This window comes from Trachurus trachurus, assembly GCF_905171665.1.
Source record: "Trachurus trachurus genome assembly, chromosome: 6".
NCBI classification, from domain to species: domain Eukaryota; kingdom Metazoa; phylum Chordata; class Actinopteri; order Carangiformes; family Carangidae; genus Trachurus; species Trachurus trachurus.
Genome location: NC_139897.1, coordinates 19,980,367 through 20,052,455, shown reverse-complemented (window position 1 = coordinate 20,052,455; position 72,089 = coordinate 19,980,367). Strand labels below are relative to the sequence as shown.

The 72,089-nt window shown below is 45.2% G+C and overlaps 2 protein-coding genes across 4 annotated transcripts in view; both read right to left on the bottom strand.

Annotated features, from left to right (window-relative positions):
* Window positions 1-15,937, bottom strand: part of mob2a (MOB kinase activator 2a) — a 62,664-nt gene extending 46,727 nt beyond the window's left edge. The window contains exon 1 of the mRNA XM_083974289.1: window positions 15,210-15,937. Coding sequence (XP_083830415.1) covers window positions 15,210-15,226 — 17 coding nt within the window. The 5' untranslated portion in view covers window positions 15,227-15,937. The remainder of the gene's footprint in view (window positions 1-15,209) is intronic.
* A 13,815-nt stretch (window positions 15,938-29,752) lies between these two features.
* On the bottom strand, window positions 29,753-71,826 carry dusp8a (dual specificity phosphatase 8a). Of its 3 annotated transcripts, none has more exons than XM_083974198.1 (7): window positions 71,537-71,826; window positions 65,073-65,489; window positions 55,511-55,649; window positions 32,421-32,587; window positions 32,144-32,303; window positions 31,705-31,828; window positions 29,753-31,385 (listed from the first exon to the last, which is right to left on the bottom strand). In XM_083974198.1, exons 2-7 carry the CDS (start codon window positions 65,307-65,309, stop codon window positions 30,137-30,139), a joined length of 2,076 nt encoding a protein of 691 aa, XP_083830324.1. In that variant the 5' UTR covers window positions 65,310-65,489; window positions 71,537-71,826; the 3' UTR covers window positions 29,753-30,136. The 3 variants fall into 3 exon arrangements, with proteins under 3 accessions (XP_083830324.1, XP_083830325.1, XP_083830326.1); XM_083974199.1 differs by lacking the exon at window positions 71,537-71,826 and adding an exon at window positions 71,206-71,331; XM_083974200.1 differs by lacking the exons at window positions 55,511-55,649; window positions 65,073-65,489; window positions 71,537-71,826 and adding an exon at window positions 38,516-39,212.
* Window positions 71,827-72,089: the final 263 nt, after the last annotated feature.

Genomic DNA, 72,089 nt, shown 5'->3' with positions numbered 1-72,089 from the left:
GAACATTTTAGAGAGACAGGCATCAGTGCAGCGCTCCACTGATATGGGCTCCATGGACGTATCATATCAGATCGTCTGGCCAGACGGGCAACCTCTCCTCAGTCAAAGCTTCTCAGACCATCAGGCTTAGTCTCTTCTCTACAAAGTGTCAGGACTCAAAAATATATTTAAATCAAGTCCCCTCTCAGTATTTAATCCATCCCCAACAGACGTATCGAAATACATAAGAAAAATGAAAGAAGGCCGTGACGACAGCCCATTTAAAAATAGATTCATTTTGACATTTGGGATATTAGTTACATCAGAGTGACCAAGCCAAACTCAGGGTTGCAGCACACAGAGAAAGCGAGCGACTCTCCCTCCCAGTGACAATGACAAGAACTAACTTACTGTAGGAGAGGACATTATCACAGAGCATTAACAGTCGTTGGCCACTTCTCAAAAATCCCAACATTAACCAGCACAGAGGCCACATGAAGGTCGTGTAGGGAGGATACAAGCAGAGCAGCGGATGGATAAAAAAGAAACTGTGAGCAAAAGACAGGAGGTCAGGAGTCGCCCTCTGCTTCACAGATCTCCTCCCTCCATCACTCTTTATGTAGGCTAATCTCTTCCATCTCACCTCCCTGAGCTGACCAGCTCACTTAGCCTCATTTAACCAGCTAATGGCCGGTAATAAATCAACAGGCAAGCTGCTCTCACCTCTAATCTGTGGTAGCCTGTTCGCCTCTGCACACTCCCCCTCATATATGACTCAGGCCACTCTGGAGTAAAGCAACTACTGTTGCTTAAAAAAAAAAGAAACCTGTTAGATGTACAAGCCAGAAAAGAAACAGAAAACAGGTCCAGGTAGATAAAACTAAAGGATGAAACTGGAGTAAGTCCACATTTTAGATTATCTGGTTTCCATCATTCATCTTGGTCCAGTTTCTTAGTCTTGTCCTTTAACAAAGTCTGTATTTTATCATCATGTCTCTGCTACATACACAAGACAATATGCAGAGACAAGTTGAAAAACACGTTTGTTGAATTTAGGAATCTGAACAAGCATCGAATGCATGTTTTTTTAAACTCAATATAATTTGGTTGTACTCAGAAAAATACAATGGTCCAACGCTCACACCTTCTACAAATGATCAAACTTGCATTTAAGACTGGCTAGTTACTGTCTGGCTTTGTTAGCCTGATAACTACTGCTTTTAACACCTGTAAGCCGTCTAATCGATGACCAATAACCTTTTATGGTCACATATTCCACAATGTAAACACAGAAAGATAAAAGGTGCCTCTCAAGAGTATGACTGGTGGTAAGTTACACATTTCAGGGAAACTTGTGTTGACAGAACATTTTGGCCATGATGATGAGAAGTCCTTCCTTCTCCTGGCTTCCTGGACTAGACTGTGCCAAAGTGAACTGCTGGCCTCGCTCCCACGCCTGGACTCTCCACATCATACCCCGTCTTCTTCACAGCCTTAAGCATTAACCAGGAGCCGCCTCGCTTCAAGACCGCCACTGATTAAAGGGGCTTTTACTGTATAGAGGCCGTGTTGTTGAGCAGGTCTAAGGCTGGAGGCCAGTGTTGTGAGATCATGGTAAACACCTATGCAAACACAAGACCATGACTGTGCTGCACCTCACGTGTGTGTATGTGTGTGTGTGTGTGTGTGTTAACAGCAGATAGCACACAGACAGAGCGTGTTCCCCTACGTGCCCCTCTGTAAGCCCTCAGTCAAACTTATCCGTGTTTACACACACACACACACTTCCTCAAGAGGATATCAGAGTCCTTATAGGGGTCAAATTCTCTGTTGTATGTCTTCTGTCCAGCCTTGAGCTTTTTTCTGCCTGAGTCCAGGGAGGCGCGCTAGTCAGCAGCTCCGATACGCTGACCCTAACCCCAGCAGCGGAAACCGGTGCGACCCTGAACGGAGCACCAACCTCCCTCTCTGTTCTCTCCATCTGCCTTCATTCCAAGTCAAACTCTTCCCCTCAACTCCTCCACATCCTTTTTTAGATGTGAAGCACCTCGTGGAGCAGGCTTGTTGTCAGCACACTCGCAAACTCACATGCTCATGTTTACCGAACGAGGACGTCTGTGTTGGATCTGCAGATGTGGATGTTGATGTTGCAGCAAGGCGAAGAGAGCAAAAGCTACTGCTATTTTAAAACACGTGCAGCCACATTAAAGAGGAACTATGCAGGATTTGTACCTTAACTCTGCTACATTTTTACCTTAATCTAACAGCTTTGGAGTAATTGCAATGGTTTAATAAATTACAATACTTCCACGAAAAACAACATGGCAAGATCAGCGTCCCAGCTCTCGTCCCCCAAACGCGCCCCATAACCTGTTATCTTTTGTTTATGGCAGATTAAACTACACAAATATACATGTCGTAACATCATACAGTATATGATAATAACGTTATGTACCACTCTATTGATTGATTTTTGCCGGGTTCCATGTAAACAAATGCACATGACCGGTAGGAGGGTTAGCAAAACAGTGGAAAAAGCAATTGGACTTGCATAGTTCCACTTTAAGAGAGCATTACCCAAAAAACATGTCCTTAAAAAAGAAAAGATCAAAGTGCATAATCAAACTGATAACAACTAAATCTGCTGCTGTTTATTTCCTTGGTGGAGAGGAGCTGCAGCTTTGAAACCTCTTCAGCCTGGGGTGTGGATGTGGTTGCTTTAAAAACATCAATTACACCGCCAGTCCTGGTTTCTAGATCATCATCATCATCTACATCAGAGCTACACCCACCTCCCCTCCCTCTATCTCTGTCCACATGCTGTCCCCCTATAGCCCCCCTCCTCCCCCTCCCCATGACTTGGATGTCATGGTGGCAGGAAGCTGAGGAGATGTACAGGCCATATGAACAGACCAGAGCCATATGGCGAGGGGCTTGTCAGCGGACACATATGAAACATATGGCTGCTGGTGCTGGCCTGTCAGCTATTAAGCCCGTTCTATCAGTCCCTTTAATCTTGCTGACCGCTTTGCCGCCGTTTAATTTCTTGCACAAGCCTCATCCACATGTGCTGCATGTATGTAGCTATGTATTCATCTTGGCCTCTGCCTCATGTCTATTCCTGGCACTTACTGGTTGTAAGGAGGAGCATGATGATAACTGTACAGTGTTTACTGGTAATTTGATGAACAAGGAAGTGAAAGCCTCACTCTTTCAATCACAAAGCTTAAACACGACACCTCCGTGACGCAGAAATCACATGAACAAGCTACAAAAGTGAGACGGACAAATGAAGAGAATGAGCGACACACTGTACCCAGTTAACAATCCGAGTTTTAAAGAAGGCAGTGCGGCTTATCATGACCTCTGTTCCAGTTCTCAGAAAAGAGAAGGAAACTCTTTACTGATTAAGTCGTTGCACAGCAAAAGGTGAAGAGAGGTAAACAAGGCAATCGGCACACACGCCTATGACATCACCTTCTACTTCCTGTCCAAAGCTGCTAAACAGGAAATTCACAGTTGACAAAAAAGAGCAGCCGTCTCCCTCTCTTCTCCCGTGCCTTCATATTCACATCTATCACGATGGTTGGTTATTAAGGATTCACATCATTGTCTGCACTTGACTGCTCTTTTCCTGTTCTTTATTCTCCTGTGTGTTGTCGGCACAGGCTCGGCTGCAGCTCCTGTAATCCCATTTAGACATGGTATCCATGACACAGGGGCTGATCCATATACGTGCACACACGCTTATACACAAAATAATGCACGATTGCACGACAGCCAGGGGGGGGGGAGGGGGTTGGTTGCCGATTAAAGGCAGATAAAGAAAAAAGCAGGGATGCTGAGGAAAGAAGAAAGTTTAAGGAGGGGGGGAAAAACGAGGCAGAGGAAGAGAAGAGCCTCGAGTACTGAGATGAACTTGGTTCTGGGAGGCGTGTGTGCATACTCGGCTTCCCTCGCCTGATGCAACGCAGAGATCTCTAATCCAATTACAGTTCAGACCAGCCTAGCGGCCTAGCCTCAGCCACCAAGGACAAACCTAGCTAGCTCACTCCACTGCCAGCAGCCCACCAGCTCTGGCTGCACAGATTTTAGCAGCTCACCGCTCAAGCTGAAGCCGAAGCTGAAGCCGAAGCCGAAGCCTCGCCCGAGGGTGCTGGCTACATCTTAGTGGAAAAATAAATAAATAAAATCACGCAGAATTAAAGGCTTCCTCCTCCAAGACAAATTACGGCCTCTTATCTCAGAGGTTGAATGAGGGCCTGATGTTCTGCTGGGAAAACACTCAAATCATTGTTTCAACATTTGGGGAATTAAAATCAATGAATAGAGGGTCTAGAATGGTTTCCAATAGGGTTTTATTTTATGTCTCTCTCTGTTGACTTTCTCCTGTTTCTGACCTGCATATGGCGGCAAACTCCATTTCTCCCTCTCTGTCACCAGCGGCCTGGGCCCCTGCTGTTAAATCTCCCTCTCTGTCCTCTATTGCAGACCTCTGCTGTTTCTAATCTAGCTCTCTGTGACCCACGTAGCCGCCTCCCATTTATCTCCATATCTCACCTATTGCCTCTGTGCCACTATTGTTTCCCTCCTTCCCTCACTCTTTACCCACAGTTTCTGTATTCTCCTGCTGCTCTTCCTCCTCATCAGCCACCCTCTCTCTCTCTCTCTCTCTCTCTCCTCCTCCTCCTCCTCATCTGTCCCCTCTTTCTTTTTCTCTGGTGCTTTCAATTCCCTATCTTCCTGTGTCTTTTCCCCCTGCAAGTCGCATCCAAGCTGTCTGTCTGTGCTATTGCCAATGTCAAGGAGGTTTTGTGGTTGGTCCCTTTTGTTTGTAAATTACCCGCTGGACAACTGAGAAACTTCTGAACTGATTTTTATAATAATGTGGGGAGAAGTCAGATGTGATGCAATCAAGTTTTGGTGCAACTACAACTGCCAGATATGATAATCACCAGCTTTGCCTGAAATAAAAGGAGACTGCAATAAAGTCAGAAGAAAACGAGGAGGAAGAAAGATTTCTTTTTAAAGTAACCCTAACAAAATAAACACGTAAAATAAATACATTGCATTTTTACAGAAGAATTTTTAGCATGACCTGTCAGACGCCAGTGATATTGATGTCTGATAATTAACCATCTGAAAACACACTCTCACTCTCTTAAACTGGCACATGTTTAAGATACTGAACAGCTGGACCACATAGCTTTTGTTGTGACTGTAGAGTGATGAAGCTGCCATGTTTATTAAAATGTTTGACCTGGCATTATGAATGTAAAACTACAATTTATTCTGAATCATTTAATAGGATTTAATACTTATTTTTTAGCTTCGCTTATTTGCATCATGGCTTCATGGATTTCTAGTAAAAATAAATAAATAAACACATTGTGCCTAAACATTAAAAGCAATCACATTATAATGTGGCTGGCTGGTGTGTAATGATAGAAGTCATGTTCTTGTCTCTTTATTGAGAAAATGCAAGTGTTAAGCAGAGATACCCTGAAAACAACCATGTGAACTGACAGGTTAAATATTCTTTTCTTAAAAGAACAAAAGATATTGTTTTACAGGATGAACTGGATCTGAAAGACACACGCCATCCACTGCCAAAAAAAAACACATGCATTCAACTGCTCTGCAGGGTGTCTTATGTGGGTGGATGGAAAAACAACCCCTAAATTCTGCTGCAGGGGGCTCCAACTTATTTTAGCTGATCTTAAGACAGCTCTAGCCGGCAGCAGTCTATGACTGTGATGATGTGTGACAGAACAGTGGCTGCTCCCAGGCCTGTGGCAGCCAGAGCTGCTTCTGGAGGAGTCACTGAAGTGCAGGGTCTTTGTTGCAAAATTTGGCCTGAAATTAAATAACATTTCCTGTTTTGATCAAAACCAAAATAAAAAAAGGGAGAGACCGAGAGAGAGAAAGAGAGAGAGAATAGCTGATTAGTCATAACTATTCTGCCCTCTGTCCCTCTTTTCTCTTCCTCTGTCCCTCTCTCTCCATCTGATGGCGGTGCCAGTTGTGTGTCCTGGGCCCAGCTGCCCAGAGCGTTACGAAAGAGTAAACACAGTCACAGCATGGTGCCGCTCTCCTGCCAAGTGAAATAGAGGCAGCACAGACACACACTCTGACACCGCGGGCCGCGCCAGCAGCTACACAACGGTGTGGCACAAATGATCAGAACACTGTCAAAGTGAACTCTGTGACAGAATGAACTGAGGGGAAGATCAATATATTTTCCAAATATATGGTCATATTATATAAATAACAACCACAGTCTATGGTGCATTTTATGTTAGAGATGTTCCGATGTCAATTTCCCCCTCCCTATACCGACTCCAATACTTGAGCTGTGGATAGGGCTGCCTGGGCTATAAATCGATATTATCGATTCATTCGAACGCATACTGTAAGTTTAGGTCAATTTGTTTGAATGAAAATCAGGTTTCTCTTTAACGTCTGCCATCGACGCTCCCCGCTGGGCTCCCGTAGTTTACAGTGGGCTCACCGAAGGCTTGTGCCAATCAATTGTCAGCAGCTGATTGCGAATGTCAGTAACAGTTTTAAGAGCGGTGACGGAGAAGTCCTGATGTGTGTAGTGTTAGTCAGAGCTAACGCAGATAACTGGCAAACAGATTCCTGTTTCTAATACACAAGGTATCGGATCGGTGTCTGGACTCCAGTACTCGCCCATAACGATGCCGGCATTTCCGGCAGCATCCGAGGCATTTCCTGTATCAGAATCGGAGCAACTCTAATTTTGGTGGTTACATTAACATATGTGTATCAAAGGCTGCTGGTGAAATGTCAGCATCGTGTGCTGTGTTGACACTGAAATGCAGCTTTTAAACAGGTCAGGACCCATTTGAGTGGGTGGAGAAGCGTCACAAGCTCCAGCCTGGTAGTGAGTTGGGTTGCATTTGCAGCCTCTTGATCCATTACAGTATTAGGTTGCATCATCCTCCTCACACTCACAGCAACTTGCCCTCAGGCTTTTTAAAACTTCATCTTTACCCCGGTGTTGAGGACGGTTCTGGACACAGCTGTGCATGCATTTGGATGCTTCAATTATCCAGTTTTTGCATATTCAGTGAAAGGCAAAGTGCCGAGTCATTCTGGTATCACGTTCGTATCTAGGCCTCTCCCTGCCTCCGCCTGGGAAGAGACGAGGCGTCTCCGGAGACAAACCTGAGAGTGGAGAAGCATTTAGTGAGGAGTGTGTCTACGTATGTGTGAGGTTTTTGTACCCAGGCTATTTGCTTCCTCACAAGACATTCAATAGAGCCTTTATATCTCCTTCACTGACTGATCTCCTTAAAAACTCTCCATGATACAGCATTGTGACTTCACGCCTCACTCTGAGCCTTTTCTTCAAACACCATGCTGCTTTAAAACGGCACCGCAACCCACCATAGATGTGTTGTTGTTAAGTTATAACACACAGACAGACAGACAGACAACAGTTCCTTCTGCATTGACTGCAAACACTTACACTCTACTGGGAAGCGCCAGAGCTACTAATCGTGCTTGTTACCGGATCAACTACTTGCTCAAGGTGTCATCTTCCTGTGAAACCCAAAGTCGCCGACACCTCTGACCCATGACAGGAGAAGCAGAGGAATCGGCTACTGTTGTTGCCCCACTAATAACCGCGCACTGATGAGCAGCGAACGCCGCCGAAAGTCAAAGAAGCGGGGCTGATGTCAGAGAGAGGAGCAGAGGACTCGTTTGATTGGACTCTATCCCTTCAGCTCTGCTTTGCTTACCGCACTGTACCTCACCCAAAGTCATATTAGAGCAGCATGATGGAGCTTGTGTGCGGTTTAACTCAGCATTGAGGCCGTGCTCCTCCTCCTGCAGGTTTAAGCTCTGAATATGCAGCGAACACCCTGCTATGTAGCTTTTTGTTGTTAAACATCTCTGGGAGAGAGGGCTGAGGCTGCCCTGGGCCCGTTCAACTCTGCCTCGCTTCTCTGCAGCGCAACCATCCAACACAGGCAGCAGCCAAGCACGCAAATGTCTCTGCACATCAGCATCCCAAAGGACAAGTGAGAAACGGAGAGAGAGAGAGAGAGAGAGAGAGAGAGTGTGTGTGTGTGTGTGTGTGTGTGTGTGTGTGTGTGTGTGTGTGTGTGTGTGTGTGTGTGTGTGTGTGTGTGTGTGTGTGTGTGTGTGTGTGTGTGTGTGTGTGTGTGTGTGTGTGTGTGTGTGTGTGTGTGTGTGTACAAAATGAGGGGAAGACAGATAGAGCAGGAGAGACAAACTGAGTCAGGGCGTGAAAGACAGAGTGAGTCGCAGGGTTGAAAGTAACTCAAGTGTCCTTTCAAGGGAGTAAACAAACCAACCAGTCTTCCTGTCATCCAGCCAGTCCCTCAGCACGGGCGCCGGGCCCCAAGGCCGGGGCCCAACTCCATCCAAGCAGGGCAGAGTTTATCTCAGCTCGGCCCGTATATAGAACCAGTGATGGGAAATATATCAATCTGGTCTGTACAGTTGATTGTAATCCATTAGAGATGATCAGATTTGGACTTTGAGCTTAAGTCTGGAGGATTTTGTGGAAAACAAAGGAAAAACGAGAGGTGCTAATTTTTGGTGGTGTTGCGCTGTGGTCAGCTGGATAAGATTTCCTCAGCTGGTATGTAAATAGAGGTGAACAAACTATTTCATTGTGTGCAGTTTATCACAATCAAACTGGACCACATTACATTGTGCCTGGGTTCCCTTGATCACTAGGTCTAAAAAAAACCCAAACTGTTTCAGAAATCCTAAAGCAACATCCTCAAATTTCAACTAGTTCAGTATATTCAGTTTATTAAGACACAGGGCAAAGAAAGGCAGCAAATAGGCTAGAATCAGCATCAAAATGATGACGGCTGATTGATTATCTGACTGATAGATTCATTGACCTACTGAGGTCTAGAGAAGAACCCTTGTCGAGACAAAAGACAGAAGCTCAGGCTCGCAGCCAGTCGGATTCCAGTTTAATAACGACCTCAGCTCCATCACCGACGTATAAGTCCATTACTGATTGAATTACTGGAAACTTAAAACTGTTTATGAATAAGTTATGTACCTAACACCGTCAGTCAAAGAAGGACGTCACTTTTGCAAAAGTAACTGATGTGAAACACGGGGTCATTTTTCCTCAAGGCCGCAGGTTGAGACACCGGGGGCCGACTGCCACCCACAATACCAGGCGAGTTTGTAAAACCACACCGCATTACCGACCGTTAAATGCTTAGCTGGCTTAAAGAACGGTCTTTAAACTCTTGGCCCCCGGGTGTGTGTGTGTAGTCGTAAAGCAACTTCAAAGTCAGACACAATAAATTGATTGTTAATAGAGAGGCCAGGGGTTCTCTCTGTTGGCCTCTGTTGCGAGTTCACGGCTCCTTCCTTCCCACACAGACACTGGGACCCTCTGGTGGGCTAACACAGCCTGTAACGCAGAAACGCTGTGGAGGATTGCAACGCTTCAAAGGAAGGAAGACAGACAAAGTCAGACCCCACCCTTGTCTAGACTGAGTAACGTGGTGGTGACAGCGCTGGTGCTGGTTAGTTTCTATTCTCCGGCAGGTGACTGGCTTTGAGATGATGTCGGCTCATCTGTCACAGCCTATTATCAGCCCTGCATCTGCGGTGTGAGCAGCGGAAGCAGCCACCTGGGTCGAGACTGTGTACTCTGTGTGTGTGTGTGTCCGTGTGTGTAGACGTTCCCAATGGCGATTTTGCACACTGTAACCCTGTCCTCGCACAACCTCAGCGCCTTATTTCCATGTCCACACACACACACGCATACACAAAGCCGTCAAAAACATAAGAGGGATATTATTCAAACCCAGACTCAGAGTGAAACTGCAGTCAGCTCAGCATCAGCCAAAATGCTACCGCAGCCTCTCTCGTGCTGCCGTTCAGGACCGCATGCAGGAATCGGTTGATATGTAAATACGGCACTGGCAGATTTGCAAGACTGATAATACTTTCATTTTTAGATTTCATAAAGTATGTTTGACAGATATTACGCTCTGTGGACTTAAGGTCGTTTGGAGTCGTCTAGTAGAGAACTTTGTATCAGATATGAAATAGCAAAGTAAATACATAAGTAAATACTTGAAAGGTTCTCAACATCTCAAAAACACACAGTCATATTTCAAATGCAATCCATCCCTTTGGTATACGGAGTGCCACTAAACAATACCAAGCTGCTCTACACCAGCCAGCCAGAGCAAGCAGAACGCCTCACTGCTAAAGCAAAGACCAAAATCCTGCACTCTAGTTGTTGGGATCAATCGCAAATTGATTCAAAATCCCCAAAAAATTACACAACAACACAATCGAAACTGGGACAGTAGAAGTTCATTTTCACAGCACTTTCTGTATCTCTGCTCACTTGTCTGCAGAAATGACATGTTGAGTTGGAAGCCTTTAATGGGGTTTTTTTCATAAGGCACCAACCTTTTAATGATTTGATGATGGAATTGGAAAGTTTCACGCCCATATATTAGTTAACAATTATCCAATATGTAAAGAATTAACAGCACTGTTATTACAGGAGCCCTATAGCTGCCAGATACCCGCCACCCACGCACTCACTTCAATACTATAAATATGATCAAACACTGCGAGAGAAAATGATCTCCGGCTATTTAGATTGCTCGGGGTTGAAACTGAGAAGTGGTCCCTGAGGTGCTCGCTCGCTACGTGCTTTTGAACTTGAAATACAGAATTATGCTGTACGCACATTTACATGACAGCTGTCTAACTGCTGGACCATGAGAAACTTGACACGAACAAACGGGGCCACAAAATTGGTTGAGAAAGTGCAACACAAACTACACGAGAACAATCACCCCAGTAAAAAGCTCCAGTAGGACACCAGATTACGTGGGGTTTCTTTTCTTCAGACGTGAGCCACACTGCTGAGAGAGACCAGACAGATGTGCCTCATGTAGGGGAAGTTCAACCTATAAGTGGTTCTTGTGAATTCCCCTTCTCTAACTTCCATCACCCGGAACTGTCTCTACTGTCGGTTTTTCATTTTTCAGAAATGAGAATTTGATATTTTTAACCCACAACAAAGGGGAAGAAACAATTACACACCAGACAGCAGGAAGGTGAGCAGCTGAAGCTGAGCTGTGTGTGCAGACAGAGTTTGGTCTCAGGGACACTTTCTACAATCTTAACTTTATACGGCTGTAAATGCTCTTTTGCATATAACAAGTTGATCCTCTGCTGATGTAGGCTACCGTCTCATAAATTAATGAAGTTCAGATACAAACCAGAGCTGAGATAATTGTTTAATCGTTAATTTATCGTAATTTTTCTGGAGAAATGACAGAAATTTGCTGGTTCCAGCTTCTCAGACGTACAGATAATCTGCTTTATTTTGTCTTATATTACGGAAAGTAATTAAATCCTCCTGGGTTTTGGACAGTTAGTCAGACGGAAAGAAAGAAGGCATTTGAAGATGCCTCGATTGGGCACCATGGGAAATCGTGATGGCCATTTCACTGACTAAAATGACTAACTGGAGAAAATAATTAACAGATTTACTGCTGATGAAAATACCAGTCTGTATTAGTCATATCAATAGATGCTGCAGTAAAAAATCAAGATCATATCTGATCAAAGAATAAGTAAACAAGAGTGTAAATTTATAACATAAGTGCCAACTTTCTGGACTTCGCAGTTTCCAAAACCCATCACTATGGAGACATTTCAGCTGGTTCTCTAGAAGTTTTGATGTCCAATTCCAGTATTAATAATAAAAACAACAACAAAGAATATCTTACCAAATACAAGAAACTGACAAAAACATCATGCCAGAAAAATGAAAGGATGCAACAAACAAGGCCCTCATTACTGGAATCTTTCATTACTTGCATTACTCAAGATAACGATACACTTCCTTCTACAGGTGATGCAGTGCGAGCTAAGTGTACATTAAATCCGACTCAGGTTGGGCCGCTCGAAGCAGCACTCCACTTATCCGCTGTAGTTTCCATTCTCTCGCTCTTCGCTCGGCATTACCAATCCATCACTCAAAAGCAAGGGGATTAAACATCTGTCAAAGCCTGCTCATTTCACCCAGCAGGAAGAGACGCATTTAGGCGTCGCGCATCTCCCCCGGTGATTTAGCGTCCTGTCTGTTTCTGAGTCCGGACAGATGAGGTCATACCGTTCTGAAATAATGCTCTCTGTCCAAAATTTTAAAAAGAAAACACACTACAGTGGAGAGGAGGAAGACGTGGCGTGATGGTGCACTAACGCATCTCGGCTCGGGGTTTTGAAGCAAGGTGATGATAGCGCTATTATACCAAGAGGTAGTTATCTGGAGCATCCTGCAGAAAGCACAGGGAAGATGTGTCTATTCTTGTGCATAAGCTCCCACATCACTGCTTCTTTCTATCTGTCCACCTTTAGGAGGCCGCTGTGAGCTTGTCATCTGCTGAAGAAGACCCTCATTTCAGAGCTTCATCCTTCCTATAAACGACACCACCCCGCCCCCACCTAATGTCCTCTTTATTTTTTCTTTAACCAACCATTCCATCAGACGCATTCATATCCCCTCCCTTCCTCTCTCTTCCTTCCTTCCTTTTCCATCTCAAAAACATATTGTGTCCCATTCCTCCATCCCTTTAGATCACCCTGCCTTTGCCCTCATCCATTTCTCCTTTTTCATTCATCATCTGTCTCCCCAAATCAGCTGCTTTCACCCCACCATCTCTCCTTCTTCCATAATCTCTGGCTCACTTTCCTCTTCCTCTTCCCCTCCTTCCTTCCATCAGTCCTGGCTGTGGCGTCCTTCACCCAGGGTCTGTATTCAGAGTGATTACACGCTTGGTTAACTCATTCATGGCCTCCACTCTGTCAGTGACGCACGCTGCTGGACACATGCCTGCTCTGCTCGCTCCCGATGCATTCAGCTCACCCGTATTATATACACAGTAGAAGGTGTGCAGGTAAACACAAAGTCAACACGCAAAATCGCCATCAGTGGGTGTGAAGCCAGGCACGCCTGACAGATGTCGGTATCCTGCTTCCGTCTATAGAAAAAAAAAAGATTCAGCAACTTTCTTAACATAAAGAGTGTGAATTAATATAACAAGATAATCCCAACTGTGAGCAAACACATGGTTCTTCACTTTCCTCACCTCCTCTCTAACACCAAGACGTAACTGGGTGTTGCTCTTGAATTCCTAACAGATCACTGAGCAAAGTTTTTTGTCTGACACTGACAGCACCAACTGTCGGGGCGAAGATGTTATTATTATTTCATGTTGGTGACTCAGACAAAATGGAAAAGGAGGTTAAGATCTATTAATCACATTTACAACTGAGGAGAACTGATGCAACTTGAGACAAGTCAATGCAAGAACCAGTTTGCAGAACCAGGAAAACAAGTGTCAGCAGGAGAAGGGAAAAAACATGACGAAAAAAAAAAAAACTTTAAGAGCGCATTCAGGGCGAACGCCTCGGTCAAAACGGCAGATTTCTCTTTGGTTATGCATTTGGATATTCAGATATAATATTCATAAAGGTTGGATGATATTTGAAGGAGATGGTAGAAGTCTATGAGGATAAAAAATGAGCAACAACAACACAGATGAGTGTTGAACCATACACTGGAAGTTGTTTTCTTTCAGTTCAGTATCTATGAATGGGAAAGAGTCTGTAAAGACAGGGTGCTGCTTTCTAAACTAATCAAAAGTCAATGAGGGTGGATGTCTCTCGAACAAGCTGCTAATCAGATAGACTGGCCACTGGGATCCAAAACAGATCCTCCTGGGCAGAGGTAACATTTAGTAAACAGTGGTGGCAGCTGGCTGGTTTTCCACTTGGTGGGGGTAAGCGTCATGAGGGGGCGACTTTGTTTGTTATCTCTCAGCCAAAATGTCACAATGTGAAGAAAACACCCCCGACATCAGGCCTCCACCCTCGCTCAACCATGATCTGCTTGTGAAGTGCTACCTGATAAGCAAGTCGTGAAAAGGAAAATAATGACTTCACAAAGGCACACCTTACTGTGCAAGTCCAAACCTTGTGTGTTACGCCAAAGGGCTAATTTGGAAAGGTATCTGAACTCACATTCACAGTAATGAAACTAAAGCTTAGCTATGTGCAGGTAGTAAAAAAAACACACCTTGCACTGTGACCTCAATGACTCCCTTCCTCTCCCTCTCCTTACAGTCAAATATGACTTACGGCCCTGACCTGACAGTAGTGCCTTAAGTTTGCATAGCAAATACTGTAGGTGAGTAAATGCAAGATAAGACACATCAGTTCTTCAACAGCAGACTGGGCTGACGGGCTTTGGGATGTTTCTCTATCATGCACACTGATGATGTCATAGCTTAATCCTAAATACAATGATCCTTTATAACCTTTGCAGCAGGTGTCATGCTGAGACATGTAGCCTATCATTATCCGTAAAAACTAAACACACACGCATCTTACTGAACACCTTATAAGTGTTGTGTATCTTTGTGTTTTCTATTAAAATCTGTCACTGCAGTCCCCCAGCATCTGGCATGGTGTTTACATACAGGGCATCTATCCATCTCACAGGTTATCAGAGGTGTTTAGCCGACTACATCAGTGAGCTCGGACATTATATCAGGTTAGATAAGCAGGTTAGCATGGCTGCTAACCTAAGACCGGCGCACCTTGCACAGGAAATAAAAACTAAAACCGGGTACACACACACACACACACACACACACAGACACAGTCAGCCGCGTTAGCCAAACTGACTGCTGACAGGCTGCTAACGTTAGCCCCCCCTCTTTTTTTGCTGTGCTCACTCATTCCTATAAATAAACTTCCTGTATTAAAAATATTCCCACTGCCTAATGTGGTCGCTGCTGCTATCGGTGCCCAAAAATATCAAATAAACCACCTGGCCGCGCCGTGCATCAACAACATATAGGTCGGTCGGGTTGAACCGCTGCAGGGATGAGCGTTGCTACCAAGCTAGCAGCGCAGCAGCAGAGCTAAGAGGAAAAAAAGCTACGCTGTCGCTGGGGCAACATGCTACCCGATTTACGCGTAAAAAGTGGAAATTGAACAGTGTTCAGGGGCGACAGAGCAACCTTCAAACCCACCGAGCCGTGGGTTGTTTGTAGCCAGCTGCGCAGTTGACCTGTCATGTCAGATGAGAGCAAGCTAACTAAGTTAGCTCGGGCTAGTTAGCCGTGTGTGTGTGTGTGTGTGGCTGTAACGTTACTCACCCCATTAACCAGTCCATGGTGCTGGCTGGCTGCTTGGAGCTGGCTCAGGAGCTAACGTTAGCAGGCAGGCAGGGGGATAAATCCACCAGGAGGCTGGAGCTGGAGGCGAGGCGACCCCCCGACTAGTCTTGTCTTATCCAGCCACCACCCTGGCTCCCTGGTTGCCCCCTCCCCGAGTCCCGTCGCTGTTGTCCCCCGCCGCGGGGCCTGTGTCTCTCCTCAGTCGCTGGATGGATGGAGGGAGGGATGGATGGATGGATGACTCCCGCCGGTGTCGGTCAAATGCAAACAAACAACCGCTTAAACTTTGAGCGATTGTCCTTGTTTTGATCCCCTAGCAGCAGCAGCAGCAGCAGCAGCAGCAGCAGCAGCTAGGTCGGATCATGAAGTGGCAAGTGGAAGGAGGAGCAGCACAGTCAGTCAGATCGGTCTGTTAGCTGGTAGCGGGAACGCAGCATTGATGAGTGACTTTGAGCTACGGAGGAGAGCCGAGCCGAGCCGAGCCGAGCTGAGCTGAGCTGGTGGTGGTGCAGCAGCGATGATGTGGGCCCACACCCGGAGGAGTCGTGCGGGTGTCTGTCTGTCCGGTGTGTGCAGTCAAGTGTCGCCGAGTGAGGGTTGGTGCAGTTGGGGGTGCCGCTGGTCAACCCCCCGTAACCTCTGTCATGAAGCCTTGTATGGCTGCCGTGCTGCTGCTAGCTGACAGCCTGAACCTCCTCCACTGTGGAGCCGCTCTCTCTCTCTCTCTCTCTCTCTCTCTCTCTCTCTCTCTCTCTCTCTCTCTCTCTCTCTCTCTCTCTCTCTCTCTCTCTCTCTCTCTCTCTCTCTCTCTCTCTCTCTCTCTCTCTCTCTGTGAGCGAAGTCTAAAATCGGAGTCCGGAAGTAAACACAGACCCGACCCACTCTGAGTGCAGTCAGTCTCTCCTGTGCGTAACATGCGTGTAGTGTAAACGCAAGGGGGCTGTCTGTCTGTGCTGTGGACATGAAGGCAATGGGATATGTAGTTAAGCAGCTCAGGTGAGAAGATAAAGTCAGACACACTTGCTGTCGACTTGTAATTATGCCACCGTATATTAGACTCTAACATAAACTCAGGTAACATTTATGAGGAAACTGTGAGGATTGATGGGTCATTTAAAAACAAAATGTGTGTTATGTCAAATGTTTGAAAGAGAAGAAGAAAAAAGATGAATGAGTCCTAATACCATGGCACAATAACAGTGAGTCTATCGGGTTCACAAATACACACTGCCACAATTTAAATGAGGAGGGAAGAGGAAGCCCTCTTAATAACCAACACACTTAATAGCTTTGTTGTCACTCCTTTAATTTTTTCATATCTAATGCATTTAGGATTGATTGATAGCTTCAGGCTTTCCAAACCAAGGCAGCCCTCACAGTCCAGGGTTTACTGCATTTCCAATAGGTGTTTGTAATTTGATTAATTGCACGTGTCATTGGGATTTGTGCAGTGTGTAAAACACATAATTCAAAGAGCTTCATTTGTTTGAGTTTATTGTACCACAGGGAAACCTTCGGGCCAGATGGTATCATCCCACTACTAACTGATTTGAGGTCAGCAGGGAGGTCAATAGGAGCCCTACAGCAAATGACCCAGGGCCCGCTAGTTATTTTAGCCTTCTGTAATTTCCACCTTTATGATACATAGAGCAGAAATAACCCTTCAAATGAAACCCAGAGAAAATGTCTAGTGTGGCCATAAGTCTCAACAGAGAGGCAGTCATGTGCAGTGACCCCTCTGTGCAGGCACCGCAGTTACAGTAATGAACAATATATCAGTGGCTAAATTATTATACAGTGTCAGCCATTGTTGTAGGCTACTTGTTCTCCAAAACGGACTGCCCCGACAGAGGTAACTATGTTTTATGTTGTAATTGTGTTTAACTACATTGTTTTACAGTGTGCTTCCTTCAGTGATCACATACTGCATCTTCCATTCTACACTTCATTGACCCAGACAAGATGATAATTGATCAGTTTAGGTAGATTTAGATTTTGGCAAAAGACACTTGATCTGCTGTCTGTCTGTGAGTTCATCTGCCTTGCTGGTTTATGCTACTTTACCACTTTAGTCACATTGTACATCGAAAATAAGTGCTAAACCAGTTGAATAATCGATCAACAGAAAAATAATCACCAGCTTTTGATGATATTGAGCCAAAAATTAGGATTTGTTTCTATTCAGTTTTTGTAAACTATACTACTATATTTAAGCTGGAAAATAGTGATGGGAATTTCTCACTATTTGGTAACGTTCTGTTACGTGAACAATAACCCACTGATCATGAAAGTAATGCCATTTGTATCGCTTTTACAATATATAAAATACAAAATGTGATTTAATAACAGTGCAGTGATCCTCATCATTTGCCTTTCATTTCCAAGTTGGGTTCTATAATTAATCACATAATTCATAGCCTATATATATATTATAGCCTGCTAGGGATGAATAAAGTATTCTCTATCTATCTATCTATCTCTATATTATATTGCACCTGCCTAAACCTCAACTCTTGCCGAATCACTGTATACAAAACATCTTTTTATAGCTCCTTCCCTTCTCTCATTCTCTGCTCTCTTTCACCCATTTCCCTCTTTAAGAAAACCATCAATCAAGCAGATGCAGCTCGCAAAGATGCGTTTATGCTCTGCAAAAATGACTGTTCCACCCCTATCTCTCTCTGTCTGTCTCTGTCTCTCTCTCTCACTGAGAGACCATTAGAGCAAGACATACGATCGTCATCAACTCCCAACATTCCTCTCTTTCCTCTTCATTTTCTGTCTCACCCTCTCTTTACTTCCTCTCCCTCTCCCTCCTCTTCCATGCTCCACTGTGCATCTCCAGGCTTCTATAAATAACAGTAGCACACAGGCACTGAGAGGGCATTCAGAATAGGAGCCCTGTTAACAGGAGGCAGAGCCACATGATTGGCTCGTGGAAACCCCAGCGCCCTGCCGGCCTCCAATCATTTCACAGACAGGCGGAGTTACAGTGATGATCGACAGGACGCAGCAGACAGGTCAGACCTGCATGTAATACTGTTATCAGCCACACAAGGGCAGTATGGGATGATTGTTGACACTGACTGGGGCTGTGCTGCTGACACTACAATGACCTTAACTGCCAGTATTTTTAGTGGAAGTTAAACACAGAAAAGGTCAGTTAGAGATACTAATACCTCTGTTTATGTGATACTAAATATGTCTCCTAAAACTCACTCTGATCAGTGACCAGTCTTTCCCCCTCACTTCAGTTGAAAATCTTCACTGATCGGATTATAATCATGATTCTTATATGTGAATAAACATCAGAGTAACAGTTTGAATACATACACGTTGAAAACATGTAGAGAACTTCCTTACACATGCAGGTTTAAAGTAGGCATTATCTCAACAACATACAAAATTGTTGCAACTATTAACTAATAACAGCAGTGTCTCAGAATGAATAATCAATGAATTGGCCCATCCCAGCTGTAATCAATACATTCTTAATAAATTCTTATTTAGTATCCACATTTCAATATGTTCCTCTAAAGGCCTGAGGTGATCAAATTTAGGCCGATTTTTACAAACACAAAAGCAGCTTTCATTAACTTAATTTAGAAATAGCGTCAGGTCTTTTTTATATACTTTATATTAAATCTAGCTAGAGTTTGGTTTAAAGTATCCCAGCATCGAGATACTGAATTCCTGAATTGTGAGATTTCTGCCTCCACTGCCCAAATCAATGGAAGTTGTTTATTGTATTTGAAAAATGAAGAACTCCAGCAGCAGCTCCACCTTCGTGTCTCAAATGAAGACAAAAACCACCCGTATTATGAACAGGCACTGAAAACATTCAGATATGTGACCGTTTATGTCATCAACATCATCTGTGACACCTGTGATTTCCTCTCCCCTCCGTCCTCTCCATGAACTCTTCACACAACACCCACGGTTTTGGTCACGCTCCCATCACCAAACTCACAACAGTGTGCCATGTGCATGTCACCCTGCAGCGACCTAAGACCAGCCCAGTGGACGATGTTTACCTCTCACAGGGACAGAAACCCGCAGTCTGTCGTCAGCACTGGTGCCAGAGATGAGCTGTGTGGGAAAACAAGCCGAGCTCTGGTCAGGTGCTCGTCTGAGTTAGGCCAAGGTCACTTCCTGAAATCCATCCGCTCGTCAATACCGAGCCATCCAGGGGTCGATATGTTCCCATTTCACATCATCCCAGTCGGCGCGGCACATGAGACAGCTCTGCGTCCAGTATCATAGCCAGACTGAGAGATACCAGCAGTGGATGCAAAACAACTATGCAATCTGACAGCACTGCACAATGTTGGTGACATTGTGTGTGTGTTTCATATACTGAATGAATGGGGAAAGCACAGTGTATCTAAGAGTCCACTTTCACTGCATGCAAAAGAAAGGCACAATCTCACATTATTAGCTTACTGTTGCAACACCATTGCCTTGGCCTTTCAACAAGTCCCGTGGAGCATGGGAGAAATGTGTGACCCCTATGCATTACACACTGTTATATACCTGCAGCATGTTGACACGTATAATAGGTAATTGTGTCTATCAAGCCACCATCTCCGTGTCACAGTGTTTGTGTTGAGAGTGAATTACAACCTGCTGAGTATTTGGAGCATAGCGGTCACTGTGATCCACACACAACCTCACATACACTTGTGCTATCAAGATAAGGAAGAGAAACCCTTAGGCCTCTTTCTTTATTTAAACCCAGGTAGAGAGAGATTAGACATGGTGTCAAAACAAAGCACACACACACACACACACACACACACACACACACACACACACACACACACACACACACACATACACACAAACAAAAACACTGCATACCTATGGATCAGCTCAGTGCAGCCAGAGTGAGTGAGGCATTGGCTGCAGCATGACTGATATGATTTATTCATAGCTGGCAGCGGTAACTCAAAAAGCCATTAGGAGGCATTAAAACGGAGACACCTCACATTACTCTTGCATGAATAATAAATGCTTAATAGATGCAGTGAGGACTGCGTGTGCATGTGTGTGTGCGTGTTTGTATTTTTTTTACATAGATTGCACAACGACTAGATGCAACATCTGTTTGTTTTTTAAAAAAAATTACTCTTATGATGCCCATGCTAATAACAAAGCTGAAGATAAACAATCGTCATCATTAATATTTAATCCTAGATAAAAAAAAATAAAAGTAATTTGTCTGTGGATAACAGCTGAAATGTTGACATGAAGCAGTTTTGTTCAAAACTAAAGCATAAAACTTTTTTATGTGTACATGTGTGTGTGGGTGTGAAGCATTTTTACCGTTAACAGTCTGATCTCATTTCTGATCGGTTCATTTTCAGTTTCTCAATAATGATTACATGATATAAGGTGATGATAATGGCTACTTGCATGACTGGGTTTCATATTGTCAGCACCATCGAGTCTGCCTGCCTCTGTGTCGATTCAGTATATAATGTGTGTGTGTGTGTGTGTGTGTTGTGTCATTGCTGGCTCCACACTGACGGCTGATGTCTTGCTGTATGAGTCAGTCTTAGCCACATTACTCATGTCTGCAGACCTACCTGACTCCAGCGCTCTAGTCATAGAAGGAGGGATAGAGGTGGAGGAAAAGAAGGGGATGGGTTTGAAACTGCAGACGGAGGTTAAACTGGGTGTTGTTGTTGTGAGGAAGGATGGGGAGCTGTGGGGTGAGGGAGGAGAGAAGGAGGCAGTTGAAACGGATTTAATAAAAAAGGGAGAAGCCAGAAACCAAGATGATCTGAAGAAGGCACCGAAAGCCATTTAGGAGAAGAAGTTGCAGCACATGGTGCACAGTCTTGCCTCCGGTGCATCCAAGCAATAATCTACTGAACAGTTAAAGCACGCTGTTTTAATGCACTCAATTTTCCGTGAACACAAGTGATACAACCCCCACCCCCACCCCCCTCAATGTTTTCACGCAAATCAGACATGAAGTCATTTTCAGCCAGAAGCAACTCAACAGAAATAGCTTGCATGTGGCTCTGAGGTCATAGGCAGAGAGAGGAGGAATGATAACAGAGGAGCAGCCACAGACGTGTGTGTCAGCAGCGAGCAGCAGTCTGCTGGGTAAAAGGTTCAGCCTTTGTCTTAGCAACATACAAGTCAACATGTCTGTGCATTTTTTAAACCAGTCCTCCACAAACAACAGTGTAGACAGTGGAAATGGTCTTTTGTTCTTCCAGACAGGTCTCTTCTGTGAAGGTGTTATAGAGTTTTATATGGACAGCTTAGAAGGTTCATTGGTATTTTGACAATTAAGAATATACAAATACTTAAATAAATATGTATTTTTTATATTTTGTCGAATGATTGTTGTGAATTTCTAGCCAAATATCATCTTACAAATTGGCATGGTGATATAGGTGACACATGTTAATGTTCTATATCATTTTTATGAGGTGGGGTGGGGGGTGGCGGTTAAAAACAATTAAAAAACAATATTGTCAGCCATATGTTTGACAAAAGAAACACAAAGATGTGACATGTGAACACCAAGGTGAGATGCCATTAGATTTGATAGGTAAAGATAACAATGAAAAGTCCCTATAGCAAAAGTAGTTGAAGATTATCTATATCATGTTTCATGAAGAAGTGAATAAAAGATCATTTATCTGAGACGCTGAGGTTTGTTGGAAGGAAAAGTGAACAATTATGACTAAACTTGATCTCCAAACCCCTGGAAACAGAACAGACAAAAATAGGCTGAATACTCTATTCAAAGTGTCAAGTACAATTACACAAGATTACTGTAAAAAAAAAAACTCATAAAGGATCATTCCAGTGGATCACCTTTGATTTCAAAGGCTGTGGAAGAAGAAAAGTATTAAACAAGGGCACTAGCTAGGGCAGTGAAAAGTGCACTTTACGCAACCTGAGGGGAAACTATTAACACTTACGCATGTGTCACCACCAAACCTGTGATTATGGTCGTTGGTGTGGTGAGGCAGCGTCTGACCTTGTGTCAGTATAGTGCCATATTCACCTGAAGCACTGTCTTCTTGTGTGGTGGTCCAGGATGTGGCTTTTGGAGGTGCAGACGCTGAGATATGGGATATGCTCTGCTGTGTTGCAGGAACAATGTGTGTGTATGTGTGTGAGAGAAAGAAAGAGAAAGAGAGAGAGAGGGAGGGAGCATGTCAGTGCATTGATGGGAGAGAGAGAGAGAGAGAGAGAGAGAGAGAGAGAGAGAGAGAGAGAGAGAGAGAGAGTTGCAGTTTGTTCCACCGTTAGAAAGACAGAGACAGATGTCAGCACCAACAGCTGCTTTAGTCAGCACTTTGGCTCATACATACACTCACATGCACACGCTCTCCGATGGTGAGGAGGCCATGCATACACACAGTGGACAGAGAGGAGACGCTTTCTTTCTCTCTCTTTCTTTTTTGTCCATTCATTTCGTTTCATCCCTGAAAACAGAAGCTAAGCGAAACCTGAGCACTGACGGACTGATGCTCATTCAATCCGCTGCTGCCGGTCCTGACGCGTGGGACAAAAGTATTGATCGCCTCTCTCACCTTCCTGTTGGGGGACAAACCCCCGAGCTGCTGAGGTTGACTGGCAGCCAGCAGTAGGTGGCAGCAGTCAGTTGCGCAACACCTGCCTGAGCAGCACCGGCTGTCTGTCTGCCTGCTCTCTGGTGCTGCTTGGTGCTGCTTGCTGCTTGTATTATAAACCTCTCCACACCTTTTATACATGGAAATTATAATTAACCTGTCTTTGTGGTTTTATGAAAATCAATCAGGTGGAGCTCTAATTGCTACAATGACTCATTTCTGTGAGCACCTCTGTTGTTGTTCATATCTAAGGCTCCAGTCTACACAGCATGCCCCTCGCAGCCGCTCTTTGTTTTCCAGTGATTTGCCAGTCTAGACACCCCCTCTCGTCTTGCTGTAACACTGCGGTGTGTAACACACAGGTGGCCATGACAACGCTAACTGCATTAAACTGGATTACCTGAGGCCTGCTGAGCCTCGGAGCCAGACGGGGATACCTCCCTCACCACAGGCCTCACACACTCACACACACACACACACACACACACACACACAGGCAAATACTCCTGCACTAATGATCTCCCTGCGTCCATTTATTTTAGCTCATTTCACTGCTGTGCGTTGTAATTCATGCTGAAATGAAGGCAGTCATGAATGTGCTTATGGCTGCACGAGGGCAGCAGCAGGATATTGGACACATGTTTGTACCAAGACTCTTTCCGTGCTGGCGTAGAGGAGAGGGGAACTACCAGAGGCTGCTGGCCTGGGCCTCTCAGCACTGCAGAGATCTACTTTTTGCCCACTTGCGTGAGAGATGGATAGGGATGAGAGAGAGGTTAGAGAAGAGGGAGACAGACAGACAGAGAGAAATACTAGGACGAGCAGGCTGCCAGACTACAGGGTTATATAAGGACAAGAGGTTTCCATGGAAAAAAAGGGCAAGAAATGCTGTTTGGAGTCAGTCATCGCTGGTGACGCGTGGAAAAGTGTGGAATGCTGTGCTGACGCAACTTTCGAGCAGCAAGCGTGTGTAATGAGTGTGTGTTTGAGATAAAAGTGTGTGAAAAGGAGCAATGCAGAGTGAATAAAGAGAGTAGGAGAAAGTAGGCATGTTCTGTCTGTGCATGTGTGTGTGTTGTGTGTGTGTGAATGCACTTTGGATGCGTGCGTGAGTGGAAAAGCGAAGAGTACCGTTAGTTCGCCTGCTGACGTAACGGTTCCTAACTGTTTCCATATAGAAGGCCTGAGACCAGGCGCCAGGCAGACCCTCAGCATGGATGTGTCTGGTACCCATCAGCCACCATGAGAGGAAGGATACACACACCCCAACACTCATGCACACATGCACACTCACACATTTGCAACACAAATAGACGCATACATAGATTTACAGAGATATGGTTCAATTAACGTGACATATACTTAACCTCATATGCACAAACATACATAGATAAACTCCTGCATGCTCCATCTATGACACACACACACACACACACACACACACACACGAACACACACACAGGCAAGCACAGTACATTCATGAAAACATGCACGTACACAGCATACACACACGTCACAAATTAGGGAGGACAGACCTCACTAACTTTGATGCTTAAAGACCGATGCTGCTGCTCTACAATCATCATTAAAAAATCTATGATGGTGAACCAGGCTGCAGGCTAAGTGTGACTTTAATGTATCAGTAATTAACAAAGCACATGTGCACTATCCAGGTTACTTTTAAGTTTTGGGGTATGTTTGTGTATTCACTGTCTTTTCTCAGTCTTAAAGGGAGAATTCATTTTTTATGACGAAGGGTTGTGTGAGGCACTCATGCAAAGTCAGTACAGTACCTGCAGTGCATTAGGTTCAGCATGGTCCCAGTTAGAGAGACAACCAGGAGCACCAGCAGACTATAGAGCTGTGTGCAGCTGTATATGAAGCCATTAGAAATAACTGTTTTTAGACATTTGGAAAATGACCATATCTGTTTAAATGTATGCTTTGTGCAGAATGGTTTCAGTGTTTTAACTCATCCTGACTTGTAGAATCACATATGCAAAGGTGCACACAATCTGTTCGTACCTGTCTACAGACATGTACATTAAAATTAACATACTAAACATCTCATATACATGCATAAAAATACACATGCACACATAGAAATGTATCAAAAACACATACTTTCTTAATATGCACATGCAGGAATTTATATTCTTTAGCACTGACTGTGATGCTGTGAGACTTTCCCATATTTGTTTTAGGAAAAGAAATCATGGGAATTGAAGAGGCACTCTGACTGGTCAAGATATAAATAAAAACGTTTTAAAAAGCAACTAAACACTGCATTGGAAAGCTATTTGAAGAAGTACAGTACATTGGCAATAGGAAACCTGCATAGAAGTGCAGACTTCAGCACAGTGAAGGGGAGACTGTAGATGGGCAAGTTATCCGAGATGCAGATCCATATAATACGAGCTGAGGGCACCTTGAACACCCACACATGCCCCCCCCCCCCCCCCCCACACACACACACACAGAAGAAGCATATTGTGGTGGGATTATCCATTGTGATCCAGGTGATAAATACACACAGCAGCATGTGGGGCAGGCCGTTCATTATAAAGAGAATGAAAGTGAGAAAGTGGGATTTACTATGTATCCTATTACCGTGGTGGTGGTGGTCATGTCAGGGAGAATTCCCATGATGGCCATGAAATAAAGACATTCTCACACACACACACACACACACACACACACACACACACACACACACACACACACACACACACACACACACACACACACACACACACACACACACACACGAAAAGCAGAAGGAGGGACTCAGCTGGAGATGCTGGTAATGCCATTACCTCTGCCTGTCTCCTATTGGACTGAGTGAAACGCTCATTACGACGGTGTTGTGCTCACTGACAAAGGCCAAGGCCCATCTGGTTTTGCATGTTTGTGTGTCAGACAGTCGCAGAACAACACACAACTGATTGTTGTGGCTGGATCAAACCAAACGGTGGGGCTTCAGGAGCGATGCTTTGTTTGCAGAGTGATGTTGCTTGATTGCAGCGCGGTGAAATTCCACCATGACATCATGAAACCAAAGCTGCCTTTGTAGTCAAGCCCCCATTGAGGGGACTCGATAAATTGGCCCCCTGCTGGATTTGGATACAGATTTTTTTTTTTTTGCAACATCGGTGTACACCGTGTCCTCTGGGGGCAAATACCTTTCTTTGTCTTTCTCACACACCAAAAATACACACGCACACCAAAACCTCATCTCATTCTCTCATTCCCTGGAGGTAAAAGCACTGTTCAAACACATCACATCACTGGCAAACACCGCACCCTCGCCAGCTGTCCTCCCACTCCTGTGCCCATTGACACAGTCCGATAAGGAAGAGGTGGAGCGAGGGGAAGCCAAGGGGTGACGACCTGAAAACCAGTCTCATGGGTGTGTGTGTGTGTGAGAGAGAGAAAAGAGGAAGCAGGAGGATAATGAGTCAATTTGGAGGAAGACAAGGAAGTACATGGTTTAACAGGTCCTTTCCCCGTTCTCAGACAAATAGTATCTATACTCTTTCCTCCTCTTTTGTGAGGTCATACATCAGGTGTGAACTGTTAGCATGTGAGCTAACAGTGATGTTGTTTTTAATCCTCTAAATCCTCATTTAAAAACCAACAAATATCTCCATAGAAATAGAAACAGAAATGTGACCCCACAGACGCATGTGTTAATGCAGCTGATGAGAGTTGCATTTAAGGTAAAGGAGATAGACAAGATGCTTAATTTGTATTTCCTTCTACTTACTAAATGTGCTCCGGATAAAGTGTACTTTTTTTTTTTAGGCCACATGCAAATTGTCTGTCTTGTTGAGAACTAGAAAAAGCGGAAACCAAGGTTTTTGGTGTTACATCAATCAAAATGTAATTCAAAACTTTTAGTGGTGATTGTGAATGGATCCTGTTTTTGTTACTAGATAACTGTTGCTATCTTCTTCTTGTGTAAGCAAACTATTGTCTTTTCTAGTTTCCTTGTAGCTTAGCTACTGTAGCTAGCTACTCCTTTATGCTAAGTTTTTTTTTTTTTTTTTTTTTTTTACTTTTTCTTTTATACAATCTATGGTTGTCATCCTCTCCTCATTGCTAGCTAAGTGGTGCTGTCTTCTCCTTGTTGCTAATGTGCGCCATCTATTCCTTCATTTTAAAGTAGTGTTCATTGCAGGGTCTTACTGTTTATACTATTCACATCTGTTCTAAACATCACAGGCGATAATCTGGAATAAATTTCATGATAAGAAGGGGCATGTCTTTCATGAGAGTAATTTTGAATGCATCTTCTCTATTAATAATTCACCATTCAATCAGCCCGAGAAAGCATATGGCATTTCCAGTGTGTGGAAAGAAGAAGAAGGAGAAGAAAAGAGGAAGAAGAAGAAGAAAAAAATCAATAAAGCTCTGTTGTGCGGTTAGAGTGGAGTTTGTTAAACATAAAATCAATAGCAAGGCTCCAGGACTCCGGATGTCGTAATGTGTTGTTCATCGGCCGATTGGAATTCCCTTCCCATCCCTGTTCAGCCCCCATGCAAGCACACAAGAAGAAGAAGCAGAGAGGAGTTTGTTTTTTGTCATGTCTGTATTTTTGTCTCATTTTCACAAAACATGTACAGGGGAAGGAAAAGCCTTTCAATAGAACCTGAGGTATTTTTGCATCAAGCAGCCTAAGGTATCAGGATTTTCTTTTAAAAACTCATCTAAATTAATCAGTGTTCTTAGATGCGTTGCTATTTACACAACATAATAATAATAATAATAATAATAATAATAATAATAATAATAATAATAATAATAATAATAGTTCATTAACAACAATTTTAGCAAATGGGACAGCCTGCATCATCTTTGTTACATGTCATAAATAATTCTAACAACATTTCTTAAAAATATAGGGAGAAGGTGAGGAGAGGAGAGGTTACTTGAGCCTCGAGGGGGGACATAGGAATCTATCTGAAATTACTGTAGCTGCAGCAGCACAAGGTCAAAGGTCAGAGATCGCCAGAGAGAGAAAAGCTAATCAAGGGTCGAAGGAAAAAGAAAAAGAAACACATTTTACATTATAAATAAATAACCATCTCGCACCAGGAGAGCAAAGTTTTTCATTTCTTTCACCTCAGGATATGAAGATCCTCATTTTTTCCTATCTATTTTGTTATGCTGTGTTTTTTTTGTTTAATATCAAAGCTTTGGAAAATAAGAAATAAGGAAACAAAAGAGAAGGAGAGAAAGCGAGGGAGCTTTACGGACATGCATTGTGCTGATGTACCAGCAGCTGTGTACCCTGTGCCGGGCTTGGCTCACTGAAAGATCCCCTGAGAATGAACAAAAGGGTGTGTGTAGGGCCTATGCTTTACACGTGTGAATATAAGTGTAAGTGCTTACAGTATGAGTGTGTGTGTGTGTGTGTGTGTGTGTGTGTGTGTGTGTGTGTGTGTGTGTTGGTTTCAGCTTTGGTGGGACATGCTATGATGATGACTGATGTACTGGTGCTGGCTCGGAGAGGACACTCGGTGCAAGTCTTTTAATCTCATTCTCGTGAAAGAGTGTGTGTGTGTGTGTGAGTTGCATATAGTTGTTGTTATGCAAGCCTTCATGAAACTGGCAGAAAATATTTTACCATATATGAGTGATCAGAGAGTGTGTGGCTACTCTGTCTTCCTCTTCACACAGTAAAGAAAAAAAAACAGTCTTTTTAGTCAATGCTTAAGCCCTCAATTGTGACAAATCCATGAATTCACACTGCAGATGAGCCGGAACAGAGACCCTGTTCTTATAGATGTCACTAGGATGTCTGTACCATCCTCCTAACACCAAACAGAGGCTCTATATTTGCATTACCAAAACTCAGGTTTGAAAGCTTGGCTTTCTGAGTATCATATTACCAGGGTGTGTGGATGGATATCGAAATTGTTAATCAGAAAGCAGAAAAAGTGCATTTCAAAGTCATACATCACTCTCTCCCCAAAGAAGAAACAGCACATATTGCTCACTTGAATTTGTTGAATGTGTGTATTTGTATGAGTGTGTGTCCATAAATACCATACAGCAAATAATTATAATAATAATAATAATAATTCAACAAAAGAAAAAAAGAAATAAATCCACAAAACATTATATTATTTCTCATTACCAGAATGAACCAGTACAATAAATTAAAACTATAACTGAACAAAAAATTCCATTAGAAGTCCATTAAAATTGCTATATATATTCATATTGTATATATAGTATTTGTCTGTCTGTAGTCAGCCTTTCAGGTGCATGCTCAGTGGTGACCATAGGTGGTGACTGGGAGCGATGGGAGGGGGTTGGGGGTCTATAAAGGGGCCGAGGGACCATTAAAATTAACCCTCATCACCATCCCGAAACTTCAGTCCCATCATGCTGTTAACACTGGAAACAGGGGGGAGCCAAAGTCAGGAAAGACACACTGTGCTTTCAGATGGGGGAGTGGGGGGTGGGGGGTGAGGCAGACTGTCTGTCACTGAGAGTCTTCAACTCAAAGTCTTTTCATCAACAAAACGCTGAGGATCCTTCATTGTTTGGATGCAGTACCGCCTTTAGATCAAGTCCTTGGGATCTCTCTGCCTTGTGCTGTGAGTGAGTCTGTTATCGATCGTTCGTTGGTATCATAATGCAGAGTCTGTAGCAGGCAGAGCCGCCGGGTAAAGGACGGGTGGGGAGTTTTTTTTAGGGGTGGGGGGGGGTGTTGCCGTGCGAGGTTCTGAGGCTTTCTGACACCGGGGTGAAGCTTTTTGGGAGTAAAACATAGGGCTTGGTTCAAATCACAAGCTAAACACCCACTGAAGCACACTACATTTGACCACAGGCAAGCAGTTTGTGTCCGAACTCTGTCAAAATAGGGGGGTATTCTATATAATAAGGATGCAACTTGGCCTGGGTCATTCCTTTTATTTTTTTTTATATATCTGTGACAGAGCTCAGAAACATTAAGAGTTTCAGTACCTAACAGTTCAGCCACCTCCCTGTACGCCACCCTACCCCCAGAAGTTTTTCTTCAGATTTGTGTGAGAGTTCAGGATGGTTATGATCTGCCAAGCACCACATCTCAGGCTCTGTCCGTCCAAGTGAGGATGCTAGTTCGCTTTTCACATTAACTCTCTTGCTTTTGTATCTATCCGTCCTTCTCTCTGTTGGAGTCTTTAACACTGTCTGAGAGGGGAGCATAAAAAAAACAAAAACATCTCCTCCTCATATGTCCTCTCCTTGGACTCCCTCTTAACAGGTCCATGTTTGCCCCCAGGGGACAGCTCTGTTCATGTCCACTATCTGTCAGGATACCTCGATAATCTCCATGCTCCCAGAGAAGCTCGACTGCTTCCCGATCTTCCCCAGTTCCTCCCGGGACCGCGTCTCGGCGATGCCCTCCTCAAACTCCATCTGACAGCTGCGCCGTTTGAACTGCTTCTCTGACGCCGCAGGCCCGCTGTTGTTTGAGGTGTTGGACATGGGCGGCGCCGTCGACGACGATGACGTGGAGTCCCGGTGGTCTCTCTGGATCTGTGGCGCCGAGGGCTTCTCCCTTTGGGCTTTGTCTCGTAACCGCACGCCTTCGCTGCACCCGAACGCCACGTACGCCGAACTGCTCCCGAACCTCACCGAGGACTCCTCTCCCCCTCGGCCGCCTCCTCCTCCTCCTCCCAGCTCCATCTCTCTCTCGCCGCCCTCCTCTGCCCCAAAGTGCCAGGGGGCGTCTGTGGTGGGGGTGACGGGCGTGACCGGAGTGGTGGCCTGGACACTGTCTCTGTGTTTGGTCCACATGGCCCCGGACCCCACGGTGGGCAGGGACGGTAGCGAGAGGAGCAGCGAGCCCTTCAGGTTCTCGTCCGGGCTGGGGCTCTTGTAGTCCAGCGACAAGCCGAGGGACTGTGGAGGTTGGTGTGGTTGGGAGTGGACTGGTGAACTGTTGGAGCTGTGCTTAGGTTTCCTCCGGGGTCTGGACGAGGAAGAACTAGACCTATGGACTCCTTCATTTCCCAACCCTCCGATGCTGCCCCCGCTGCCCGGTGAGGGGAATGGTGAGTCGGAGGAGCTGGGGCTGTCTAGGACGGGAGACTGGGAGCAGACGCCATTGGAGGTGCCTGTTCCTGGGCTGTCAAGCTTGCACAGCTTGGGGACGTCTTCAGAGTGCGCGGGCGCCAGGCTGGGGCCGTGGGGGCTATTGGGGGAATAGACTGACTTAATGTCCAGGGAGAAGGAGCGTTTGAGGCGGTTAGTGTCCATGATCCTCTCTGCAGAGAGGTGCAGGCCGTTGAAGCCCTGCTGGAGGGAGGTGGGTGACGGTAGCTTGGGTTCTGGTGAGATGTGTGGCTCGGCCACAGATGAATCATAGTTGCTGTGGTGACCGTTCATCTCGAAACCTCCGTTGATCTCTGAGCTTTGCTTGATGTTGTTCTCAGAGATTTTGTCATCGGAGGTTGAAGTTAAAGCTTGGAGTATTTGCAGGCCCTTCTCAAACTCCAGCAGCTGACCGAGGAAGTTGAAGTTGGGGGATATGGACGGTCTTCGGTCCTTTACAAACCTGGAGGAAGGAGGAAGGAAAAAAAAGAAAATATGAGCCACAGCAAAGTGTACAAGGGGTGTGAAGCAATGAGGGACGTTTACTACCTCAGATTAACATGTTTTTACTGATGTACAGTACATAATCCTTTGCCAGGCAAATCAAAGCCTTTTGTACACGCTCCGTTCCCTAGCAGCACATCTAACAATTTCATTTCTCACGACTGGAGGGGTGGGGGGCTGAGAAAATCGTCTAGCATTTCTGTCAACAGCTTGTTGTCTTTTTTCACAAGGGCTGACACCTTAGCTCAGCTGGTGGCGGACAGGAGGAGCGAGCGTACCTGTAGGCGTCGTCTGATGACAAGCCCATTGTCTTCATGATGTATGCGATGGCGATGGTTGCTGAACGTGAGATTCCAGCCAGGCAGTGCACAATGACTCTGCAGTTTGACACCTTAGCTTTGTCTGTTGGGGGGAGGAGGAAGGGGGGGAGAGATATGAATACACACAACTCTACACAAATGCAAACAACAGATCATTGACAGGTCTCATCTTAAGCACAGTGTCTGGGGACAATCAGCACCTATTGAAAGCAAACTGACATTTCCTGGCAGAGTACAGGGGGGGGGTCACCTAAACGGATGTGTTATACCTGACCGCTTTTGTCTCTTAAGCTGCACGTGAATGTTCAGCGACTATGACAATATGCGGACATGGCGTATTGAATATCATGGCATTCTTTTTAACACATAACTTGAGATGAATTTTCCCTCCTCTTACCTATGAATTCATTTGTTTTGTCCAGCCAGGGAAGCAGTTTCTCACAGTAGTTGTCGTTTACTGGGATGCGCATGAAGTGGCTTTCGCTGATAAAGTCTGGCTTGGGGCAGGTGTTGCTGGCGTTCAGCACATAGGTAATACCATTCTGGGCCATCAGATCCTGCAGAGGTAGAGGTGAGGAGGATTTAAAATCACGTTTTTTTTTGCCCGGTAAGAATAAGAAGTGAAATATCTCTGGTGAAATAAATTAGATTAGATGCAAAAAAAAATACTCTACCTTGTTGAGGACGTCTTTCTGTGAGCCCAGGTAGAGATGTGGCAGGATGCGAGTGGGCCCTACATTTGCCACAGGCAAGCAGGGCTGGGACAAGCTCATAGGTAGAGCAGTGGCAGGCTTCCCTTCACACAGGCCGGGGAAACAGGACGAGAAGGCAGCAAAGCCTCCTACAGAGAGAAAGAAGAGAGGGAGAGAAATGGTCAGATATACCAATGGTTTTCCACACAACGTACTGAGATCGCTGTAAAAAAAAAAAAAAACTCCCATGAGCTCATCAACAGCACTGAAAAAAAAGAAAGAAACCCAGAAAAAACCCCATTTCACCACCATTAGCGGAGCAGACAGATTCTCTATTGACTTTCAGAGGTGAATCTGGGCTACAATGTCTGGGTCCTGCTTAGTGCAACAGGAGCAAAAAAGAGGCTCTGTGAGCTTCTGTGTGAGTGTTAGGTTAAACGCTGGGCAGCCAGGAATGTGTGTGTCTGGCCCTTTAAGAGGCAGGCGGCTCCACTTTTGGCATATGTGCATAGTGTGTGTGTGTGTGGCTCTGTTTCCTGCATGAGCTCATGTCCTGTAGCAGTGCATTGCGTCAGGCTGGGGGAATGAGAGAGGCCACAGGTGCAGGGCCAGGACAGAGGCCCAGTAACATCCCCCTGACAACCGCACATCACACACACACACACGCACACACACATGCGCGCGCATGAAATCGCATATACACACATACTAACAGGATGATACACTCCAAGACACAATCTGATGACATGATCACATAATCTTGCGGTCAACATATGCTCAGTATTCACTCTCACTGTTTATAATTCTCTGTTCATCCACCACACACACACACATGCATGCACGCACGCACACACACACACACCTAATGTGTACCCACACTCATCATTACTTTGCAGTACAGTGGTTGTATAACTATGGGGTGGGGGCCACTGAGGGGAGATGGGGGTGAGTGGGTAATGACCTCGCTGAGGAGTGTAGAGAAGGAGGGAAGTGCTTCAAGGAAACCCTGAGCCCCAGAAAGGAGGATTAGAACCTAATCTAGGTTCAGCCCTGCCTGACCCAATCTGGGCCTTTAGCACACACACAAACACACGCACACGGCACGCACACATACACATACACATACACATACACATACACACACACACACAGTCACAAAGTGAGAGTGAGTGAGACATGACATCACTGCTCTAAAGTAGCACACACAGCACAGTGCAGGCAGGACATTGCCTTCCGTTGTAACGCACACCCAGCTGCACTACTTATGTAGCAACGGCTGGCCAGCACACACACACATACACACAGAGCACACGGTGTCAGCAGCATGAACTGTGTACTCAACAGATACGAGCTTGAGGACAAATAATAAAAAGCTGCAAAAAAAAAAAAAAAAAAAAAATGGGGTTGTGCAAATGTTCAGAGAATAGCAACTTTGGTATTTGGAGCAATTTCACAACACCACAAGCCTCTGTGTGGCTGGATGCATCCTCATGACCCAGTGCTATTCTGGGTGCACTGTCCCTTTAAGAGCAAGAAGTGAAGAAGGCCTGTCTGTTTCCAGCTATTAATGGCAACCAGTGGAGCAATGACATCAGCGCTCCACATGGGGGGTGGAGTGGAGGGAGAGATAGATGGATGCAGAAAGAGCAATCAGATAACTTACATGATACATGTGGGAAAGCTTAATGCACGGGAGGGGAGGCTGATGGATAGCCGCTGTGCTAGCAAGAGTCTGTATTCTAATCTTTTTTTTTATTTTCGGCTTTTATAAATGTAGGTTAACACACACATGGAGTTTGGCACAGTTTGGCTTTAGACTGTAGTGGCGCTGTAAATCTCCACCAGAGCGTCTTTCTAGTGATCTTTAGGGCGGCGCAACGGAGTCGCTAATTGATAAAACAGAGGGAGGGAGGGCAGTTGTTTGAAAGGTTTCTTCCTGCTTTCTCCATTCCCAAGCTGCTGGTATGGAGCCTGCGTGCACACACACACACACACACATTTGCAAAGAAAATAAATGGTGCTACATATAACCTCCGCCACAGGCATATACTGTATCTGTGTGAGGAAGCGGTATGTTCCTGGAGACAGTTAAATCAACAGGAAAAGCCTCACGTCACACTTCAACCATTTCCCTTTTCTATGCGAGGACATTGTTAGAGAGTAGTTAGAGGGGCAGAAGACAGGACGTCCCACGGTAGAGACTCTTTAGAGTTTCTGTGTGTGTGTGTGTGTGAGTGAGGAGAAAGTGTGTTTGTGTGTGCGAAGGGAAGTGAACACATGAATGAAAATACCCTTCTAAAAATACACTCGCCCTTTAATCTCAAGTGCATCTGGATTAATAATTACAGACATAATTGTTGCAGCTGACCTCATCTGTGTTAAATAAATAGTTAAACGGCAGGAAGAGCGGTGAGCCAGTTGTGTGGCTGGGAGAGCGGGTGAGTAAGGGGTTACTGGCATGAAGGGGAGATTGCAGTCGGAGATAAGAGAGCAGGACTGAGTGTGCCTGCCTGGTTTTTTAAGGGCTATTACATTACAGTGACATTACGTCAACACAATTACAAACACCCTCTGTGTAGTCGAAGCGGTCAGCGCTAATGGACGTTAGTCACACAGGAGATAGCATGTTATTGTCACCTCGTCACCTGACCCCACTCTACTTAAGGTTGTCATGATGACGAGGAAGGGCACTGATGTTGATGACAGTTGGCTCATCGTGTCCCCGAGTCTTGTCAAGATGGAATAAAACACACACACACATACACACTGAGCAACGAAAAGGGCACATGGACGCACTGACACACGCACACATGACAGCGAGCACCAAATAACCCAAAGAGACATGGCCTCACATTCTCCAAAAGAAAACGATGACACATCCGTCCATTCCAATCTAAGCACACAAAGCGCACACATAAACACACTGTACATTCACACTGAGGTCACTGAAAATACCCTGTGACACACACACACACACCAGCCCAGCTGTCCACAGAGATGACATCAGAAAGTCAACTGGGAGAGATGAGTTCACCTTCAGCAGCGGCGGCGGCGGCAGCGCACCATGATAACCAGCAGAGAACTAACTAACATTCAACACAAGATATCAACTCAAACGAGGAGCACGAAGAAGCCGCATCCCACAACTACAGTTTGATCTGAAAAATTCACTTTGTAGGAGAACAAAGGGGCCTGTGAGGAACGCCGTCACGCTGAAGTCATGATCTTGTGCCTCACAGAAATACCATTCAAACTTTTATTCACTTGCGAGACGAAATCACCTTTTGCACTGCGCTGCGTCATGTATCTGTAACTTCTGGAAAATGTACTTGGACAGGATGTGACTAACCCATTTCTGAACACATGCTCTAAAATAAAAAAAAAAATAAAAAAAAGTTTGGGTTGAAAGAAAACACACAACCGGGAAAGAGGGCACTGTGTCGCCAGCAGCGATGCTAGCCAGCGGTGACTTCCTTTTTCCGTTTTCCTCTGCCCACTTCATCACTTATGCAACTGCTTATTTTCCTCTCTCGCCCTGTCAGAGCCGAGCACTCAGGCCTCCTTTGTTTGCTGGTAGGCGAGCGGTGGTCTCTCTCTTCTCATCAGTCATTTCCTTCTACTCAACTTCATATTCACATTTTCAGTGCTAGTTATTATCTTGCTGTCATGAAAAAAAAGTGTTTAGCAGAAGATGTTTAGAATCAAACTTAGTTTTTTTTTGTGTATGTGTTTTGGAGTGGTGTTGCTGGGTGAGGCGATGCAGAAAGCTGAGAGATGAATGGAAGAGGAGTCCTGGAGATATTGACCAGATGAACAGAGACACACAACACCTGCCTGGCTGTTATGGTTAATGGGAGCTCTGCTGTTACGTCACTGCTGCTGGTACAATTGACCAACTCGTCAATACAAGCTCATACAACCCCCCCCCCCCCCCCCCCCCCCTCACCCCCTCCCTCCCTCCCTCCGCCTCTGTGTCTTGTGTGTTTCAGTCTCTGTGTAGCTTGCAGTTGTCCTCTTTAACTCATCTGTTAATGGAGAGGACACACACACACACACACACACACACACACACACACACACACACACACACACACACACACACACACACACACACACACACACACAGGACGAGCATGTACACACACACACACACAGCCCTCCACAGCCTGGGGGCATTGATCTGCCTGAATGACTACCCCGCACCCATTCTTCCTCTGTGGTTCATATCAGGGGAGACATGACGCCATCCTCTGTGCCCCTCCAGCTGTCCCCTCTACTATGAGGGGACATTAGCATCTCAATGTGAACCCCCCTCCCCTCTCCCCCCCCCAAACATGACATCATTGCACACATGTCCCACTCAGCTCCACAAAGGCCAAGCTGCAGCCTGGAGAAGCGATGAGAGCGTGTCTGTTTTAGGGGGCTGAGAGCGGCCCACATCTGTCAGAAATGTGCAGATTGACAGGCTCATAGATGAGCTAGTAGGATGAGGTCATCGCTTTTTCATGCAGATTGATGATGGGCGGGAACAACTGTATGATAAACACGTCATCCTGGCTGATGGTTAAACAGTTTATTGTTCCTTTATCTTACTAGAGTAGACGGTGCCAGCGGGAATATGTCACTTTGATCAGCTGCTGTTTCAGCAGTAACATGTTATTGCACTATTGAGCTATAAACACTCCTGTAATTTAGACTGCATTCGCAAATCTATTTCAAAATAACCTGTGACATGCGATTCTATTTTCACCCCCTACTGGCAAATGTGTGATTTTTTTTTTGTTCTGCTAGCACTTCAACCAGCAAAACCTAGCTGTGTCGAGGTGAACTTTACACTCACACATTCACACATGCACACCAACAGTGTCAAGAACGGCAGGTGTGCAGAGCTGCTGTGCTAACTGCTTTGAACCGGCTCTCTGATATGCCCCTGATATGCATGTAGCATATAAACTTTACACTCATGTCCTCACACATTTATGACTCCAAGCATCCAATTATAATCGACACTGTAATGAATGAATGGCTGATCTGACATTTTAGTGTAAATTGCAGGTAAGCGTGTTGGTTTTTTGTTGTTGTCGTCCAGCCCCGTTGCTGTGCATTGCCTCATCACTCTGTGTGAAAAGGTGTTACATTAAACACCTGCAGTGCACGCTGCACACATATTGATAACATAATCTCCACAAGACACCATTCTGCAGAGAGGGAACAAGGGAGGGAGTGAAAGAGAGAGAAAAGCCAAGAGCAAAGGAGAAGAAAGAGAAAGAGCCTTTGTGATAGTTTTACATCTCAATGACCACAGGCTGAGAGAGCATGAACACTATGTCATACCGCGGGTCACAGCTCTCAGCCCCCCCCCCTCCTCCAGCTCCTTTTTTTTCCTCTTCATCGCTTCTCGTTTTCATGATGTCATCCTCTTAATCCTCCTTCTTCCTATTCTATGTCTCTAAACACATTAACTGCATAAACAAAAAGGTGGGAGAACAATTAGTGGCTTTGGCTGGCTCCCTGTGATGTATTCTTTACGCCTGCTGTGGCAGTAAATCTCACTATTGATCCACTGCACGTCTTTAAAATTCGCTTCACATCTATCTTTCATTTGCAGCATGCCTGGACTGGAATACCTCAATACCTGAGAACCCACTGTGCCTTTGTACTCATCTGCAGTGTGCGAGCCGTCACCAGGGGCTTTCCCCCCTCGTTCACATCTGCTATGTCTGTGTATTTCAAAGCCATTTACACTTCCGTGTGGTTACATCCCTAAGAATTCATATTAATCATCTTTCCATCTTCACTGTGTGTACAAAGCCTCTGTTCGCAAAGATTCACATCCTCAGCAGAAATTAGTGTTTTCAAACTCACATTAACTTGTTAACTTGACCACACGCACACACACACACACACACACACACACACACACACACACACACACACACACACACACACACACACACACACACACACACACACACACACACACACACACACACACACACACACACACACACACACACACACACACACACACACACACACACCACTTCTCCCCTCTTTGCGTCCAGGTGGATACACACCTCGTAGCTCTCTCCCCTCCTTCATTCGTCGGACCCTGATCTTCAGCCTCATGTCTGTTTCCTGCAGGTCCGGCCAAAAACAGTCCTCCGCTGGGGCAATCACCACATCCAGAGGCATCCCCCAGAACACAGTCTTGTCTCACGCGCGCGCACGCACACACATCAACACACACAGATGGAAATGTTCTGACAGAGGTGAAGCCCTCTGAGTCTGAGTGTGAAAATCCCAAGTTGACAAAACTCCTGCTGGCGCCCAAGTCCACTCTGGTCGCGTCAGCTGTTCCAGCGTCCAGTCGGAGACCCTTGAGAGACTTGACCCAGTATACAAGAAAAAAACTAGTCCAAATATGTGTATGGAGGACACACTCCTCAAGTCCACCTATGAACGAAATTCCATGCAATCACCACAAAAATTCCCAAAATGCTCCCGTGTCAATATTTAGCAGTTCTGTGGTTTTGGTGGAGAACGGTCGCCACAGAGGGAGCAGGAGGGAAAAAAACCAAAAGTGAGTAGCCTGTGTTGCCTGTATGCAAACGCCAGCTGTAATGTGCCTGCAGCTGGTTTACAGAGCGTCTGTGTGTCTCTCTGAGCCCTCTCTCTGTCTCTGTGAGTCCACAGCCAGAAGAGTAGCCCACTATTGTTGTGCTGCTTCACTCTCCGCGTCTCTCATTCGCTCAGTCGCTGGCTTACACTCCTCCCTCTCCCTCCCTCCCTCCTCTCCGCTCTCTCTCTCTCTCTCTCTCTCTCTGTGCAAAGAGGATGACGGAGCTGCACTCTCTCCTCGAGCTCTGGGGGTGAATGAGCTCACTTGCCGTGAGCTCAGACTCTGCCCTCCCTCCCTCCCTCCTCCTCCTCCCCCCTCCTCTTCCTCCTCCTCCTCCTCCCCCTTCTGCTACCTCCCTTGCTCCCTCCCTCTCTTGTGGAGCCAGCGCTCCGTCATAGCTAATGTCTAAGGCATGTAACCACATTCCTTACTCACCCAACAAATATGCGGCCACCTCAGGGGCCTAGCTGCGAAGCAGGGCTCTATCAGGGAAGGATGGAGGCTAAGACGCTGCTATCAGGATGTTTAACAGATATGTACATGCTGCTGCAGGACAGATTTGTCTCTGTGCTCTTACTGTAATTGCAGAGAAGTAAAATGCTTGGCTTATGAAAAGAGACTCGAGTCGTTGACATGTATGATGATATGTTTCTTAAATTAAAGAGTGGCGTTTGTGAACTTGACTGTTAGAAAGTAATTATTAATACATGAGACATAGAGTTTTGCTTTTTAAATTGAATATAGCATTTTATATCAAAAGATTATTATCAGTCTGACTATCAGTCCTCATACTATAAAATGCACATCTTTCATTAAGGTGTGCAGATGCTAAACAGCTACATGAGGTTGATTGCCTTAAATGTACTGTAGCTTGGAGGCACATTAAACTTTCTACAGGGGCGGATTAAGACTGTGTCAGTGTGTTGAAAACTGATTTGTCTCCGAAGGTGAGGGAATGCGTGTGACTTCACTGCGTTTCCTGTCCTGGTTCATGTCTAACACGCCGTGTTTGGACACTGTGTTCTTGTTGTTGAGGATGAGAAGGTAGACAGGACGGGAGAGAGGAGAGAGGAGGAAAGTGAAGCTGAGGAGGAGGAGGAGGAGGAGGAGAAGGAGGAAAAAAAAAAGAAAGACACAAAAGCAGACAAAAGTGGAAGGGAAGACTAGAGATGATGAGAAGACCAAACAAGCTCGTGGTTGGCAGCCATCATCCATTTGACAGGCCACAGACTCCTCGTACTTTACTATGGAATGACAAACATGTAGGCCACAAGTCCAGCCGTGGAAACAAAGCAGCACTGGACTTAACATAACCACTGGAGGAGACTGAATGGTACAGTAACTGGACGTTAACTAGTCATTATCCAAATAAAGCTGCTTTAAATACATCTTAATCACACAACAACTAACATGTAAAAAAAAAAAAAGAAAAAGTCCCCACAAACCTGGTTTTAATTTCACATCTGCCTACTTCTACTATTTTTTTTATCAAAATGCAGCCTTCACGTGTTGGTCAGTCAAATGTCCTGTCTACTGTCTGCTAAGCCTCAGGTTGAGACATCACGGTACACTGATTACATTCAAACCAGGTCAGATGGGCTTCAAGTAAATTAAGTCATCGCGCAGTGAGCACTGCTCCAAAAAAAGGCAAATAAGCTTATACAAGATGTCTAGTTAGGGGGCCAGCTGCATGCTGACTGACTGACCTCATCTCATCACTGCAGACCCCTGAATGATCACACACGGGTGAGAACAGCCTTACGTCACCCTCCGCTCAAGTACGGGTCGCTGAGAGAAAGGAAATAGGTCACTTTGCTGATGATGGATAAAAAAAAAAATCGGGTTACTGATAAAAACTATGAGCAAACACACAAGCATGCTAACACACACACACACACACAGCTGCAGCCGGTTGCAGCAGGTGTGACACGCCACAGTGGTCAACCAGGGTCACTACACTTCAAACACACCGATCATCAGTTTGGTTGTTCTGTCTGTGTGGCTTGAAGCCATAAAGCAGCTTTGAAACACAGGACTTCCTACAGTAACTAACACCTGCAAAGCCACAGCAGTGGAGGCCAACAGCAACAAAACAAAGTAGCTGCTGCTGGCTGGCTGCATGTTTTAATGGTCAAACTCTTTTGAGCTAAAGTCAATACCGTGCCCCCGGTTCCCTTTATACCCCCTCTCCCCCTCCTCTAGTCCTCAGCAGGGTAACAAGGCTCAGAATAGTAGGTGTGTTAATTAGAGGATTACAGCCAAGACACTTTTAAATGACAGCCAGGGCTTTTTTTATTGACTGCACATGTGTGCCCTGCTGTGACAGAAATAGGTGGGACTGTCACCCCCGGCCACCACCACTCCCCACCCCCCACCTCCCCTCCCCACACTTCCCTGACATCTCTTAGATTTAGAGCGTGCTTTTATGGTAGAGGGCTTGTTACTGGGACAACACACAGTTTACATACACATACACATGCATAGAGACCAGCCAAAACAGACTAGGGGGGAGAGAGAGAAGTGGAGATGAGCATGAGATAGTGGTGTAAGACAGAAAGGGAGAAGGTGTGGAAAGGCCAAAGGGGCCTTGGAGACCAGAACAACAAGGAGCAGCGTCTCCAAACAAGGTATGCTGGGAAAGATGTAAACAGCAATGGAGAAAGAAGGTCGCTCCCGCACGGCCAGTGAGAGTTACGGCTTTTTAAATGAAGGGTCAATTAATGAAAGAGGACTTTATGTAAGGCATGACTCATCTCTGCAATAGACAACTGCTGGGAAAACACCAGTTCATGAAGTCATGTTTGGATTCAAACTACTTATTATGGAGCGTCTCATTTTGTGTTTGTAAACTTGCTAAATATCCTAAGTGCCCATACACCATGTACTGAAATAACAGGTGTGACCTGGAAAATGTCTGATGTCTTGATATTTACTTTATATCAGACATTTTGTGTAACTAACCTCATAATAACCTTGTTTTAAATAAATAACTCAAATTAAGTTATTGACAGTCACTGACAGATGCGAACTAACAAACAATTCCTCAATAGGGTGAGAATAATTTTAAAACACTGTAGATTTCAGCTTTAATAATCACAACAAAAACAAAACATAATTTAGTATGCATATATAGCAGGGCTATATGTATTATTATTTATTTTTTTATTATTTTTTTATTCGTTTTTTTTTGTTAAATAATAAATGTTTTGTTTGTTAGAATGTGTTCATTTTGCTAATGTTGGCCTTTGAGTTTATGCACATACCTAATATTTGATATATGCTAATAGACTTAAAAATGATTAATCAAATATATTTATATTGAATAGAATACATGAATATGTATTTGCATCGATGCATAAGTCTATTTGAGGGAAGTTCTGATATCCACAGAAAGCTTACACTTCTGATGTCGGTCTAATATAAAAAAAACAAAACAAACCAAAAACAAACTGTAAATATATTTGTTATAGGTTAAAATCTCCCGTGTAACTTTGCACTAGCATCATAAAATAAATCAAATCTTTTTGGCGTGACATATTTCATCAGGGCCCATCCCCACTTCCCCTCCGTGCTGAGACAGGCAGCGTCAGGAGTGTCATCCTACACCGAAGATCATCTGTCAGGATATCACAGGAAAAAGAGACGTCATTCTCTGGATAGGTCAGGTTAGAGTGATGAAGACTGTGAGTTAATGTGGGTGCGAGTTCATCTTTGTGTGTGTGTGTGTGTGTGTGTGTGTGCGTGTGTGCACTGCACCATGTGTGAGGAAGATGAGCAGCAGTGGGTAAGATGAAGACTAAAGAGGACATTAGAGAGGAGGGAGGGTTAAGGACCTGTTAGACACTTATTTGCATCAATATGGGTAAACACAAGCATGTGCGCTCGTGCACATGTTTATATCTTTGTACATGCATGCGTACTGGTGTGTGTGTGTGTGTGTGTGTGTGTGTGTGTGTGTGTGTGTGTGTGTGTGTGTGTGTGTGTGTGTGTGTGTGTGTGTGTGTGTGTGTGTGTGTTTTGATTGTGCTGGTTGTCAGGGGATCAGTAACAAGGCTGCTCTTGCAGTGATGTAATGCCCACAGGAGAACGCAGCTGCCATGCCTGGGGGGTGAGGTAGTCACAAGGGGAGAGAGAGGGGAGGATGGATGGAGGGATGGAGCAATTGAGAATGGGGGGAGGCACTGAGGAGGAGAGGAGAAGAAATGAAGGGGTGATTACAGGAGGAGGGGGTTGCTGGAAGAGAGAGGGGGTTGTTTTAATCCACAGGGAAATGGAAGCTGAAATGATGCGGTCATGTTGCAAAGGGACATCAGTGGCGTGCTGGGAAATTACCTGTGTGTGTATGTGTATGTGTATGTGTATGTGTGTGTGTGTGTGTGTGTGTGTGTGTGTGTGCATGGGGGCTGAGTATTGAACATCAATAGTTGGTTTATCTATTGATTAGACATTTCTTTTTCAATTAAGGCATATATTCATATTTAATTTCAGCACTGTCTTGCATTGATAATCCAAATTAGATGTCAGAACTCCACCTAATGCACACTTCTTCCCTCTAACCTTTAAAAAAACTTCCTTCCTCCCCTCTTACTCCAATTTCCAGAAAGATTACAGGAGATCTGACAAGAGATAAGGTCAAAAAGAAAAAGGCATAGTGGGTGAAGACGAGAGAGGAACTAGAGAAACATGAAAGAAAGAGATTCTTACAAGAAAAGATGAGCAGGGGGGGGGGAGGCATGTGCGATTTAAGGCATCACTGGTGCACTACTTGGTCATGTGTTCATGTGCTCATGCATGAGATAGTTTCATCTCTATCTGTGCAGCCTGGAGGGAGGGAGGCTTGCTCTCATCAGTCATGCAGCAGACCCCCTGCCCTCCAAACAACTTAACCCCCTGGAGGAGCTCAGCACTCAGGGCTACTGCACCGCTAAATCTGCCTCACTGGCAAGAAATTAGTTTACACCCAGAAATATATACACTCACTCCAGCACGTTTATAAAGACACCAAAGACACACACACACACACACACACACACACACACACACACACACACACACACACACACACACACACACACACACACACACACACACACACACACACACAGATATAGACAAACACACACACACACACACACAAGGGAGAGAAGAGGGTAAGCTATCAAACACACCAAGGGGGGCTTTCAGGACCAGACGGGCCCTCATAAACCAGATGAACTACTTAAAAATCCCAGTTGGAGATGTTCAGTGGTGTGTGTGTATGTGTCTGTGTGTGTATGCGCACGCTTGGGCGCAAGTGTGTGCATGTGTGTGTTTGTCTGTGGAGAAAAATGGGGACTATAAAGCTTCAATATGAAATGAGATTGCACGACGTCATCACCAGAAGCCCCTCCCTAACCCTTTTTTTTGTTGCATGCACATTTTTGTTTTTTTCTATTTTCTTAATACTCTGACAATTGAAAATAAAAAAAGTTAAGAATATAATACTGACAAGGGAAAAAACACTTTTTGGAGTCATTTCTGGATTTAAAAAATAAAACAAAACAAAAAAATAAAATAAAATACAATTTATTTAAAAAAAAAATCAAAGAAAGGGAAAATACACATAAGGATTTTCTTCACTTCACTCACAATGTTGCAGAAGTGATATTTTCACACCTGGATACAGTTTATAAATGTGTAAATGTGTTTGCATGCATATAAAGCATGCGCATTGACTGTGAGCATATAAAATGTTAATTTTAGCCCAGAGTGAGACACTTCACAGCTGTTTTCTGCGGTTGTACATATTTGAGTAAAGCATAATGTGTGTGTGTGTGTGTGTGTGTCTGTGCATCAAAGGATAAATACTGTATATGCAGAGACCATGCGTACTGGTGTGCAGGAGTAAAAAAGATGAATCAAGTGTGTATGTGTGTAAAAAAAAAAAAATGGAGTGCACACTCTGATTTCCCCAGAGGTGAGTTTGTCTACACAGGTTCGCTTGAGCAGAACGGATGGTTATTTCATTCTGAATGCTAATGGCCCGAGCTGGGATACACAGGGTTTCACTGCAGAACCTGAAGGCAACAGCAACGCACTGGAAACACGCCTCGTCTGTCTCACTGTCTCCAGCACGTTGGACAGTCTGACACACACACGGGGGCATGGCAGCGTAATAACGGGGCGCTGCTCTGTCAGAGAGGAGCTGACAGGGGGATCGGCTTGTTTTTAATCAGCTTGTACCGCCGCGACATGCAGACTGACAGGCAGGTCTCAGATCAGTTCAGTGTTAATTAGCTCCTATCAGCACAGCAGGCAGGCTGACAGACACACTGTCCTCACAACAGTGCTGGAAGCCACGCCATCTGGTCCTCTGGTAGTTACACACACACACACACACACACACACACACACAGACACAGACACACAGATACTCTTCAGTGTCTACCAGTGTCTCGTCTACCTGTCTCACAATTAGCTCAGACTGTCTTAGACGGCGTCTCTGTGTGTGGCGGAGCGAAATGATCAGATTCCCCAATTTACTTTTACACACCAACTATTATCTCATCGGCACACGCAGCATGAGTCATGACACAATTTATGGCGTGTAATGTGTAAAAAGAAAAATCTGCGTTGGTTTTTCCAGTGTCCTCAGACGCATGTTAGTTATATCTGTGCTTACGGAGAGAATTATTTCCAACTTATTCCGTATAAAGCGGTGATATAATTTTTCTGCTATTTTTCCAGCAACAAAACAGTTATGGAAAATATTTTGGGATATAAAAAAGACAAACAATGCAAATTACTGAACTTTTACTCACTCAGCTGTGTCCTCTCACACACGGACATCCATGCATAAGTACCTAAGGCGTTACACTCTGGGGACTGTATTTGGGCGTACAGGACATGGTGACAGCGGCTATCGCAACACCGGTGGTCAGGCTTGGCTTTCCTGCCATTACAGACCACAGAGACTGTATATATGTGTGTGTGTGTGTGTGTGTGTGTGTGAGCGTGAGTTTGTGCGTGTGAATGTGTCACATCCACAGCCCGACAGTGACATCACTCCAACAGCTAACGGAGGAACAATAGAGAAGGAATGACGTGACGCTGTGAGAGGAACTGGGCAAGCTGTTTCTATGTGCGCCCTGCCAACGCCTTCACTGTGAATTTAAATGGTTTTTCAAGCTGCCTGTAGGACTTCTGAGCATTTCTTGGTGTTTAAATACTAAAGCACCTAAAGATATATAAATACACAAACACATGCTCAGGACCAGGGCCGTTGTATAGGGGAGAAAGGTGATGATAATTCTAGGGGCCCAGCGCCCAGTGGGGCCCACAAAAAACAACCAGTGGTCTTATCTTTGTATGACTGATTTATTTGGCATAAGACCCTGACTAATACTCATAGTAATGCTGCATTAGCATCAAAACAAAGTAGGCTAAACAACAATAGTAGGTTAAATAAAAAATTATAATACATAAAAAAAGGAAAAGTCAGGGGGCAGGGGCCCATTTTAGTATTCTTTCAGGGGGCCCAGAATTCCTAGCAACGGCCCTGCTCAGGACATGCATTTGTGTAAAAAATCCCCAAGACATCTCCCTCTCTTCTCACCCCAGGGAGCCTCGATGTCACTTCATCAGAAACAGGAAATAGTTACACAACAGAAGGGGAAGTGGCCTCTCTCTGTAGGCCGCGTTCATCTTATGCATGTGTGTGCATTGGGTTGTGTACAAGAGACTCTGTGTGTGTGTGTGTGTGTGTGTGTGTGTGTGTGTGTGTGTGTGTGTGTGTGTGTGTGTGTGTGTGTGTGTGTGTTTGTGTATATGTGTGTGAATAGGGGACAATCTCAAGGGGGGGACCGGGAATGATCACAAACCGCTGCGCTTCTCAATCTGTGGGCCTTGGGCCTGCCTGAAACTCCAAAATTAGCTTGTTGCCGTGGCGATGGAAAAATCTCCTGCCTTTATCAGGAAGCGGCGGCACCCCCAGAGGTTTCAGCCCAAAAGTCTGCGTGTGGTCAGCCCTGTATTTACGGTAATAAGACCTCTGTTACAAGTCTGTGTATACATACCAGGAAAAGTGTTAAACCGCCAAGGATTAAAAAGTCTGTGCTCTGCTACAGGCAGCTATAGTCCGCTCCTCTGCCAGAGAGCCTGGAAAAGAAAATCCCCCCTCTGTCTTTTTTTTTTTTTTTTTGGAAAATAATTAGCAAACTGCACATTAAAATAGATTTTCTCATACTGTAACACACTTCAAATAACTGCCAAGAAATACAACACAACCTCATCCACGCGGAGGTGGTGCAGTTAAATCTGATTAAAACAGCCATAAAAAAACAACAACAAAAAAGAAGAAAAACAAAACATGGCAACCAATAGGTAAATAAGGAAGCAGCGCTACAGCATGCCAGAGATAAGGTGCATCAAAGAAGGCAGCGATAAACAGGAATCCACCATTGTTCCAGGGAATGACGGTATGACAGGAGTGGCAGTGGGCAGTCCGAGCATGAATGGAATCTGGTGGATGCAGGCCAGCTCCGAGTAGGATAAACTAGCATAATTGTTAGCTACTCCTTTTTCCCTTTTTCTTCTGCACTTGGAAATTTCCACTCCACATGTGTGTCAGAGTCATCAGGGATAAAAATGCTGGCACGGTAAACTGATGGCGCAGCAGCCAAACTACCGTGCCCTTGGCCCAAATTCACGGTGAGGTTCGAGTTATGAGGTGCTGAGGGGGCGTCGCACACACACAGAGAGAGAGAAAGAGAGAGAGAGAGAAAGAGAAAGACAAAAAAGCACGCTGCTCAGCTTCAGCTCCTGTTGACCTGATGTGTTGACACTGCCTAGGTAACAGTTTAAACAAACTATTTTTATTCCATGCCGGATGAATGCATGACAGGGGTGGGCTGGGATCATCAAAAGGCCTCTAGATAGATTTCAAATGCTGCAGGAGCCAGGAGGTATGCACTGTGAATGGACTGTATACACAAAGCTGCTTAAACAACTAGGGTTGAAGTATTCAGGCCACTGTGGTACAAACACCATCTCACTGGATCTTTATGACACTTAACATCTCGGAAGAGAAGAGATCAAAGGTTAGCTTGCGTATGTACAGTAGTAGGTCTGTCCTGACACAAACGTGTACTAAACTAATCTTTTCCATAAGTAGTTCACCTTTTAGTGTAATGTACTTAGACGCTTGATTGTGAAATTGTGATTTCCAAGTGTCGCATTACGACATTTTCAAGGGAACCATGATGCAATATAACTAGGACTATTGACTGAATTTATGATCTCTTAAGTAATGGTAAGACGTGGATGGGAATGGCACTCACTTTGCATAAGTACATATAAGCTCAAATATCATACGAGACGAGTGTGTCTCTGCTGACGCCTGGAGCTCTAATCTTCATCCTCGCTACTTGGAATTTTTTCACATCTTCTCTCATATGGTAGAAAATGTCATCCTCCTCCTTTGCATGCTAAAGTATGTATGTAAGACTGTTTCACTTATTATGTGTGCGTACGCATGTGCGTGCACGGCCTCTCAGAGTTAGCAAGGGACTCTGAGTGATGGAGGAGAAAGGGAAGAGGAGCAGGAGGCAAGCAGAGCAGTGAGCTCACATCATGGTGGAAACATTTGGCAAAGGCTCACATAAACACACACACATACACACACACATAGACGCATAAACATCAGACTGTGCACGCAAGCCACACACACACGCATGCTGGCCTGTTTTTGTTCTCCGGTTTTGAGGGAAAGAAGGGGAAAATGACATCAAGCTCATCATGTGAGGCCAATGAGACAGACGGGGGAGGGGGTGAGAACACTGGCAGAAACAGAACATTGTTACATAAAACTCAACTCGGTACAGGCCTCCTCTGGGCCCTGTTACCATATTATATGTGAGTCTGCCCATATGTGCATGTATCTGCTTGCTTGCTGGTGTGTGTGTGTGTGTGTGTGTGCAATTTAAGGGTTTGCACAATACCTCATCAAGGTGTGAGGCTAAAAAGGGAGCTCATTAAATACCTGCAGAGTGACTGTTTGCAGAAAAACAGAGCATTATGTCACCGAGCAGCTCCGAGGGCTTCTCAAAGTCTGCAGCGACTTCTTCTCAGAGCGAGGAGGAGGTGATGTCATGGATATTTTTGTAGGCCATTTTCTTTGACCTTTGTGCTCCCTCAGCGCTGGCTGGGGCTGGGGTGGGGCCAGTGTGTGTGTGTGTGTGTATGTGTGTGTTTGTGTATCTACAAGCCAGGGTGAGAGCACCGAGGCCACTGGCGCCAGATGTGACGACCACAGGAGTCTGGGCCTAAAAATAGAGCTCTGTTCTCAGCACCGTGAAACAGAAGAGAGGGGAGAAGGAGAAGGAGGAGGACAGAGGGGGGAAAGAGAAGAAGAAACGGGGGTTGGGGGTAGAGGGGGGGGTTGGTAAAGGAGCGATGGAAGGAGGGGATGGACAGGAAGGCGAGGTCATTGAGAATAATGTGTCAGATCTCCCCGGGGAAGGTGAGCTCACCTCCTAATGGCACCAGTGGCTCCTTCTCAATGAAATCATTGATCTGCCGGAGCTCCCCGCAGTGTAATGGAGAGAGGTCAGATGGAGGAGGAGGAGGCAGAGGAAGGAAAGGGGGCACGAAGGTGAAGAAAGGCAGGTTAAAGGGTTAAGAGAAGCAGAAAAAAAAGATGGAGAAAAGAGGAAAGATGATGGATGGATGGAGTGCAGGTGAGCGTAGAGGCCTCTGGCTGCACAACTCTAATTAATGTGCAACCTCTCTGACCTGCGCTGTGGCCAATCACAACGCACCTGGAGGCAGAGAGCAGCAAGTAAATAAATATCACTCATGCATTGTTTACACAGCTCATGACAACCTCACACAGGTATCTGTAATTTTATTCATGTCGTTGTCGAAACCTATAAAGGACTTGAGGTGGCGCTGTCGGCAGCACCTCTGCATGGGGCGTCAAACTGATTTAGGAGACTAAGGAAAGTTTAGATAAGGAAACAAAACGATGATCTCATACACGTTCAGCAGCTTCTGATCACAAGAAAAACCAGTGTCAGTGTCTGTCGGAGCAATAAGTAGTACTCACTCGCACACTTTACTGCTCTGCAGGTGTGCGTGCGTGCATGTGTGTGTGTGTGGGTCTGTCGTGCTGGCTCAGGGGATGTGGAGACTTCCTGCTGGGCTCCACAAGCAGGAGAAACCATAAAGCAGGACTTTCAGCTCAGAGGAGGCTGCACAGGTCAGCATGACGGCCTGTCTCAGTGAAAGAGCTCTTAGACCACACACACACACACACACCCACAGACTCACACACGAATAAAGGTAGCCAATTGAAAGCTTGCACACACACACACGCAAGGAGTATTACCTCATCTCCTCAATGGCTCTCTCCTCCTTCTGTTTTGTCTTTATCCTTTTTCTCATACGTGCACTCTCAAACATTGCCTCATGCGCGTGCACGAAACCTCTTCATATGCACATATTCATGCAGACATGCGCACAGACACACAAGAACATGCATACACAAAAAAAACACACACTGACACAAACAGACCTCCTTATGTAGCTCATTGGAATGTCTCTGTGAACGGCTGCATTGTGAGATTTGGCCTCCCACGATTACCTCACCTCTTCAGCTTCTCTCGGATGCACACGCACGCGCACACTCACACACACACACACATACAGGGGCCACCGCCCCGTTGTATAACAGCGCAGAAGAATGACACATAACTGAATTGACCTTTGTACCTCTGTCTGTGCAGTCACACCCTAACCTGATCTCATCAAAGCCCCGGGGTACACAGCAGCTCCTGTGTGCATTTTGAGTGTATGTGTGTGTATGAGAGAGAGAGAGAGAGAGAAAAAAAGAGAGCGAGCAAAAAGAAAATGAGAGAGAGGCGGCACCTTTCATCTCCTAATACCTCTCATCTGTATGTCATCGTCATGTCTTATCCTGTGTGCTTTTGCATCGAGCCGTCTGGCTGACAGCGTGGGAGTCAGCAGACTAACTATGTCCCACTTACGTACCACATACAAATACAATAGTACGCAGCACATTGTGTTTTTTTTATTATCATGGTATATTTTTCACAAGATATGATACAATAATCACACAGAGGACGAGTAGAAAACTGTTTCTGAGCTTTAATTCTTTGCACATGTGCACATCTGGAACAACAACGTCCGTCATCGACGCACTTTAAAGTTACATGAATTGACTGTATGCATAATGACATCTTTGAGTCTGGGTGGACTACATTATTTAAAACCTGAAATTAGTGTGTGTAATGCTGTGAGGAATGTGAAGCAGCTCAATCCTCACTCAGCCTGTTTAGGTGATACATGACGTAGAGGTCGGAGGTCACATCCAGATACCTATCTACTGAACAGGATTACAGGTTGTCATCAAGTCACCTGAGTGGGGAACACCTGCTTCTTTACTGTTGTTATAATCACTTTTATTATTAATTGATCTATAGTTTTTTTTGTGATTAATTGATCAATTTTTATATAAATTATTCTGCATATTTTCCCAATGTTTTCTTTTCTTTTTACACTGACATAAAACAGAGACAAGCATAAATTACTTAAGTGATAAACCAATTATCCGAATCAATCTGTTAAGTACCTGTTTCCTCACTGATAATTAGAGATAATTGGATAGCGTACGTGAAGTCACTTGAGTTCAGATGTTCAGTACATGCTGCCCTCCATCTCAGCCCAGTGTGTCCAGCACGTGCTTTCATCCCTTGTCTCTATTTCATTTCCTTGTGTGTCCCTCTTTTCTCCTTTTGCTTTATCTCTTTGACCCAGTGGTGCGGCGATTTAGTAATCCTGCGAAAAACACTGGCAGATGGCACTGGGAAAGATTAGGAGCAGTCTTGCACATCTGCAAACTCCACACACACATATAAACACACACAGATTAGACTATATTACACACCTGCATGTCCCCACACCTTCATTTCCTCTTTATAATGTCTTTTCATTTTTTTTCCCCGATTGTTTTATTTCTAGATTCTACCTTCTAGCTGTCAGGTTTTACAGTGCTTTGACAAAATGTGTGTGCTATGAATAAAATGCGCTGTTATTTTTATCACCACCTCCCGTCCACTTCAAACCATCATCTAACTCTTTGTCTTTTCATCTGAAGTAGATATTCCACACTTTCTCATCTCTCTCTCTCCCTTTTTGATTCTTCTCTTTCTATTCTGTCACCTACAGCTTCCTTTGCTAAAAACTACAGCGTGAGCTTTTGGATGCCAGTGTCAAGAAGCTTCAAGCAAACATCAAAGTCGACGTGACGCATGACGGAGCAACGCAATTGGCTTCAGTTAACATACCACCTAGCTGCACACTAGCAGGCAGTGCTGTCTTTGGTTTGGCTGTGCACTGCAGCTCGGTGGGAAACATGCAAACTTTAGACCCACTGGGGAGGCAGCTGGCTCCGACCGAGTGATGTTCTCCTCCGCACACACGCACACTCTCACACACAACTACGCACTACAAAAAGTCAGAACTCTGAAAAAGGCAAGACGCATCAGCCTGAGCTCCAACTGGGTGAGATCATTGCTGTGGTAAAAAAAAAAGAAGAAAAAAAAGGCTGTCCTCAGAGAGACATGATTCTCACAAACACTTTCACACAGTCGATGAAGAAATAACACAAACACACATGTGTACACAAGCACGAACGCATAACCCACGGGAACATGCATTTATGTTCATGTATTTATGTTCCGTCACATCCGGTGTGTGAACACATCCGTGTTTCAAACTAAACCCACGGTGATCAGCATTCGCTGCCTGGACGACTCGTCCCATTCACAAAAGCGATGGATCTATTGGTGGAAGGCTTGCTCGATGACATCATCTACATGTAGGAAGTGGTGTGCGCTCTGAGCCTGACTTATTGATTATTAGTGAATGGAAAGAAACCCGAGAGGAGTCACCAGTTGTTTTTGGATCAATGTGTTCCCAGTACACGCAATTAGGGTTGTGTAGCCTGTTATTTAAGCAGCCTATCTGCCAATCTCCTATCAATTAATTCTCCGACTTTACAGGATTAAAATTGTGCTTTAAAATATTGAAAACATAAACCCGTTTTTGAAATGTCTGTCCCTGCAAGATTGTGTCCTAATCTCTCTCTGGAAAGCCTCTGCATGAGTAACAGTTAAGGCAGAAAATCCTCTTCCCCCAAGACAGCAAGCTCAGTAATTATTCTTTTATTCACCCTGTCCATCCCATTTATGGATTCTTTTCTTTTCATCTCACTATCTGACTCTACCTCCTCACCCCTCCCGAGCACATTAGCGCTCACTTGATTTGCAGCAATGTTACGGTGAGTGCGTGTGCGGTCTGGATGCGTGAGGCTGAGAATAAGTCATCAGTCAGATATGAAGTCATCGCAGGAATTATTAGCATCATAAATCAGAGGCTCCGTAAAAGGGCCGGGGGGGGGAGAGGTGGAAAAGAGGGCGGTTGAGGGAGGAGAGGATGAAGGGAAGAGGGGGGAGGGGGGGGGGGTGTAATTTTAAAGTATGTTGTAACTTTAAGAATGTGAGATCTAAAGTAAAGCCAATTAAATCCAGAGACAGAAAAAGAGGGGGAAAAGGGCCTCGATTTAGGATCATTTTAATCATCTTCTTGCCCATAAAATGTCAGAAGATAGAGAAACATATGGCAGCCATGTTTCACATATGCTGATTGTCGTGCATCCCCATTATCTAAAGCCCAAAAATACAAACTTAGAAAGTTACGAAAGCAGAGAAGAAAGTCCTCACATGTGTGAAACTGGGAGCAGAGAACATTTGCCATCCATGCCTGATGGATGACTTAAACAGTTAACTAAGTGTTGTGCATTCACTCATTATTTTCTAATTAGGAACACATCTTGTAAATCAAAAATAATTTAAGCAGCGACCGCTCAAAAAGGCTCAATAAATCCCTACCAACCATTACCCCTTCTCGTAACTCACACCATCTCTCTCATGGAAACTCTGCAGAGTCACACATGCAGATCCTGCAGCGCTCATCCGCACGATGTTGTAAAGCATGAATGCATGCTTGCATGTACACGCAACACCCTCCATCCATCCATCCGCCCACCCACACGCACGCAGACGCACATAAACATCGAGCATGCACAAAAATGCTTCTAGCTCCACTGACCCCAATAATACAGCCACCCAAACAACAGCCAACGCCATTGGCTGAGTCCTTCTGGGGAATATTCTCTGCCACTGTTGTCGTGGAAACAGCAGAAAAGCCGGGGCAGAAATGGAAGAAAAAAAAAAGGAAAAAGATTCGTTTTTCTTTTTTTTTTTCTCTCCTGGAGAAATGTGGCAGGAGTGAGCTGAGGAGACTGATAAAGAGGAGGAGGAGGTAATCGCTGACAAGGGGTCTTTCATTAAGAAGGGTATGATGTCTGATCAAAAAGGCTGGGGAGGAAAATCCTAGCTTTCAGTGTGTGCACTGCGTATGTGTGTGAGCAATACTGAACATGACTGTGTGTGTGTGTGTGTGTGTGTGTGTGTGTGCCATACAGTATGTTCGGGTGTGCCCGGCCTAAGCATGTGCTCAGTACATCTCTGTGACTGCGACTAATTGTAGAGCCTGGGCGCTTTGAGGCAATCCTCAGCATCTATGAATGACTCAGGAAAAAAAACGCTAATCTCCCAGCGGAGGAAGGGGGGGGGGGGGGGGGGGGGGGGGGGCTGAGAGGAGGAGAAGAAGAATGGGGATGTGGGGATGCAGAAAGGAGAGCAGAGATTTGCCCTAGCAGCATGCCTCCGCTGTCTTATTTCCAATCCTGACTGAGGCAGATTACGTTCCCCTTTCTTTGCTGACACATTTGGGGTGGATTCGTACGCCTCCGCTAGTGGATGTGTGTGTAATGTCATCCCTTAAAAAAGCTGCAGCCGCTGCAATTGAGACGTTATTAACTCAACGAGGCTATTAACAGTCTTGCTGGGGCTCAATTATAAGTCTTAGTGTGCTTAGTGGACACTATGACAGGATAATAACTGTGGTAAATAAGGCCAGAGGATTGAAGTTAAGCTTCAGCTGTATTTCAGGGATGTTGGAGAAGAGGAAGAGTGTAGCGAAGCTTAAGCATCAAAGAGTCACGAGAGAGGCTTTGTATCCAGGCTCTCCTCATACCTCCACATATACCTGCGAACCTGTGAAAGTCTGAATACTGCCAGAAAAGAAAAGAGGAACAGCAAGTACAACATGACTGGGGGGGAGATAAACACTTTTTTGTTATGCCCATGAGTGACACCTGCTGACTAAACTGTGCCATGACAAGCCAACAGTAAAAGGACAGGGAAAGGTAACACACAAAAAAAAGAAAAGAACAAAAAAAAAATCTGAAGATGTTGCTCTTGTCCATCCTCACACTCACAAACAAAACCATCATCATCACATCCACGACCCACTCGCACTCACATACCGGTGAGCAGGGAGACTTTGTGGAAGGTGCCCTCCAGTTTTCCCATGAGAATGTGCACAAAGCCGTCTTTGGACAGATGCCCCGCCTCCTTGGAGCTCTGGTCATAAACCACCACTTCCTGCTTCCTGCCCAGCTCCACCTGCACAAAATGATAAACAACAAAGAAGAGAGTAAAGTTCATCATTCGGTATAGCACTGAAAGTCAATCATTTGGCAACAACAAGGAAGGCAGAGACGGTTAATATGACTGTCATCGATTTTCTCGTTTTGCAGTGTAGTGTAATTAAGTGTAATATCCCTTCAGAGAGGCTTTGCCCTGAGGATCATCTTCTCTTGGCAGAGTGAGGTCATCATGCAACAGTAATTCTGACAATAAATGCACGTGAGGCGCTGCACAGATCAAACCTGCTGCCGCTGCCCTGATACACACCAGGAAGCAGAAACACGGAAAAAGAAAATGAACTCACAAACATACTGCTGGGAGTTGTGGCAATAAACACTGGCTGTGTCAATGCCAACGATGACAACAGTAAGCAGGAGGAACTGGAGGTGACTCTAGAGTAAGTTATGAAGATGGGATGAATAATGCATGAGGGCTGAGTGTTGCGCCGTGCAACTAAGACTGTAATATTTACTGTGCAGGTTCTGGTGAGGGGGTTATTTGTGGTAATGGGAGGTAAAGCTGCCTATGACACTATGAAGGGTGTGGGCATCCATCAATGCATCGGAGTGATGCTGTTTGTGTCATTTAGTCAGGAAGAAGATATGAGCATGCGCCAGTGTGGAGAAGAGTGTGTGTGTGTGTGTGTGTGTGTGAGAGTGTGAGCATGTGCTGGTGGTGCACACACACACACACACACACACATACACGCACACACACCAACCCGGCTGTGTGTTGTTCCCCATGTTGTCAGGCAGGCTTTGGTCACATGACCATCAGGCAGCGCCTACTGCAGCTATGAATCACTGCATCATTGAACCGCCACTGGACAGGAGAGGAGAGAGGGAGGGGAGGAGGATGGAGGACGCACGAGAGAGAGAGAGAGGGGGGTGGGGTGGTGGGGTAAGATGCGAGAGGGTTATGGAGATAAAAAGGAGGAAGAGAAGAGTGAGGGTAAGGTGATGGTGGAGGGAGAATAGGAGATGGAGGGAGACGAAGATGAGACAGGACAGCCCGCCTCATTTCTTTTGTTTACCTCAACATACAGAACACCCTCCTCGCCATGGAGCAGCCATTAGCTTCAAGGCAAAATTGCACTTTCTCAAGTGCTTGCCAGCCGCTGTATTCACTCTGCGTCTACTAAGAGGCACACAGCGGTGATGATAGCTAATGGTACACACAGCTACACAGTGTGCATGGGGTGCGCCTGATTATGTTTCTGCTTACAGAGCAGCTGTAGCAGGACGCCTTGGCAGAGCGCCATGCAGGTGATATGGACAGGACAAAGTCAGTCTGGTTAGAAAGTGGCTCTAGTCCAGTAAAAAGCTGGTTTGGGCCATGCTTTGCTGCATCAAACAACAACAACACTGACATAAAAGCATGAAAAAGCTGCAGCAGATGATGCAGATGATCCTTACCATCAATCAAGAAAGACACATGTCGTTCCCCATATCTCTATTGTTATTATCCAATTGTTTGTCATTTATCTACTGTTTGCTGTATAATGCAGTGATAAAATCGGATGAAAATTAGATGAGTTAGAAAAGCCTGGCAGCTATTAGCATTCATGTGTTGTCTAGGTAAAATATACAGTAGTGCTCACTCCATGTTTTTTTTTTTTTTTTTTTTTTTTTAATAATTTGTTATTTTTCATACTTGCATTCTCATCTTCACATCTCTTTCTTTGTTTTAAATGCCCTACACCTCCATCTTTACTAACCCTGGATAATTTTGGCTAATAATCCTAATGGGATCAGATCTAATTTGGGATCTTGATCTTAATGCTTGAGGATTACAGGCTGCACATACATGCACAAATGAGCACAGAGAAACACACACACTCTACGCTGCACACTACCAAACACAGCGCAAAAAAAAAGAAAAAAAAAAGTTTATTTTCCAAGGTGAAAACATAAAATGAATACTGGAGTAAAAATAGAACAGTTAATCAGTCTGTTACTCACTGTCGGACAAGCAGTGGGTGATGTGTTCAGGTTTAACAAAACAGTGAGTCATTTATCCCTGCTTAACGATTTCATAACTTGCACCATATCTTATGTACTGCATGTCTTTGGTGTCTGTAAAACTGCTCTATAAGTATTCCACCTCACTCTCTGGACTTGCTAACGAGCACTGCATTGAGGTGTATGGGGCTTATAATGTGATTTTCACAATGTGCTAAACAAAACAGATGGTTTTTAACAGTAACAATATTTTTTCATGTGGATTTTCCACAAACTCCATGGTGCACTGAGGGTTCATTCAGTGTTTCAGCCTGCAGGATGAAATTACACCTGATCTCATCCCCTTTGAACACACTCTCTGTAAGCTGAAAGAAATAGCTGCCTATATTAGATAGTGTGTGAATGATAGTAGAGATAGTAGGATATCAGCTAGATTGTGTGTGAATGATAAGCTCCGGCCATACGTCCTGCTCAGTATGTTATATGCATAGAGTTTTGCTGCAGTGTTAGAGGTCAACGACCCAGGGGAGCACACGGGGCTGGCTGTCAAGACTGCAGCAGCAGTAGTACAGATCTCTCATCCCTCTGCAGTGCTACAGCATCACCACAATTACTACTGTACTGGCCCAGGCGCTCTGACGCATGCACACTGCAGGTAAACAAGGAATGCCACTGGCAGAGAGAGAGAGAAAGAGGAAGGGAGGGGAGGAGTATAGAAACCGAGATGAACAAATGGGAAAAAACAAGGGGAGGCGAGAAGGGAGAAGGAAGCAAGGAGGAAACGAGGAAACGAGGAAACTCATGAAGGGGATCAAGGGGACGATCGAGGCAGGAGGAGAATCAGCTTTAGGGAGAGAGAGGAGGAGGAGGAGGAGGAGGAGGAGGAGGAGGAGGTGAGGGGGGGGACAGAAGGTGGCACTGGCAGACCAAATGCTACAACCCTGCTGCACCCAGGCTTCCTGTAAAGGATCTGAAGGCTGGCATCTCAGCAGGACATAAACAAGAAGCAGACACGGGGAGAGAGGTTATTTTTCTCCTGTCGCCCGTAAAGGCAACAAGAAAGCCGGAGACAGAGCAGATGAAATACAGAAGGAGTTTGTATACTTGTGCTCATGGTGTGAATTTAGAGATAATGTGAAAAAAATGAAGGTGTTGTGCAAGAGACAGTGAGAAAGACTCCACATCATCCTACAGTAACTGACCCGAGCTATGAAAAATGAAAGCAGCGGGAGGAAAAACAAGGTCTGGCACATTAAGGCTTGTCCTTACTGTCAATGCTCTTCTGCACGGACAGTTTGTACGCAAACACAAACACACACTCACACACACACACACACACACACCATGAAACATAAATGATTGGTAGCCTGGCAACAAAAGATACCAGAGGAATTCTGGGAAGACACAGGCCCGAGCTGACGTTTAAGTGCAAGTGAAACATGGTTTCCTCTGATCTCAGCACAGTGTTACTGACCAGTGACAAGGTCAGTGCTGCCGAGCGGGACACTATGTGTGTTTGTGTGTGAACTGGCCTGTGACACAACATCAGCACAAACGGTCTAAAAATGGCCCCACATTCCTGAAGCGCGGTCCGGGTTCTCGGAGTGTGAGCTCTGTAGGACGTCCCACAGAAAACAAGTGGCTGCAGTGTGAACTCTCTTTGACTAACAGTTTCAGCTCCGACTATAAAATGTTAAAGCTGCACAGAGCCCCAAAGCAGACACCGGAGAATAAAACACACCGTGCATTTTGATCACACACTGTCTTTTAACATCGAAATGCACGGTATGACACACTTGACCCTACATACAGTACATTACGTCCTGACAGAGGTTCTGCTGCAACAGGCAGTGACCTCTGCTAACAGTTGATCCGTCAGTTTAAGACCCGGCTGCCACACACGGTGCAACAACATATACAACTCGCTGCCGTACAGAAAGATCCCACCCTGGGGCCAGATGATGATGTCATTGACTGGCACTGGCAGCTGCCATTTCCATGTGTGCTTTAGTAGGTGTGATGTGTGTGTCGCGGACTTCCTGTGCTTCTATCCTTACGAGGACCAAATGCAGAATTAGTGTTTAGAGTTACCGTTTTAAGTTACGGGTCTGGAAGTACGTTGATGATTTATCTGAAGTTTATGGGTTAAGAAATGAATGTCAACAGTTTAAAGTACAGTGTTGCAACTATATATACTGTATGTGTGTGTGGGTGTGTGTGTGTAGGTGTGTGTGTAGGCGTGTGTGTGTGTGTGTCAGACAAGGATGTGAAGATGTGGCAGGGTGGTGAAAGTCCCTGATGCCTTTGTGCATGTGCAGCGTGAGGTCATCACATCCATGGATGTGGTCACCTGATCTGATCACACACTAACACTGCTGAATGTCAGAGGATCTCTAACACACAGAGACACACACAGTATACACACCAGGCCCCAACAGGTTACATATTCAGATACAAGTAATTCCTGTACAGATTTATACACAAGTATACAATTTCCGCCTGTCTGTCTGTCTGAAAACTAAAATGCTGTCTGTCAAGAGCATGCATGCTGCAGGTCCGGTTATTCCTCCTCACTTTACATATAATGAAAACCACAATTCATAACTACAAATCATCTCCTCCATCTTTCTTAAATTTCTTAAAAGTATGTGTCTTTCTATGTCCTTGTTTCTCCTAGATCAGGGTGCAGTAGGTTATGTCTGAAACTTTATACAACATATGAGTGTGTGTCTATGTTAGACAGTAGGAGCTTCAAGCAAACAGTGATTCATGCCATGATCTCATCAAAGCAAACACATGACATGTCTGACTGTTGAAAAACCACCCCTGGCTACAGCGCCTTTGTTTGAACTGAGCAAAAAGGAAAAATGTGAATGAAATGTTTTAAAAAATTCCCTGAGTTTGCCCTTTGGGTAATCAGGGAAACAATCCATGCAGTGAGTCATCAACTAAGTTCTGCTGCTACTGTCAAGACAGATGACACACTCATGTGTTTTCCTTCATTTTGAAATTGTGTGCCGCTTTTTACTGGAAACTTCTGTGTTCAGAACAATGAAAACTATATGGTGTTTTCCAGTGACATGGCCAGTGTCTTTACCCTGTGTCTGACACTTAAATACAAGCCACTCGTTGTTGTTCCTGCTTGGCCTGACAAAATCCATAAGCGTATTTGTCTGTTTAAAAAGTAAAATCAAAAGTAATCAATTTACATTAAACAGTGTTTTGATTATCTACGTTCTAAAAACTGTTGTTGATCAATTTCCTGTCAGTCACCACATTGATTTATTGACTAATAACTCAGTGTAATTGATTTACTGCATTTTTTGGTCAATTTCCAAAAAAACTAGGAAATAAAAAATGTTCCTTTTCTTTCCCTGTGTGGATTTCAACAGCAGATGTAACTCACTGCGTACTACTGCGCAGTCAGTTACCAGAAACACTGAACTTACAAGTAAAAAGTGGTTCAGTCATATCTGGCTAATAAACCAATCCACTCATTTAGGTCAGTATGCTGATCCAGTGGATTTTTGTGTTTACGTAAAATATGTCAAATCACCGCTCCGTTTGTGAATAGGCTGCTGTATTCTCCCTCCTACTTTGGGTCTCATTCATCTGAGGTCTGGCCTTCGTGTCTTTATACAGGGGGAAGGGTGATTCCCAGAGCTGACTGCTGGTAGCAAAAACCTCTGGTCCATCTGTCAGGCCTGCCTGCCTGCCTGCCTGGCCGACTGTCCCGGTCACAGCAGCAAGGATTAGCCAGACTTAAGCCAAGAAACCAGCCGCCTACCGTGCAGCCTGTCAGAAAAGGCACGAGGAAGCACCGTTCCCAACTAAGCCTAAAAGCCATCGCTCTCCCAGCAGCCAGCAGAGGTCCACTAGCACCTAGCCCACTTAGTGTGTCCAGCTCTTCTCTGACCTACATTAACAGAGAGCAATAATAAAGAGGTTATGAGGAGATGGGATAAGAAAGTGGACACCATTTTGATGCCGACCGCTGCGCTCGCTGGTCATGGATGTTCATTCAGCTCAGTTAACTGAAGCGTCGGGAGCTTCTATGAAAGAGGGTGAGTGCAGCGCCTTGTGGGACGCAGGCTATTAGTGCTCAATGGGATGTGAGGCGGGAGGCAGCCAGGGAAGAGGTGGAGGCAGCAGCCCATCCATGAATACCCTCAGCACTGCTCTCCCGCTTCCTGCATTCACTTCCCCAACAAAAGCGCCACAATGGTGTCCTTTGCTGTCTTGGCTGGCTGAGGCAGCGCTCCTGGCGATGCTCAGAGCCATGTGGGGGGTAGAGAGGATGGTGTGTGTGTGTGTGTGTGTGTGTGTGTGTGTGTGTGTGTGTGTGTATGTGTATGTGTGCGTGAGAGGGGTTAGCTGGGAGTCGGCTTTAACACCATGCAGCCAGTCTGCACGTGCCCAGCCCGCGGCCTGCCAGTGGCCGCACAAAAGGGATGATGTCATGCTTAGCCAATAACAAAAGAGTCTGGGTCTGTCAGGCCCTCCTCTCTCACCCGGCTAGTTCCAGCTTTATCCAGCCTAGCATTAATCGCAAGCCTTATCCTCTTTACTGGGGGTGGGGAATGGATAATAACAAACCAGCCATGGGGCAACACCAGGCACGGAGAGGAAGAGGAGAGGAAGTACAGGAATAAATGATGAAAGAAGAGGTTGGGTGGTGGTGGGACGCTGGAGGCTACAGTCGTGGGGAGACAGACAGACGGACAGACAGGCAGACAAAGCTGTCATGAGACTGAAAGTGAGAGAAATCAGGAGGAAGCATTGCTCTACAGGGTGCCACAGTGTGAGATCTGCCAACCACAGAGCCCTCACACAGACATGGACCAAACACACCCAGCATAGAAATACATTTAAGCCTGCTGCACTGACTGAAGTAATGAAACTCAAACTGTGACTAGATCCAAAGCCTCACACACTTCACAGCTCTCCAGCTTTTCTTTTGTTGTTGTTGTTTTTTTTACCCTGTCTAAATCTGTAGACTGGAAGAGTAGGTCATGCATCGTCACAACCCAAAATAAAACCATTATCTGAGCTATACTGGATCTTTCGGTTGAGGTGAGTCACGCATTCTCGTATGCCGGCTCTCCCGTGTGGCCTTCAGGCTTTGGAGCTTCTTTTGTATCCAGGTACATGTTACTCTGCCTGGCAGAATGCACTAACACAAGAAGTATTACACAAGATCCTTGTCCAGCTAACAGTGGTAAATTTTGGGTGAGAAGAATGGCATGTGGGTTCGACTGCCAGAAGCCCTTGCAATAAAGCTGAATTAAAACTAATTGCAATAACAGAGTCTGTGAGAAACAGCAGGCACATAGGGGCTGTCAGCCAACGGAGCAATTATACAGATGCTATTAGCTGAACCGAAGGTCATTTGACTTGAGAAAGTAACAATAATGCACAGTTCTCATCCATTTTACCATCTGACCATGTGGAAAGTGTCAGTCACCTACAAGCGTCAACTATAATCCAACAGGAGCGGCAAAGCAATAATCTTGAGCAGCAGTGTGTAATTATTTGCCATTTGGTGGGCAGGGTGTGTTTTAGGTGATTAAAGTTCTTTAACCATGTACCAGACCGAGACAGAGAGTCAGTTTATCAGTCATGACTCCACAACTGATACAGAATCTACAGTATAAGGTGGAAAGCTGGTCATCTGGAAAAAATAAGAAGACACAGAAGTGCAGAAAAATACACTTCTTCAAATGGGAATGTAAGTCACTCCCCATTGACTGTATAGTAGAAATAAACATGGTACAAAAACGTTCCTCCTCAATAACAACTGTATGTGGGATGAATTTATATAAAATGCACTTATAAAATATAAAAGTCCACCTTGGCTCATTTTTAGATTATCTGGGAAGTCGGTGGTCTCAGGTACCTGGCAACTCCACCGTTCTGCAGAAACCTATGTGTGATGTCAGGGTGGTTGCAGGCCCATTTTTATTTACGACCTATGATCATAAGTCACTGTCAGTCAGATGAGTGACACGTCAGACTCACTTGCTCCTGGCAACCAGGAAGTAAAAACCACAAAAACAAAACAACAGCATTTTATGGGTTATGCCATTCAAACCAGTTCAATCACCCGTTAGGTGTCACTGACTACTGTGGATCAGCATTTTATTGCGTTGGGCGTGCCAAGGGTAAAAGTTAAACAAATACCTAAGAATAACATTCAGAGAATGAAAAGCAGTCAGGAAGAGGAACTCCATCTGCCACCTGCACAGCTTTGTCGTTGCATTTTTGTACACTCAAGTAAAACTGTTGGGTGCCACACAAACTACTGTACATGGTGGCACAAAACACATCCCATACATAAAACACACAAACGTCACCTCCCCCTCCCCACGACCGCTTAGGTTTCCCATCTCAGAGTTCCTTCAGTTTCACACGGCGACTAAAAATACTGGAGTCAGCATGCCACGGGTGGACAGGCCATGGAAAAAAGGCTGTCATATTCGGAGGAGAAGTCATGGAAAACGGGAGGATCCGATTTCAGGGCCACTGATAAGCAACAAACCTACAGTAAGCTGGCCTGCCTGACAAATATAGCACTGGCTGATGTGGTGCAGGCATGGGCGAGCGCAGAGAAGCCCGATCCAGAACCACAGTGGTACATGGATCAGGCTGCTGCTGCTGCTGCTGCTGCTGCTGGAAACGTTGTAGGAAACAGATGGAGACATTAAGGTCTCTGGGACTTGCTCAAGGACACTTCAGCAGGGCAAACACTTGCTGATATGCAAACTGGAATCTGAGATCTCCGGTTCAAAGACGGTCTTCCCATCCCAACTGGCTGCATCTACTGTATAGTACTGTACATGCATGGTGCAGTGCACACAGAGTGCATTTCCTGTGGCTCCGTGTTTCTTTAAACAAAGAATTCCTCAACAAGACATTTTGTCACAGCAGTCTCTCGTGTTTTGTCACTATGTTGATTCCGCTGCTTCTGCTGAAACGACAAGATTTCGCCGACTTCCCTGCTCACTGTACTATGTAAATGCAGTATCTTCCCCCATCCTCATTTTCAAGAGGATTCCTTAAGTTTTTCTATCTCTTGTCGCCCTGGGTTTTGTTGATCAGTGCATGAGGAGGCAAAAGCAAAGATCAACATTTTGATTTTATAGCAAAGACCTTAAGTGCAGCTTATTGAGATCAAACTGGATTTAAAGGATCAATTAATTGATCAACACTCCATTGATCCCAATGATATATTATATTACCTGCCCCCTCCATGGGGTGGTCAGAGAGCAAAACTGGCACTGAGGCTTCAGCCATTGTCTTGCTCTCAGCGGCGAGGTGGAACCCTGCCACATGCACACTCTAATTCTGGCACTTAGATAAAAAAGCTCTCTAATCACCGGCATCACATCCCATCACACCAAAAAGCATCAACCTGTGGGTACGCCGAGCTTTAACTCACCTTCACCTTGCCATTGGGTTGCAGCAGCTCCGTGACGGACACCTTGTCCTGCTGCAGCCGCCTCTTCACCAACTTGGAGCAGCAAACGTTGACCGCACCCTGCACGTGTGACGCGTTGTACTCGGAGAAGGTTCTGCTGTCGATCACCAGCAAGCGGCCCGTTCCTCTCTGGATGAGGCTCGCCAGCCGCTTGATGTCCATCGTGCTTCGCTTAACCGGCCCTTTCTCCCCTGCCATGATGTCGGAGGAGCTGAGTAGTAACCCGGGGGTCACAGACGCAGGGGGGAGCAAGGATTGGGGTGAGGAGGTAGAGGGGAAAGGTGGAGGAAGAGATGGGGAGGAGGAGGAGGAGGAGGAGGAGGTGAGGTCAGTGGACGGGGGCTGCCACCGGAGCAGGCGCTGAGTGATCCATGGTGCCTGAGGGGACAGGAGGTAAAGAGAGAGAGGGAAAAGAAAAGGAAGAAAATAAAACAGTTAAAAATACAGTCACAATGCTGCACGGTGCTCGGTGGTTTATTACAATGCTATTATTGGCCAGCTGTGACATTCACAGCAGCCTCTGTCAGTTTTCAGATGCTCAGCTGATGATCAGACATCAAGGGCATGATCATCTCTCGTCCAGAGCTTCAGTCCGATCGTGCCAGCGCAAAGAATAAAAACAATTCCAACCCGACAAGGGACAATGACAGATTAATTACGCATAAATTTCCGAACCAAAGTCCAGCGCAAGATGTATTTTTGTGCGTTTGAATCATCATCTTTTATTGTCAGACTTTGAGCACCTTGTGTGTTAAAATAGCTACAATGCTAAACATGAATATAAAAGCTATTTAAAGAGCTACAAGCCAACTGGATCATCCACTGGGGATTTATCCGTCCAGAGATCTGAAGGAACATCACAGATCCAGATACAAAGCCAGACTTGAGTTAGACATGTCCAACAACAAAACACCAGTGTGTGTGTATGTGTGTGTCTGCAATAAGTGTGTGTGAAGGTTGGTTGTTGTTGATCGGGTGTCTCTTGCGAGGTAGCTCATGAAACAGGAAACTGAGGGAGTGAGATAAATTAAGCCAGGGGAATTCAGAGAGCAGGTCTGGACACAGGCAAACGGCCTGTGTGACATCCTGTGTATGTGCGTGAATGTGTGCGTATGCGTGTGTGTTGCAAAGAGCTGTCCATAAACTTGATGAACTGCCTCCTATCTATCACTACTAATCACTGTGATCTTCTCAATGCTTAAGTTCTCTGTGGAACTTCTGACATGACACACACACACACACATACACGTGGTTGATTAAACACTGACTGCATGCATGAGAAAAACTGTGCCAGGCAACACAATCCAGGAAGCTATCATTTGTTTGTGAGAAGAACACATAAATAAAAAACAATATGTAGTTGGCGACCACTTCCTTGGTCAAGCCAGGTGTCATGCGACAAGTGAGAAGGTCAGAGTGTGAATGCACTCGTGTTGTTTTATTTATCTACTGGCACGTGGTGTCATGAAAAATGAATGGGGCTCCTCTCATTTACCCCAAAGCCTAAATGGAGGTTTAAACCTCGGTTGAAAAGGGAGAGTACGGCAGATAGAAGAGAAGAATCCTCGGCCCGATAATCATTGAAAACATAGGGGAAATGTGTCATGTTATGATAAGAACGCTTTATGTAGGCAAGGTGCAGCAAGAAAAAAAAAAACCTGAGAGGAGACCTGCAGATAAAGAGAAACATTTTGCACACCAGACCAGTGGTGAGAAGGTGGGCGAGAAAAAACCGAGACAAAGAGGGTGGAGAGTCTGTGTCTTCTGATCTGTCTGTATCTTGGGAAGACAGGCTGCTCTGCAACTTTTCACCTCTGTTCTTTCTGACACTGTACCAGCACACAGGATGGGAGACGGTGGCAGAGCAGAGGGAGCAGGAGGGAGGTAGCGAAGGATGTTATTCAACGAGGATCTCGTCAGCCTAGCAACTCAGCCGGGGAGGGGACAGTTGTGGAGATGGAGCAAAGGAAAAGATATGACAAAAAAATAAATAAAAATACACGCTTGCAAGAGGGAGAAAAATGAAAAGGGAGGAGCTGTGTGGCTGAGACAGAGGGCAACAAGAAATGGAAAACTCTCTGCAGTTCTGCACCTAACAAAACAATGTGGCATAATAAATGTGACAAAACGTGTTGCAGTGAAATTCATGGCGACAAAAGCTTGAACATCATACCTCAACATCTTCTATCACATACACCAAGCTCTATCGCCACTACAGGCTGCTGTCTCTAACCCTGAACATGGATGTATGTACACATGCTGATGCTGCCCTGGCAACCTGCCTGATGCAAGAGCAGCAGCACAGGAACATGGAAGAAAGTCAGATAGATAGACAGTAGCAACTGCACTGTAAGCACAGCCAAACTGCTGCTGCTGTACCACAAAAGTACATACAGTAAAGACGACACACACAACCAAGTCATAACATAAACAATAAAATACTGCGCACGAACATCACACAGTGCATTTTGTATCTTTAAAAAAAAACCCAAATAGCAGACAAATAAATCTAATCTAGTTAATCCAATCTAATCTCCTCCCTGCCATAGTGACGACTGAGGACAGGTTTCTGCATTAATACACACACACACACAGACACGCAATATGGTGACCTGCGGCGACACAGCATGTAGCATACTGACATAGTGACATTCCCCCCACTTTTTACCATGATGTGTGCACCCCAGCAGCGATTCTGCAGAATTACCAAGCCTTGCTGCAATGTCAGCGCTCCCTGAAACACAAACAGCGGCGGCCACATTACGACCTTTCCCCATCACCTGTTATACCATACCTTATATGGTGCAGAGCCCTTTTGGCCAGGCGGCTAACAAGACAGCTTCCAGGGGTGTGTGAATCTTTCTGTTTCTTTCTGCCGGTTCCCTGCTGCTGAGCACAACATCTGACGCTGCATATGTCTAATGGCGACTGCTCCGCCACCCGCCCCGCCTCCTGCACGTTTTTCCCTCTCCGAATCCCTCCTTCCCCTCTCTATCACTGTCTTTCTTTGCAGTGGACAGGGATGGGTAGTGGTGGTGGTAGGAGTGAGGAGGAGTGTGCAGGGTTTACAACATGTGTGGCAGTATAGTGAGAGGGAGAGATTGGTGCTCTGCATCTCTCTGTGCCGCGAGACAATCATCCTATGGTAACCCTGCTCTCTGTATGTTTGTGTGGACAAGAAGGGGAATGGAGGAGGAGGAGGAGGAGGGGGGGGGGTACAATGGAGGGAACAAAGAGAGAGACAGAGACAGGAAAATATCAGAATATATACAAGAGAGAGAAATGACATGGCAGATTACATAGATAAGCAGCAGAGACCTCGGTGGGCTCAATCGGCACAACAATGCTACAAATCGTCTGTCTTCCTCCATCTTGCGTAGAGAGGCAGGAACAATACAGAGCAAAAACAAACAAGCCTCCTCGAACTAAAATAGGCAGCAGCCAGGAGCTGGCTGTGAGGCTCCGGCTGAACGGAGGAAAACAAGCCGAGAGGAGAGAGAAAGCGAGAGAGAGATGGAGACAGTGTGTACAGGCCCGGAGCAGATTCTGTTGTTGCCATAGAAACAGCCCGGTTGGGGTGATCAGGGGGCACTGGTAGGGTGATGGTGAGGGGATGCTACTGGTGCTGAATGATGCTTTATGGGGATACAAGAGTAAGAGCTAAAACTGACAGTGGTATACGGACACAGAAATAGATTGTGACAACTTGTGACCTGAGTTTATAACTAGACTGAACTTATCATGTTCCCCGAACTTACAAATCTCTGAGTTGTTCTGTAAAGATCTCGTCTCTGTTTTATGTATAGGCTAGTGTCCATCCTCCTCTAGCCTGAGACAGCAAATTAAGTGTCATCGTTTTTCCTTGGTTGAAAAGAAAAGCAACCAACCTCTGTATTTCTTTTCCAACATGCAAAAAAAGTCACAGCAAAAGATGCAGGCAGACAGGACTGTGCACTTCCTTAAAGTTCAAACAATGCAGTTACACCTTGACTACAGGCTGAGGCCAAGAAGAACCAGACCAACTGGTTGATTTTGAAGGATCTGTTTTTTGTTGAATTTACTGACATAACCTCCAAGTTTACCTTCATGTCGGCTGTGTGTCATTAAAACAAGAGAGAGCATGAATGATAATGTACCTAAACCAAACATTACCTCACGTCTACTCTGCCCATAACAAGCAACAGAACATTATCGTTTATTAAATCATGTTTAAACACTAGCCAATTAGATGATTAATGAAAACTCCATTTCCATTGATGAATTAATAATTTAAATAAATATCAGATAGAGAGAGACACATACAGAGGTATCTGGAAACCCCAGAGTTATGTACATTTTCCCCTGGCTTGTCTGTCTCGCAAATCATCTAACAGATTACTCTCTCTACAGCTGATAACAAAAGACTGATGATACTAAAGAATTGTCAGAATCGTCTCTGTAATACATCAATCAAATACATTAAAAAGACATGGCTTCATCTGTGCACAATGGATAATCCACACACAGACATATTCACAGGCTCCAAACCATGAGCAGAGCATGATGGTCCGGCTCAATAATGCCATATCAGACATCAGTGAGAGAGGCAAACACAAAGAGAGCAACTGGAGGGCAACCAACGCTGATGTAATACCATCCAGGTTATTCATTAACTTTGTGCATAACGTCACCTGTGGCTGCAGCCTTGAGTAGGTTGATATAAAGCTTAGTGTCATACAATGAAAGACAGGAGTTTCTTTTTGTTTAGGCCACAAACAATTACATCATCATAGCACCTCTGAGCCGTCAGTCTGCGCCACAGACTCTCTCCTGATCTGGAAGTTTGCATCTGCTTCTGTTTACGTGCCGTCTGTCTCTTTAGAGAGTATGTGTCATTTACAGTTCAAAAAGCTGCCACAACAAGGCACAGTGCTGGAGGAGACTGATCAGATTACATTTCTACTTAGAACTAATAATTATTTTCATTATTAATTAATCAATCTGAGGGTCATTTATCTTCCCAAAGGTCCATTGCTTGTTTTTACCACAATTCAAAACCAAACATTTAGATTGTTTTAAAAAGCAAGCCAGACATTGGAGCTAAACAAAAGCACTCTGCTATAAAAAAAAAAAAAAAAAACTTGAAAAAGAAAATGAAACGTAATTAAATAAATGTTTGGGCTCTTACGTGTTTTTTTGAATCTCTGATTAGAAGGGAGCATAATCCTATGATCCTACCATATCTACTGCGATGTCCCGTCAAGTACAACAACTGTAACTGGTTGGTTGAGAGCAGTGTGTGCAGCTGGATGTAAATAATGAATGTGCTCATTAGAAATAAGGTTAGTAGAGTGACGAGCCTGTCATGCAGAAGTAGCATACATGGAAGTGAGGAGTGCAACATGAGTGGTAATCATGTAATTTTGAAAAATCAATTTCTGGTTGGCCCTGGCGGAGCAGCAGCGTCACCAGTGTAAACAACATAACCAGGTGTAAAGCCCTCTGATGCCCTCTGATCAATATTCCCCCAGTGAGGCTGCTGCAGATTGCGGGCTCATATAACAAAGTGGGACTACCCCGGACTCCACCATAATAACAATAATCACATGATTACTGACTCAAACAATACAGATGTCTGTTGTAAATACAATATATGGCCTGTAAATATTTATCAGACGAGCAAAAAAAGAAGAAGAAGGGGGAAATCGTTCGAAAAGGCTGGTTTATATGTATAGTGACGGAGCGCACAAAGAAATAGACGGGACGTGGTGGCCTGTTTGATAACGTTAATAACAATGATGGAGGGTGAGCGGTCGTAGCGCACTATAATAAACCGACCTAGATTAGAAATAAGAATAGAACACAATGCGGACAACGGCCATTGCGTTTGTACAAATGTTGCACAATTTGCTTTAAATATCGTTACAGGAGACACAAACGGAAAAGATTTCTGCAGCGTTGTTTGAGTGGGAAACCTGCCCTGTGTTGTTATGACGCGTGGACATGACCGCATGCGAAGATGAAACTCTCCATTGATCAGACTGGCTGTGATGATCAAAAAACAGTAGCGCAAATGAAAGAGGAAATATACGAATGAAACGCTTCTTCTACCTACCTTGAGATGGTCGGACGGTAAAGGCTAATAATATTATGTTTGTGGAAAAAATAGATGAATCGATAACTTCAGCCTGGACGGGTTTAATTCCCATAATAAGACGAGCGCGCACAGCCAGGGAAGCGGAGAGCGCGCGCTGACAGAGTCGCTGCTGCAGCAGCGCGCGTGGAGACGCGTCGGAGGGAGGGGGGTGGGGGGGCACGAGCGCAGATGGCGAGCAACCGCTGCTAACGATAAGCTAGCTCCGAGGGTAACAACGCACTAGACAACAGCAAACCTTGTTCTATTAATCAATACACAACAACACACACACACAACACATGGCACTCACCTCAGGCTCCACGCGGCTGCTTTGTGTTATTCAACTGGCCTCCATGTGTGAGGGGGGGGACAGCGGCGGGGTCTTCATGGGGGCTGGTGGTGGTGTGTTTACCTGGCGCTGTGGCTGTGGCGGGGGGCAGGACAGCTGACCGAGGGTGACAGCGCCAGGAACAAGCGAGACATGGGAGCGCGGTGGTGGCGTTGAGCCCCGAGAGGAGAGCGGCTGTGGTTTCAACTGTGACCCGGGATACGTGTTCGTGGTGCTGGAGGCAGGGGGAGAGATTAGCTCGGCTAGGCTAGTAGGTAGGTAGGTAGGAGTTAAGACGGGTAGTCGGTGTGCCTTGAGGCAGGGATGGGGGAGGGAGGAGGAGGAGGAGGGTAGGGGGGGGCAGTTACAGAAGGTGCACTTTAGCACTTTCATGAACTAAAGCGATGAGGTCATGGTTCAGCAGGGAGAGGAGGAAAAAAATATGAGGTTGACGTCACCTCCAGCCAATCAGCGCAGACGGCTCAGGGGCTGGGTGACGTCAGTGCTCTGATCCGCAGATTAAAGGGACAGTCCG

What these genes read in the sequence shown, in the direction of transcription:
- dusp8a (XM_083974198.1), bottom strand. Translation starts at nt 65,309, where the DNA reads ATGGCAGGGGAGAAAGGGCCGGTTAAGCGAAGCACGATGGACATCAAG. An exon ending in CAAAGTCTCCCTGCTCACCG is followed by an intron (nt 32,588 to 55,510) that starts GTATGTGAGTGC and finishes TTCTCTCTGTAG; the next exon opens with GAGGCTTTGCTGCCTTCTCG. An exon ending in AGAAAGACGTCCTCAACAAG is followed by an intron (nt 32,304 to 32,420) that starts GTAGAGTATTTT and finishes CTACCTCTGCAG; the next exon opens with GATCTGATGGCCCAGAATGG.